The following is a 70,259-nucleotide window of genomic DNA, read 5'->3' on the forward strand; positions in this document are numbered from 1 at the left end:
GCTGGTGCCAGAAACCACACGTTTTTTGGTCATCTTTAGGGTGTTCCAGGAAACATATTGTCGACAGATCTCAATTTTTCAGTAGGAAAAACAAGTAGAAGAAAGACTCCCCAGCCCTCCCCTTCTTTCTTCTACATAAAGACAGCTTTCAGGACTTCTTTATTGATGAAGAATGATCCCAACAGTTGTAAATCCATTTTCTTCTCGCTTGTGATCTCTACAGCCTGGCCAGCACAAGAAGCTGTGATGCCCTCAGAGTGACACTCCAGAAAGGGTTAAAGGTATCTAAAACTACAGCCTCAATAAGCAGCTCACAAAAGTGTCCCGTCCCCAGGGTAGGATCAGTGTATGAGAATTTGCTCAGATCATGTAATGTTTGTAACTTGATTTCCTGCCGGAAAGCTTTAGTGGGCGGAGTTTCTGCTGAACCAGACAGAACTAGAACTATTTCCTTCTCCAGATTGCTTGTGCATGTCCAGTCAAGCTCAACTGAATTAATAGCAACCGGCTTGTTTCCCCCCCACACCCCTTCCCATTCACCTCTTGCAGTGGAGACAGGGGAAGTATGTGATAATCTTGCTGCCAGGGCAAGCGCCTCAGGAGGTGGGATGATCCCGCAACCTTGGGCAAGTCCCGTTCTTTCTCTGCACCTCTGGTCCATCCCTTGTTATATACCGGAGAGAGGATGTCCTAATGACCAGCCTCCTGCCCTACCGATTTCCTACATGACCTTGGGAAAGTCACTTAACCTTTGCCTGCCTCCACTTTCCGTGAAATGGAAAGAAAACTAGCAGAAGGCTTGCTCACCCTGCTGCCACCACCGGTATTAAACCAGGGCCCATGAGGACTGAAAGTAGGAACCTCTCCAGTTTAAGCTTAAAGACCAGTCACTGTTGTCTCCTGGAACAGTGCAGACCTGTGGTGGATCGCCAGAAGCACTTCTGCAAGGGTAAAACAGCCCTGTTACCTCCCGCACTCCCAACTGCAAACTGATTCATTCACCCCTTCCCTCCGCCATCCCAGGAACCACGGGTTTCCTTCACAACCAAACCTCCTTGGAAAGGCCAGATCCTGCTCCAGGTGCTTGGTTTTTTATCAAAGTTCTAGGTTTCACCAAAGTGGTCTAAGCTAAACCCCAGCAAGATGCTTTCATCTATACTAAGAGCATCCACACAGGGATGAATGTATGCCTAGCCAAGTGAGATCCTATGGATCTCGTAGGAGAACAAATCGCAGCTGGGGCCAGAGATCTACCCCACGTACACCTTCAGGGCTCTGCTGGCTTTGAATGGTGCCAGGTCAAGTTATTTGAGGTTCATCTGGTAATCCAGACGCTCCGTTATCAAGGTTAAGATGAAGGTGGGCAAGCTCCTTTTCCTCAATTGACTTTCAGCAGCACCTTTTGAAAATCCTTTCCAGGGTAAACAGCAAAGTCATCCCAAACAAAAGAAATGAAGCACTGTTTTTGTTTTTTTTCTCACGGGACCAAGGAGGAAACTCCTCTGAGGCACACAGACATTTCTGAGTTCTGTGTTTCTCACCGTTTTCCAATTGCTGTCTCCACACCAGCCTGTCAGTCGCAGTGCTCGTCTTCACTGGATGTCTGGGGCACACCCTGTCCCCCCCCCCCCCGATAGTATCATGTCCTTAGGATGTGTCTACACTCCCAGGTAGAGCTGGTTACGCAGAATAGTCCTTTCCTTAGGGCTGGCTAAGTCTGGAGGCCTGGGTGTGAGATAGAAAGTAGGCACTGCTCCTTATCATACAAGGAAGATTATGCAAGTATGTCCTTTAATGAGGAAAACATAGGCTCTTTGAATAGGTATGTGGGGTTGGCTGCAGGTAACTTCTGGCAGCAAGCAGGGTTCTCGCAGCATGTACCAGCCCAGGTTTCCAGTGCCAGATGAAGTGGGGCAACCAGCTGCCCCGCACCAACCTCTTTAAACTGAATGAACAATTCACTTTCTTTCATAAAAAAGGACAAAACCTGAGGACCATAGCATCACTGAAAGAACTGTCACCAGGACCTAAAACTCAAAATGTTTATCTATTACTGTTACTTCATCTTTCTGATTGCTGGCTTGCAGGCATGGGAATGCAATGTGTACGGTTTTCAGTTTTTTAATCATTTTGCAGACCCCCTTCAGGCATGCTGGGGACCACCAGTAGTGCAGGGACCGCATGTAAAGAAGCCCTGCCCTAGAAGACCCATCCCGCCTTCCCTGATGTGGTTAAAATGCCATTCCATGTTGTGGTGCCTGCAAGGATTTAACCACGTTCTCAGCCCAAACGAAAGCCCTGGATTATGCCATGTGCCTCAGAAAGCAGGACTGAGCTTCAGCTGTGTAGGAGGGCAGCTGCAAGAAGCCAGGCTATCTGCAGCACTCACTAGTGATTCCTTTATAGCCTCCCCCATCTCTCTTACATGCAAATGCAGCCTCTTAGTCTCTGGGCCCAGCTCTTTCTGTTCTGAAATCTTCATTGGTTATTAATACCTGGGGAATCTGTGAAGTAGGCAAACAAGGTTTTGATGAGTGTGGGAAGAAGAAAGGCGTTACCACGTATGAGTGAACTTCAGTTTCGTTCATGTGCTGAATTAGTCAGTGCCTTCAAGTGAATTCCAAGTGCTGGTCCAGCTATTAAATGACTCTTCCTGAAAAGGTAAGTGCTCCATTTTGAGCCTCTCTTGGAGGAAAAGCTAACTTAAAAAAAATAATAAAACCTGAATCAGAACTTTTGCTTTACTTTCTTATCTCTCCCAGAAAGAAAAAGCATCCACTAGTCACTGCACAGCAGGTTCTGGGACCTCTGCAAGCTGGAGAAACCCAGGTTGCTTGTAGCGCAGGTGAACGTGATGTCTGTGTCAGGAGTGGTGACTGGAAACCTCATCCAGATGTTGAAATCCCAGAGGAACATGATGTCATAACTGCTTCACCAAAGGAGCAGAAGTACCTGGTGCAGAGAGTCAAGACACAAGCTCCAGCGGCTGAGAAACTCAGTGGAGGACTTGTTCAATTTAAACCGTTAGTGGATGGGAAGGAAGCATCAATGCTGGAACATTAACTGACATATCAAGAATTCATGTTTCACTTCCTACCTTGGAGGAGTGGTTCCTCCTGCAACTTTTCCAACTCAGAATTATCACTTTTCTGCTGCTTCCCTCTCTAACACAGCAGCCGTGAGAAGTGTTGTCTGCAGGTGGCAAAAAGGAGAGTAATTTTTTCCATCAGTTCAGTGTAAATGGTTTCCTGGCTTGAAGAAAACTGCATTTGGCTGAAATGGAAATGACCGAAGGGGTAGGGAAGGACCATGGAAAAAAAGATTACAGAAACTCAGACAAAGCAGGTGTATGGACCGCACTTCCATCCTCTCTGCAAACATGGAGGCTGCATGGGCTTGATCCAGGAAAGTGTCCTAGCTGTAATACAAGCACTTTGACAAGCACGCATTAAAACATGGCCAGGCTTTCCACTAACACTAAGGCAAATACAGCGCTCTGGGTTAGTACCTGCACAGAGGTTACAATCCTTCCACACTGCTTATCGGTGCATTACGCTGAAAAACATGCTGAAGGATGCCAACATGCGCAGGAGATTGTCGATATTTGTGCTGAAAATCCATTCAAATTCAGGAAATTACAGCTAACATGAAGCCTATTTGATCCTCTTAAGGCAGTGACCTGATTGTGGAAACAGTTCTCTCTGCCCGTTTCTGTAAAATACAGAGAAGTGAGGTAGGGCTTGACCGAAGATGAATTCAGGCTTGCCAGGAGACCTGAAGATGTTCCTCAGTTGTGTTGCATATCAATTTTTAATGCCTCCATTTTCCCACCAGCTTACAATGGACAAAAGTTGCCCTACCAAAGATCAGCAGGAAAACTGGTATGAATTTACACCCTCGGCCAAGAAGCTACGCTCTCAGGCACAGCAAGCCTTCAGCCTCACCCATGCAAGAGGGATCAAGCTGGGTTTGACGGCACTTCTGAGGCAATGTGGTGGAGGCTCACGCTGTTGCCCCTTTTTCTTTTGCCAGAGCTGTCAAGCTGAGATTGTGCTCAAGCACTAGAATTTGCCATGTGACATTTCAAATGGTAAGCAAAGAACAGCTTGCCAACCACCACTCTCAGGTTCTCAACTAAATAAAAACAGATTACTGGCATTTGCTGCATCTGAAAGAAAGGCGGGTCTATCATATTCACAAACAGTAAAGGATACAGAAAAACAAACGTATTCCCTCAGAGCCAAATACAGTTCCTCATCATGCCTGGGAATCCCCATGGAAGGAAAAGGGTCATGCTGTTTTAACAAGAAAGGATTTGACCAAAAATACCCAACCAACTAGAGCAGCTGCAAAGTTGTTTTTCTTTGTGCTGGATTTTTTGTTTGTTTGTTTCAGTTTTCAATTTTTTGCTTTTAAAGAAAGCATTCGCAGGCGGGTTTCTCAGTCAGTCCTACCATCACCAGCAATAGCAGGAGGACTTCTGTCCTCCAGAGCTTTCGCTAAGCTTTGCCAGACTGATTCTAGCACCACCGAAAGTCACGCTCTGAGTATTTCATTAAAAATGTTGATGTGAATAACAGATAATTTTCTCACCTAGAAAAAGTAGCAGGGAGTCAAACAGCAAAATGTTAAAGGTCAATAGCAAGGGAAGTAGCAGTTTTCTTTCTGTTTTCAGATGTCTTGCAAAGTGTGAATTCGATGATGCCTAATCAATGTTAAGCTTATGCTATGCCTCCCCCTCGAAAGAAGGGGAAGGGGAGAGCTAGGCCTGCCAATGGATATCCCTTTTATCCAGCTGCCTGTTTTCAAACTTGCAGAAATTGAATGTGTCTAATATCCTTTGAAATTGGTCAACAGAGTCAAAAATTTTAGCAAAGGATCCATTTTATATATTTATAGACATACGCTGCAGTTGCATAAGATTCACTGCATTAAGAAACCTTGGTAAAACTGACTGGTTTCCTTTACTAATTCTTTCTGTATGATGCATTAAGAAATTCTGAACTTTTTCTTTCCTTTTTTTCTATTCTTTTTTCTGTTGGAAACACTCAGCATGCCAAATCAGCCTTTCTTAAGTTGTGGTGGAGGACTTGTAGATCTTGACAGGTTAGCCCTTAACCAAAGAGGAGGCCTCCTGGCCCTTTTAACAAAGCATGTTCTCAGAAACATAAAGCACTGTCAGGCGGTTCTGGTTTAGAGGTCACCATTTTAGTGCCTTTCAGGGAAGAGGAAGAAACATCCATGAAATGAAAGCATATCTGAGGATCTCCCGGTATTCAGCTGCTGTCCCTTCATCCTCACGTATTTGTGTGTGACTCCTGAGGAATCCCCTCATCCCTCCATGCCTGTTTGTCACCTCTAAAAGCCCTATCCTACTATTCTTTTAATGTCTGAAAAGTCCTTGGCTGCCTCCGTGGTGACTTCTGCTAAAAGAGTCCTCAATAAATCAGAAATAAATTAAAAGAGGCAACTTGCGCTGAAGTCAGGTGCTCTGTTCCCATTCCTTTGAAATTATGGTATTTCTTTACACGATGCCACAGGTGTAGACAGGGAGTTATAGCCACAAGGGTCGACAACCTGAGGCAAGGCCCTTGGCCAAAAGGCTGAGCGATGGCAGCTCCCGAATCGCGCCAATCCCTGGGGCGGCAACCCGCTGGGCGACACCGCTGCGCTTCGCGCATACCCAGCACCGCTAACGGCAAGATGTTAGATATATCCTTTATAGCGCTTCGGGAATGAGCGGCCTCCTTCCCGCACCCAGCCTGGCCGGCGGGGGCCCCCACGGGCCTGTGCCCGGCCTGTGCTGCCTGGGGGAGAGGGGTGCACCCCCACGCCAGGCCTGTGCTGCCTGCCCCTGCCACCGGGCCTCCCTCCACGCCTTCCTCTCCGTCTTCCTCATCTTCCTCCTTGTCGCCGTCTTCTTCTTCCTCTTCTTAGAAGCAAAGAATCATAGAATGGTTAAGCTTGGAAAAGACACTTAAGATCATCAAGTCCACCACTAAACCATGTCCTCGAGCACCACATCTACCCATCTTTTAAGTACCTCCAGGGATGGGGACTCAACCACTTCCCTGGGCAGCCTGTGCCAGGGCCTGACAGCCCTCTCAGTGAAGAAGTTTTCCCTAATATCCAACCTAAACCTCCCCTGGCGCAGCTTGAGGCCGTTTCCTCTCGTCCCATCGCTTGTTACTAGGGAGAAGAGACCGACCCCCACCTCGCTACAGCCTCCTGTCAGGCAGTTGCAGAGAGCGATAAGGTCTCTCCTCCCCTTCTTCTTCCTCTTCTTCTTCCTCCCCTCTCCTCTTCTTCTCCCCCCACCTCCTTCTCCCCCCCCACCTCGTCCCCTCCGCTCTCACCTCACGCCCCGCGCCTCACCGCGCCCCCTCCCCGGCCCCGCCCACCCCGCGTGGACACGCCCACTCCCTCACCACGCCCACCGCGCAGCCCCTCCCCGTCCCCCCCACCCCTTCCCTAGCCCCGCCCCTTCACCGGCCCCGCCGTCTCTTCTTCCCTTTCCCATTGGCTCCCCGCTGCCACGTGACGCCGCGGCCGCGCGCGCTGCCAGAGCCGCGGGGGCGGGGCCCGGCGGGGGCGGGGCCGGGGCGGGCAGGGGGAGCGCGCGCGCGCGGTCCGGCGGCGGCGGCGGCGGCGGCGGCTGCATGTGCGGGTCCGGGGCGGCGAACGGGGCTGGGCGGGCGGCGCGGAGCGGAGCGGAGCGGGGCGGCACGGCCGGAGCCGGCGAGCAGGTCAGTGTGCGGGACGGGCGCGGCGTGGCGCGGCGCGGCGGGGAGGCGGCGGCGGCGGCACGTGGGGCCGCCCGCGCAACAATGCGGGCGGCGGGGGCCCGTGTGGTTCCGTCCGCGGAGCCGGGGGAGGCCGGGCGTGGGGCGATGGAGGCGGGGGAGGGTTGCGATGGCGGCGGGGAGCGGGGGGAGGCCGGGCGCGGGGCGATCGCGGCGTTGCGGGGGAGGCCGCGCACGGCGCTGCACGCTGCTGGCCCGGCGGGGGTGGGAGCCGGGCGCGGTGCTGCAGGGTGCAGTAACCCCGGTAGCTGCATGGGGGGGCCGTGCACGGTGCAGTAACCCCGGTGGAGCATGGGGGGAACCCGTGCGTGGGGTGCACGGTGCAATAACCCCGGTGGAGCATGGGGGGAACCCGTGCGTGGGGTGCACGGTGCAATAACCCCGGTGGAGCATGGGGGGAATCCGTGCGTGGGGTGCACGGTGCAATAACCCCGGTGGAGCATGGGGGAACCCGTGCGTGGGGTGCACGGTGCAATAACCCCGGTGGAGCATGGGGGGAACCCGTGCGTGGGGTGCACGGTGCAATAACCCCGGTAGCTGCAGGGAGAGGTCACGCACAGCCTCGCACGCTGCATTGGAGATCAACCAAGGCGTTGCAGAGTGCGGCCACGCCGGTAGCAGTGGAGAGGGGGAGTCATGCACGGTGCTGAACCATGCAATAGCCCCGGTGGGGAGGCCGTGCGCGGTGCTGCGCTCTGCAGTCCCCCACCCCATCAGGGCACTGTGCACGGCGCTGCACATCACCAGGACAGCTCCGAGCAGCGGAGCTGCCTGACAGGCACGCAGCCCACTGCGCTGCGCGCTGGGTGCGACGATGCAGCGTGCAAATCAGCAGGCATGAGCACTTTCAGGCTCCAAGGGGCCTCACCACCCTCACGAGGCCGGACGCAGGGCTCAGTGTTGCAAGGGGCCCAGGGGGGAAGTTCATATTCCGTTCTGTCCGGTCTTGCCATCCCAATGGATGTTTCCCACCTCTTTGTAAGAAAACAGTGTCAAGCTTATGGGGCTGCACTCGCTGTATCAGCGGTGGCAGCAGTGACAGCCTCTCCTGGGCCATATTTGAGCATTTTTCAGTTACGCTAACGAGACTTTCACCAGCCTGGCCGTGGCTCGGGGGATTTGGGAAGCTGGTGGGCCCCATTGCACGAGCAGGCGGGTCACGTAGCAGGAGGACACCCCATGCAATGCCTTTCTCTGCCGTAGGTAAGGTGGATTTTGCATGCGACTGGAGTTACTAATCCAGGCAATTAGCTGGAATCTGGCAAGTTTGCGCTGCTGCCAATTTCCAGTTAATTTGGTTACGGCTTCATCTTTCTGCTCAAAGGAGCTGAAATGTAAAGGGACAACTGAGCATCTGGGGCTGCTGGGTTGGTTTTACGTGCATCCTTCTCGCTAAAGGAGAATCAGAAAGAAAACAGAACTTTAACAAAGTCATGTATTTATCAATAGCAGTGGAAAAAGAGTAGCATGGATAAATGGGGCTGGTGACTTGTTTGTATACTAAATATCATGAATCTCCCTACCCTGTTGTGAGCTGGATTTAAATTCCACTGTTATAACGATTGCTAATTTTTTGGTCATGTTGTTGCTAATAGCATATGTTGAAAATCCTGCAGATGGATTTAAAGCTGGGGGCTTTGTACACCCACCAATATTGTGCACCGATATGTATATACATTCAGGAACTTAATAGCGTGTTGTCACTAGGCTTCAGAGTTAACCATCCAGGTGCCGGCTAGCAAGGTCTGTTGCAGCACAGTCCCCGACACAGCCGCTTTCTGGAGACGTCAGATGCTAGTAGCGGCCACCAAATTTGACACATGGGCAAGTGGAGGAAGAGACTTTTAACCTTTGGTAAATGCTCCAACCTGAAATTCGTTCCTTTGGAAAAGCGATACTTCTGTTAACTTTCAGGAGGCTGAAAATAGTCGTGTTACCGGAGCCCCACGAGCCTTCGCCCCGTTGGCTCCGCTTACGGAGAGCACTGCTTGCAGAAGCAAAAAGCTTCCATTACAGCTATTTTAGTTTTATTTTCATGTGTGTCTTGATAGCTGAAAAATCACTCTCCGGCTTCCAGTCAAGGCGGTCCCCAATGAGAAGCATCCACTGGGATGGGCCTCTTAAGTGCATTTCTTTGATTTGATGGCAGAAGTGCCTGTAGATACGTCAAAAAAACCCGGCATTTAGGCATGTTTCCAGCTTAATCATCCCCTGCAAGCGATGGAAATCAGTGGCTTGAAATCCAACAGCACTTGATATTAAAATAGCAAACAGTAAACATTGGCTCCTATCAATAACTTTAATTATGGTTTGGGTTTTGTCTTAAATAGGCGCATGTTGCCATAGGGAAATAAAAGTTTAGCATCCAGACGTGCTCAGCAGGGCGGTAGCATCTTTGGACGTGGCGTAATGTGCTTTTATAGCATAAATTAAAATAAAATAGGGTTTTAGCAGCATAGCGTGCTGTTGTGTAAGAAAATTGCAAACTTTTGGGCTGAGACCGCGTGGTTTCTGGGCACCATGTACTGGGGCGTGTTGGTGGACGGCGTTCCCGGGCGGCTTCGGACAGGGAGAGCGAGTTTTACCGCTCCGGCGCTGAACCCCGCTGGGGTTTTTCAACCATAAAACAAAGCGCAGAGGAGGCTTTCTGTGTGCCACTGATAGCCAAACTGAAAGCAAAAATAAACACCCGTGAAACCTTTTTTTATTTGGTCATTGACAGAAAAGGAAAGTGCCGGTCCAGGGGTGGGTGTAAAGTGCCGCGTTCGCTACGCTCCGAACCTGGAAAATACGGACCGTGGCAGGGACATGCACGGCTCCCCCGTGCATTTTGCATCTTTTCTTTTTCCCCCTCTGATTTTATCCAAAATTAAGTGAGTGAAGCAGCACCCCTTGCTCCGTTAAATGTTCATTTTTGCCAAGTTACGCCACTTTGTGAACACGAGACAGGACTGGATTCCTGTGGCAAGGAGCCCTTAAAATTTCAACAGCTCTACCTATAAATATAGTCGCCGTGAAAGGCAATCCGGCTTTAAAAAAAAAAAGAAAAACCAAGCCATGCTCTTTTTTTAGTCCCACTGTATCTGCCTGACTTTAGTGCAATGCAATGCATCTCTGGCTGGGTAGTGAAGGCGAGGCAGCATGGAGCATTAAGTCTCTTAATTCGTCTTGCTAATTTATGTGAAGAATGGGTGTAAGCAGAAAAAAAAAATTCATTTTGATTGTCTCGAAGGTTTTACGGGGTGGGATGATGAGGCTGGCTCTGTACAGCTACACGGCTTCTGCAGAGGGACCTTTGCTGATCGCTTGGTCCTGGTGGGTCCCCAGGAGCTGCTGCATCACGGGGCGATGCAGGACGGGGGAGGAAGGAGCCTGAAGCATCCCTTGGCTGCACAGTGATGTCCCGGGTGAAAATTAAAGCAAAAAAAATTTAAATAAGTAAAGAAAAAAACTGGCTGCCACCTCGCTCCGGAGGCGTCTGGGCTCACCCGGCTGCTCTCTGATGCAACCGCAGCTGCCCGGGGAGCTTGGGGGCTGGTTTTGGGCATGCCCAGGGTTGCCCAGGGACAGGCTGGCCCCGGGAGCGGGTACGGTGTGTTCTCCTGGGTGCTCCTCCACACCCATGGGACCCCCCACCAGCCCTCCATGACGCGGTGGGGTGATGGCCGCCACCCTCATCCTGGTGGAGAAGACACCGCTCCCTGCAGGGCTGGGATTTAGGTGGGAAAACCTAAAAGGAGGGGTGGTTTTGCAGCTTAGCGATGCTTCTCTGCGTGCCCTGCACTTGCATGGCAGAAATCCACCTTCGTGGCCGGAGCGGCTTCGGCATGAAGCCCTCTGCCACCTTGCAGTGAAAAAACCTGCTGGGGGTTTTCAGACAGGGCACGGGCTGGAAAACGGGTGGGAGTGGGGTGGGAGATCTCGACGCGGCGAATTGCTGCGTGTGCAGTTCAGCGAAGTGCTGAGCCTGGGCTGCGCGGGAGCTGCAGACAGGCTCCTCACGTGACCGTCTGAATTTCAGATGATTGCTGGACCACTTTGCCAACAGCCTCTCACGACTCATCAGCTGCAATATCGCTTCTTTTTTTCCCTTTTTTTTTTTTTTTTTTTTCTTCCTTTCCCCATTTCTTCCCCACCCTGCCTGATTTCCAAGCCGAAGCAGGAGGGATGAATACAACACGGAGGGTGGCTGCAGCTGCGCAGGGTCTGTATCCAAATGGTTTCCTGGAAGGCAAGTTTTCTTTTTTTTTTTTTTTTAATCTTAAAAATATTTTTACTGCGAGTCTCTCGTATCTGGGTTGTTTGGATGTCAGGTTTAGTTTCCCATGACATCGAGCGATTAGAGGAGGGGGGGAGAGGAGGGGCTGAATGCTTTTTTAGGTGCAGATCTCTCTGCAGTGGTATCGTAGCCGATCGATGGTAAATGTGTTCCCTCTCCTCTTTGCGATAGTTCTCGGCGATTTCCTCTTTTGCGTCACTGCAGTTAATAAGATGTTTAACTTGGGAGCTGGGGGTGATGTGGCATGTTATCGTGTTGCAAGGAAGGGGGGGGTGACGAGTTCCCGCACAGACTTGTGCTGGGGAAGATCGTATCGATGCAACCTTTCAGGCTGAGGAGAACAGCTGGGTTTGGAGTCAAACCGCTGCCTTTCACCCTTAATGAACCTGACCTGGCTGCATCTATTTTTTTAATTTTATTATGAGAATGATTATTTTTCCTTCTAATACTGAGAGAAGCAACTCAATCCTCTATATCAGCTGCATTGCTGGAGTCAAGGGTGCACCCCTTGGTTTTTTGAAGCAGACTGTACCTGCCTGCCTGGACTTTGATTCCACCCCCACTCCTTTTTTTGATTCCCTGAAGCATTGCACAGGACCACTTGGTGGCTTTTTTGTGATGATGTTGGGGTGCCAACGCAGGTGCGGTTACTGCAGAGCCAGAGCCTTCTCCAGGAGGGTCATTGACTCTGTGTTTTGAGTCCCGTGCATGTCGCCAGTTGATTATAGAGTTAATAGAGTTAATAAAGCGTCGCTGTTGTACGCGCCTTGACCAGAAACAGCGTTCCTCCCTGCCGCGGTTTGTAAGGCCAGCTTGTCCAGAGTGGGCGAGTTGGTCAATAAACACTCCGAGCGGCACCCTTGGGAGTTTTGCACTGAAATGGAAACGCCTGTGTCCTTCAGCCCTTCCCTCCTTGCCAAGTTGTTTTCTTCCCCCACTCCTTCTCCAACCTGCCACTCAAACCCTCTCCTTTCTGCTGTGTTTTTCCACAAGTGTCTTTCGAGCATGACAGCAGGGAGAAAAAAGCCGGAGCGGGGCCACGGGCACCATGGTGCGAGGGGCTGATGCTTATCAGCCCAACCCTTGCCTGTGGCTTTGGGGGCCCCCTTCACTCCAGGTGACTTGGCGGCTGCCAGCTGGCCGTGCGGCACAGGTGGGTTTGCATCCGGCAACGGTTGGGCCTGGGGGTGCTTCTACCCGCCACCGCCTGCACCTCTACCAGGGCTACCACCTCATCTCTAGGGTTTGAGTCAGATAGCCTGGCCAGGGTGACCAAGATGTCCCCATGTAGGTGTGGAGTGGAGAAGAGCTCCGTAACGCTCTCAGGGCAATGGGGTGGGCAGGGGGACGTGGAGGTTCTGCAAGAGGAACAACCACAGCTCCCTTGGTGGCATCTTCCAGTCTTCAAGCAGGACCTGTCGCTCGCAGTCCTGCCGGTGCTCAGCTGCAGACTTCAGTTGGTGATTTTGCTCAATAACCCTTGTTTTTTTCCTTAAGAACAAAATGCTTCTTAAAAAGCAGCATGCAACCAACGTTGGGACGTTGGCTTGGCTTTTTGGAGGGTCACAGCTTCCCAGCTCCGCTCTTGCTCCAGGGGAGAGGCAACATGGCTGGGTGCAATTTCCAGCCCTCATGGGAACAGAGTCTTCAGTAACCCCACCACATCCGAACCCAGCAAGCTCATGCCCTCATTGCTGGATCCGGGAGTTAATTTTTCTTGCTTCTGCCATGCACAACAGCCCTCTCCGTGCTGCTCCTGCAACCTGGGGTGAGGGGAAATTTGGGTGCAACTGCAGGCGGTGCTGGCTTGGCACATGTTCCCAAGCTGGGCGGCCGCCCGGGGCCCACTCCATGCGAACGGGGTCAGCAGCTGGGAAATTGCAGAGTAAAGTGCCTCCCTGGTAATTCCCAGCTGCCGTTAAAGCGGCTTTAAAATAAATTCCCTCAAAGAGCAATTCCAAGTATTTGAGGGTTTGAACTTTTCCGGAGAAGGGTTTGGGAGCTGCCGGCTACCGCGCTGCACCCTGGCACGGCGGGGAAAAGTGCCAGGGGAATTACCTTGATTATCCCAACCTCTAGAAAACACTTTTTAAATGTATGTATTATGTTTATTTACTAGCTGTTGCGTGTGCTACACAGTGGTGAGAAATGGAGTGCTGCTGGAAGGAAAACTTGTATTAAACTGGGAAGATGGGTTGCTGAGCAGTGTCCTGGGCTGCAGGCAATGCCCACGCTCGGCAACCCTCACCGTGCCCTCGTACCTGGCCGCCAGTGCTTACCCGAGGGTGCAGCCCGGACAGGCGCCCCTCGCCGCGCATTCCTCAGCCGGCTCTGCTTGGTAACGTGGGCACAACAGAAAACAAACTTTGCAGTGAGCCTTGCTCTCCCAGAGCCCCTGAAGCTTGCTTTAAAAAAAAAAAAAATACTTTAGAGCAATGTGGTCTTGTTTTTCCTTTTTTTTTTTCTCATGCTCATGAAAATTCTCATACCAAACCAGTAACCTCCGCTGCCCCCAGTTCATTATTTTTTATGGTGGCGTTAGGGGGCATTTAAGGGGAGGCTTGTCCAGCCTGGCTTCCCAGCCTCTGTGTCCCCTCCTCATCTGCACCCCGTCAGTGCCAAATTACGGCTTCGTGCTTGCTTATGCGACGTGCAGAAAAAAAGGGATTTTGGTCAACAAAACAGGAAAATTTGTCTCATCCCCACGCTGAAAGGCTCTGGATGTCCCTGCACTGGTGCTCCCCAAGGAGGTGGGGTGATGCATCCTGGGGGATGCAACCAGCTGGTCACGGGGATGTCCCCATGAGGCTGGGTACCCCGAGCTGGGGACAGCCAGGCCTTTCCTTGCGAGGACAGTGCTGGGCTCCTGCCAAAGTCCCCTCTCTGGGGCCCTGCCACCAGTGCAAGCGCAGCCAGGCTGAAGGCTGGTGATTAAACCCATGATCCAGGTCACCTCCTGTCCCTCTCAGTGCCCCGGACGATAGGGATGCTGATAGCAGGGCCGCATCCAGGCAGGGAGCTTGCACCTCTGCGTGCACGTTAAAGGGGCTGGGGATGAACTGAGCCAATTTGGGGTAAAGCCACCCTAGAAACCCCATTGCAGTGGGGGTTTCCTCCCCACACACCCTTCATTGCCGTGGATCAGCTGCTCCCAGCTCAAACCGATTTTGTTCGTGGGCTGTCCTTTGCTCTGGTGGCTTCTTAATTAACTTTCTGTCATGTATGTAATTTTTTAAATATTTTTTTTCTGCGTGGACATGGCGGAGCTGTCTCCTGAGGTGGGAGAAAACACATCTTGCTTCTTGAGGACAGGTAGAGAAACCTGCAAATTTTACAGGGAGGTTTGCGATGGACGGGACAGCAATGGGTGCAGTCCCAGCCCAAAGTCACATCCACCAGACCACACACTTAGTTCTCTTGGGTTTTTTTCCTCCAAAACGAATCCCTCCAGCCCCTTAGGCTTTTTTGTTGTTGTTGTTGTTGTTGTTGTTGTTGCTCCTCTCTGAATTCCTTCTAATTTGCAGGCTTGCTGCCAGCATACAACGCGCTATAAAAAGGGGACTTGTTCTTCAAGCTTCCCTCTGGTACACAGCATTTGCACAAATAGCAACACGCCTGACAAGTAGGTCTGATTCCCCCTGCTATTACTGAAATGCTCATAGGGTGCTTGGGGAGTAGAGCCGCTGTCTTAAGACAAGCCAAGTTTAATTTCACGGAGGGCCCTGAGCCCAAATCCCAGCCGGTGTTGAAGCTCCTGTCAGCTGGAAAAACGGAGCTGTGCCTTTTTATTTTTCTCCCCGTGCAGCTTCCCTCTCTCTGAGAGCAAGCGGCTGCGGTTTGCATCCCTCCATGCCCCACCGGCGCAGGTAAGGCTGCCAGGCAGGATGCGGGCTGTGGCTGAAGACCCACATCGTGCTGAAGCCAGCCCCAGGGCCACCACCAATTTTTGGCTGGTCTGGAGACCAGTTTCCCCCACCACCACCGTTACAGGCAGCCACGATGCAACCCCCCTGCCGGCTTCCTTCTTAAAACTAATGAGCCATTTGACCCTGGCAAGTCCTCCGGGAAAGCCTCTGCCAGAGCCTCGCTGCTCACACGGATACAAACTGCTCTCGTTTCCAGCTTAAATTTATTTGTGGATGACTTGTACCCATTTGGCCTTGTTCTTCTTGTACCCACATTGGCCTTTAGCTCGGATGGCTCTTTTCCCTGCTCTGGTATTTATCCTCTGGCAGGCTGTACCAAGTGCCATGGGTCTGCCAACCTAAATAAGCCCAGTGCTCCTGGTTGAGAAGGGGTGGACAGGGTGTAAGGGCATCGAGGTTTCCCCATCCCTGTGGTGGAGACCGCCCCAGCAACTTGCATCTGCAGCTCATCCTCCCATTGACGGAGGAAATGCCTCTCGACATCCTCACCAGGGATGGTCCCAGCTTGCAGAAGGACACCCCGACCATCCACCCTGCTGACTAAGGCTCTCTAATTCGAAGCCATCATCTGATATCATTAGCATGCTCCTCTTTTGCAATGCAAAAACCATTTTGGCGGAGGATGAGGTTGGTTTTTTTTTTCCTAATGCAGCCTTCAGTACCACCCTTCCCTCTCCTTTCGGTTGGCATCCTTGGGTAACAGCATGACCGCTCATGCTCCCAGCCGTGCTAATCTTGTGCTAATCTCAGCCCTGGTCTTCTGAAACAGAAGTTTCCTGTGCACGGCTGTGCCAGGCGCTTTGCTCAAAGGCTGAAGTGAATTTACAACACTTAAGTTCATCAGAGCGAAATATGCACGCGACTCCTTACCACTGGTCCCCCTCCGGGTGCATTGAACCATCCGGGATGCAATACATTTTGATTAAAAGCTGTATTGGGTTTGTGTGGCAACGTTTTGGTAGCAGGGGGGGTACAGGGGTGGCTTCTGTGAGAAGCTGCTAGAAGCTTCCCCCATGTCCGATAGAGCCGATGCCAGATGGCTCCAGGATGGACCCACTGCTGGCCAAGGCCAAGCCAATTGGTGATGGTGGGTTATCCCACCTCTGGGATAACATATTTAAGAAGGGGAAAAAAACCAAACCTGAGCAACTGCAGCCAGAGAGAGGAGTGAGACTATGTGAGAGGAACAGCGCTGTAGACAGCAAGGTCGGTGAAGGAGGAGGGCAGGAGGTGCTGCAGGCACCAGAGCAGAGATTCCCCTGCAGCCCCTGGTGAAGACCATGGTGAGGCAGGCTGTCCCCCTGCAGCCCATGGAGGTCCACTGTGGAGAGCAGAACTCCACCTGCAGCCCATGGAGGACCCCACGCCGGAGCAGGGGGCTGCCCAAAGGAGGCTGTGACCCTGTGGGAAGCCCACGCTGGAGCAGGCTCCTGGCAGGACCTGTGGACCCATGGAGAGAGGAGCCCGTGCTGCAGCAGGTTTGCTGGCAGGGCTGGTGACCCCAGGGGGGACCCACGCTGGAGCAGTCTGCTCCTGAAGGACTGCACCCCGTGGAAGGGACCCACGCTGGAGCAGTCCGTGAAGACCTGCAGCCCGTGGGAAGGACTCACGATGGAGAAGTTCATGGAGGACGGTCTGCCCTGGGAGGGACCCCAGGCTGGAGCAGGGGCAGAGTGTGAGGAGTCCTCCCCTGAGGAGGAAGGAGCGGCAGAGACAGCGTGGGATGAGCTGACCCCAACCCCCATTCCCCGTCCCCCTGCACCGCTGGCAGGGAGGAGGTAGAGAAATCAGGAGTAAAGTTAAGCCCGGGAAGAAGGGAGGGGTGGGGGGGAGGTGTTTTAAGATTTAGTTTTTATTTCTCATTATCCTACTCTGATTGGATTGGTAATAAGTAAGTTAAACTAATTTCCCCAAGTCAAGTCTGTTTTCCCATGACGGTGATTGATGAATGATCTCTCCCTGCCCTTACCTCGACCCACGAGCCTTTCGTTATATTTTCTCTCCCCTGTCCAGCTGAGGAGGGGAGTGAGAGAGCGGCTTTGGTGGGCACCTGGTGTCCAGCCAGGGTCAACCCGCCACAGAACCCTACCGAGGGGGTTTGAGGCTTCGTGCATGAGACCTTGCAAAACTCCGCGCTCAGGGTGATGGCTGGGAGCCTGCTCAGATATAGCAAGAGCTGTGAGGTGTTTGCTTTCCCCCCAGGAGTGGTAGTTTCTCATCTTGGGGTCTCATTCCCCCCACCCATTCCTTCCCCTGTCACATTCGACATCTTTGCTGTGGGTTTTCTTTGCATGTGGATGCCTTTTTGCGCTTTCGTTGGAAGCTCTGTTTTTATTCCTGGTGATGCTGAGACGCTGCTTTGCCCATCCCCATTTGGACCCCTGCCTTCTCCTTGGCAGGCAGAGCTCGGCTGGTACCTTTGATGGAAAGGAAGATGCTCCAGGTGCCATCATTCACCAGCTTCTTACTTCTTCCAGGTTTTCCTTTAGTTAAGAACTTGGTTTTGTTTTTTTTTTTTCGTCCTGCCTAATCTAAACTGCATCAGCGTGTGTCCATTTGAGGCAGGGTTTTATATTCCCCTGCAGTGTCCTTCATGCCGCGCCCTCATTAAACGACGTGTAAATTGGCATCATCAAGGAGGAGCTGGGCTCTGTGGTTATTAGCAGGATTATTCTCATCTCCCACAGTTTCCAGCAAAGCTGCTCGGCTGGTATAGCGCAATTCCCCTTAACGCTCGTCTACACCATCGGGGAGAGCGATGCTAATCCAGCACTGAGGATCAGCAGCAGATACTGGGAGGAAACCAGCAGACCCCATTGCATCTTTCCACATTAAGTGATTTCTGACCCTGAGCTCCTCGTCTCCAAGCTGTGGTTGTTTAGGACATCACATCAGGCATTAATTTTCCACCCTGACTCTTTTCTGAGCAGCCCGTGGGCTCCTTCGTGGCTGCAGCTCCAGCACGGGAATGCATCGCATCCTGCGCTCGTCGGTGGTATCGCTGGTTTTGCTTTTTGCATCGTGTTTTCTCGCTGTCTAAATCAGCATCCGTGGCTTCCAGCATCCGTGGCTTCCAGCAGCCATGGTGGGTGCAGCTGGGCATTTTCTCCCTGCAGTCAATCATCTTCCACATTCCTCTCTCCCCGTTTATTTAATTTCTCGCTGTATTTAAAGCCAGGGGTGGTCAGCGTGTGTTTTGCAACCTTCTGCTCCTGTTATTCATTTCTTAGAAACGAAGGGGAAGGAACCACAAACAATAAAGAGCCTGAGGTTTGAGGACTGCCTGTTTATTTGTCAAAGCTAGAAATGCAGTGGCTGAAGAGGACAAGAGGAAATCCTCAGTGCAAATGTACCTCAATTAAATTCAGGCTTGTGTAAGTCAAAACTGGGGCGGGGGGCATAGCCATAGCAGCTGGAGGCAGGGATTTCCTCCTGCTACAGTTTTAGATGGAAGTGTTACCGCTGCCATTACTGCAAATAACATCTTAGTTTTGCTTTTTGCACCTCATTTTTGCACCCATCAGGCTGACTTTCTTGCACCATGCCCGGCTGGCACTGGAGGAGCAGTGCTGCTCATCTCGGTGGCATCTTGGCACCACTTGCAGTGGGATTGCACGTAGCTGGTGGCAAGTGGGTGGCTGTAAACCATCCCTAGGGATGCAAACGCTGGCCAGGAGGCTGAGGCTGGCCATTAGCTGCTGGGGAGAGGGGATGAGGAGCAGCAGGATGGCTCAGATGCCAAAGCTGAAGATGCTCTGAAGCCCAAAAAGGACAAAAATAGGTCTTCAGATCCTTAAAGAGGGTTGAGGATTGCTTAAGATCTTCTCCTTCGGAAGCAGCAATTACAAGATGAAAGAGAACATCTTCAACCAGGCATTTTGGAGCATCTGTTTTGAGTTTCACGCATGTGTTTGGGGAAGCGGGGAAGGCTGCTCGCCGGGTTGATGTCTGGGCAAGGCGGAGGATGTCCTTCAGGGGATACGGCTGGTTGCTTACGAAATGCGTTTTGACACCAGGAGCGATTTCCACATCTCTCCTCCTTTTCGGACTACGTTGTCAATAACTTCCCAAGGCCCTAATGCTGGGCACGAGACAGATTTCTGCTCGCAGGAGGGCAAGGGACCATCTCCGCACGAAGCAGCAAGTTGGGGGGACATGCATGTGGTTTTCCTTTTCCGTTTTGCCCCTCCTGGATACAGACGAGGCATTGGCATGTAATTACCGCCAGCTTTAATCCAGCCAGACCAACTGTCTTTCTGGCAAACGCAAATACAATAGGAGCCAAAGGTTATTGCATGCCCTAAATAAAACCATTACAGCCCCGAGGCCTCACCCAAGCCCAGTCTGCAAAGCATCCAGGACCAGCTTGGTTCAGTTTTCCTGAGCCCAGAAGACATGATTTGTCGGCAATGACCCATAACTTTATTTTTTTGTCTTAGTTTCCCCCTGCAAAGCCACCTGCATGCTTGTGGCCACTGCGGCACCTGCCAGGAGCAGCACATCTGGCTGGCGTTAGCGAGCCCGCTGCGGGAAGTGCTTGGTTCAGAGTTTTCTTGCTAAAATTATTAGCGGCTTTAATTGAAACCAGAGGTGGGCAAAGGCACGTCACACGGCTGCGCACCACTGGCAGGCGTGCATGGCTCAGCCCGGTGCATGGCTGTGATCAGCATCCTCGCAAACCGCTGCCAGATACAACCCGATGTCCTGCCTATTGGTGGAATGGACAGAGATGTCAGGCACCACGCAAGGTCCCGCTTGGCCTGGAGGAGCCACCCAGGAGCTAGTGCATCCCACTGGGCTTTTCTTCCAGCTACTGCTCTGAACTGGGATTTACTACGAAACCTGGAGGATTTAACTTTCTATCCCTGAGCAAATACAGCCCGAAGTGATGCAAATGCATGACCTCACCCAAAGCTCAAGAAGAGGTAAATATTGCATCACGCTGACCGTGCTGTATCCTTTACCCCAGTCTGAGAAGCTCTGCCCGAGTCCACCCTGCTACAGGGACAAGCCAGGCCAGGGAGGAGGTATATGGTGGGAAAGGCTTTCTCCTTGCCTCCCAGTTTAATTATCAGTATGTCAGCATTTGCAATGTGATGGACACTGGTCCCGCCCCCATGCAAGACTGCTCTGGCTGCTGGCATCCCCACAGAGCTGCCAGCAGGGAGGAATTGGGTTTCACAACCCATCTTTCCAGGCTCCCACAAGATTACTGGAGGGAGAGGAATGTGCCAGAGAAAATATCCCAACTGCTGTTAAAAGGCACAGCTTTCTCTGCCCCTTTCTGGGACAGCCATTCCTCCACCACAGCAGAGGTCTGGCTGGCAGCACCCACTGGAGCCAGCCCCGTGTCACCTCCCCGTGTCACCCTGGGGTGCCTTTGCCCTCCTGGCCTCCCCTTCATGTGCAAATAATTGCAACCGTGATAAGCAGGCTCTTTCATGAAGAAACTGCTTTTCCCTCGCAGTGCTTCTGGGACGGAGCTCAGTCACTTTATATCTGGGCAATAAATCTCCAGGCTCTCCAGGACACACCCTCCACGCAAGGCAGTAATGCCTCTTAAATAATGGGCCTGCCAGATGCTTGTTCTGTCTGGGTGAAGAGCACGCCAGCCAGTTGCAGCATCTGTAAATCATTTGCCAGGAGAGACCAGGCTGTGCGGGAGTCTCAGCCGAATCCCTTTTGGCCAACCCTTTCGAATCACGGTGAAGGTTTCTGGGCTACTCAGAGTGGAAACATCTGTGAGCTGCAGCAGCCCGCAGTCCCGGGCTGAAAGATGCATCCCACACGTCTCGGGAGGAGGGTGGGGAAATCTTCCTCCTTGGTCCTTCTGCTTCTGAAAGGCAAAGGCTAAGGTAGTCCATTTTCTTGATCCCACTCTATGCATCTTCTGTTGCTTCAGAATGCTGGGAGCATCAGATGATGAGATGTGGTCCTGGGCAGTGGAGGGCACCGGGGAAGCTTGAACTGGTTTGGTGTTGGGTCATCTCCTCCTGGTTGATAGGACATGGAAAGGTTGCAAGTGGGGATGGCTGTCTTTGATGTGCCTTCTCTGTTGGGTCTTCTTTCGGAGCTCCATCGCTCCAGTCCACGTATTTTGCCTCCAGCAAGAGAACACCTACCAGTTCTCGGCACAAGATCTCATTGCATCTGGGGATGATGGCTGGGCCGTTGCACTCGCCCTGGTTTCTCTCCCAGGCTAATTACAAGCCTCTTGGACTCTCTCAGGCAGCTTTGGCAGGTGCTCTGCTTTTCTAGCTCCCGTGCTGGGGAGCCCCGGCCACAACCATAAAATCTTTCCCCTGCTATTAGAAAGCGGTTACACTCCTTGCATGTCTTTTCATTGCCAGAAGCTGGTAAGTGGACGGGTCCTATGCAAATAAACTTCTCAAGGGCAGGGAGTCAAAATACCCCTGGGCTTGTTTGGTGGAAAAAGGTTAACCAGCGTGAAGTCTATGAATTGCTGCTGACCCAACTTTGTTGACAAATTATGGTGTTATTAATTGGAGTTGCAGGCAAACCGCCTGGGGATATTTAGAAGGAGCTTGTCCATCACAGGGGCCGAGATCTCCCTGGGAGAAGACCTGGCTGGGCTCTTCACCTAGGGCCTTGGCCGTGGCTCTGGTTTGGGGTTTTGTTTCTGAGGATGAGGTGTGTAGGGGTCTCAGTCTCCCACAGTGGCCACAGGAGCATGGGGATTCACCGACAGTGGAGCTGCGGCAGAGAAGGACAGGAGGAGCCCACCAAGAAGCCAGGCACCAGGTGGCTCCTTTAGAGCAAACTGAAACAGTCTCTGTTGATCTACTTGAAGATGTCCCCGCTCATTGCAGGGGGGTTGGATTAGATGACTTTTAAAGGTCCCTTCCAATCCAAACCATTCTACGATTCTGTGATGACTATAATGAAACTCCTGGGTCCCTAAATTCAGGTTTCAGCTCTCAAGCTGAATCCTACCCATAGCATCATTGCCTGGAGAGGAGCAACAACTTCATGGTGAACGTGAAGTTCAGGAGTGTGACCTGTGCTGCTCCCGGCGTGATCCTAAATCCCAGCAGCTGCTGACCGCTTCGTTGGCGTGGGAGACGCTCACTGTCGCCCTGCCGTTCCCCCAGCCCAGCGGCTTATTTTACTGTGGCAGGGCGATGGTTGGTACACGGCTCTGGGTGCCATCGCAGCATTTCAACCGGAGGAGAGCTGCCATCGTGGCAGCCGAGCCCTGCAAGCTCCAGAGCCGGCTGCTCCTATCGCGGCTGGCAAGTTCGTTCACAGCATCTCACGGCAGCGCGTGACGAACAGCTTGCTTCCCTCGGCCTGGAAGCAAGCAGAAAACTCGCGCTGGCAGCAGCCCAAGACAGAAGCTATGGGAGTCCTCCTCGACAGCGTGACAGCAAACGCTCGTCTTCAGCAGGGCCGGTGCCGGGAGGCTCTCACCCAGCAAGCCCACGGCGAAACCCATCCCATTGCAGGAAGGGCTTGCCTTGGGCTGCGAGGTTTCCTGCATCTGCATGACTAAGCTTGTTGGAAAGCACCTTTGGTGCATGCCAAAGTGGTGGAAATTGGGCTGCCAGCAAATAAACGTGCCAGTGCGCGTTCCGCCGTGCTTTGAGGAGGTGGGCAGCAGCGAGTGGAGGCGGGCAAATGGGCTGTGCCCTCCCCTCAGTTTCCCTAAAAGGCTGACAAACACCTCCAAGGTAAGATCAGCCACATTTAGGTGGAGTGTCGTACAGGTGAAAGGTGCTCCTCAAGGGCTGCCAGGTAGCCCCACAGCTGAACCTCCTCTCCTGGGATGCTCAGCCTTGCCTAATTCAAGTTGTGCCATGCGAACGTGACCTGGGAGAGCCAACAGGAGCAAGATCCATACGCTTGTTCCTCTTGCACATTCTTTCGGCGTGGTCTTGCCCAGGGTGAAGCGGCCGCAGGGGTGGAGCAGTCCATCGGGCAGGAGTTCGGAGCGGCTTGACTGTTCTCCACAGAGCAACCATGGCAAGCAGCCCACATTTCACAAGTGGGGTTTTCCCATCAGGCTCTCCAGCTGCTATAAATAACAGGAAATGTTTTGTCGTTTTCTGCTCTGGAGAAGGTCAGGAGCTGGATTCTGTGGTCTTCAGAGTTTTAATGAGGTTGGAGATTTATGTGGTATACCCAGAAGTCCCCCAGGGCAGCCTGCCTGGGGCCGTTTGGTTCCTTGGATGGAGAAGTCTTGAATGTCAGCCTGTGACAAAGTTACCTTAGCCACCCTTTATGAGATGTCAGGTCCTGCTAAATCGTTCACGTGCTCTTCATCAACAAGGCCAGATGTTAACTCTTGGATTGCTGCAGAACCTGCTCACGAGAGGTTTGAACCATCCTCTATCTGCAGTAGGAAAAGCTTCTACTGTGGATCCCAGGATGGCCACAGGCATACCAGCCACCGGTCTCGTGAGCTTGCTGGGAGCTCATCTTGCAGCTTCCCTGGCTCGTCAGCACTTGGTATTCCACTCATGGTGGTCAAATTCCTAAAATTTTCTTTTTGCCTCCTCCATCAAGGAAATCTGGTCCTTGCTGAATCTCCCCTGGGACTGATAGACCAGCTATTTCACTCCTGGGTGGTTGGTCTCTGATGGCCAGGCCACTGCCTTTACCAGTGTGTTCCTGCCACAGGGGAACAGAGTCCCCAACAAATGGCAGAAGACTTTAAGCAGCCCTCAGTGCAAACTGATTTTCTAGCTTTTATTCAAATTAGAGTATTCGCCTTTCAGTGTCCCCCCCAAACCAATACTCAGTCAAGTTTGAGGTGAAACTCCACCATCTCCATTATTGGGGTGTGCTCCTCGTGCCTGTCTCCTTCAGCTGGTAGGATCCTACCAAAGCTCTGGTTCTTCAAGGTTGTTGTCCTCCATCCTCATGGCTCGGACTTTGGTTAACACCGTGGTGCCAAGGCATGGTTGGAAAGGTCCCAAGGTTGGACTCGATGATCTCAGAGGTCCTTTCCAACCTTAATGATTCTATGATTCTATGAGCATAACAATGGTCTCAGCAGAAGCAGATCAAAATGACCTATTTCCAGTGCAATTGATGTATGCATACCAAGGCTGGGAGTTATCCTACCATACTTCTTAAATTAGGGAGGTGACAGCCCCATGCTTCCACCATAGTTAGTATAAGGGATGGGGAGATACCTCCAGAAGTTGGTTTGCTCCACAGACATGGCTACTGCCCCTTCTCTCTCCATTAATTAGAGAGGGAACAAAGTGCAGAGCCTGAAGGGTGCTTGTCTGGGTCTAGCTGGCATGGAAGAAAGTCACACACACCTCCTCTGGCTGGTGGTAGCGATGGGTCTCCATTGGGGTCATATTATTTCCCGTTGGGCATCCCCAGCTCCTCTCCTCACGGTTTACTTGACTTGTGCTTGCGGCAGGATGGAAGCCCAACAAATCAAGAGGGAAGATCCAGCCCCAGGAGTTTGCTCAGACATCTCGACAGCTTTCCTGGCTCATGCAGAGCCGCAAGCATCAGGTCTGTGCCGCCTGTTGCCCCAGCAGCCGCGGAGGGAGGAGGCAGAGCCGGAGGGAGGAGGCAGAGCCGCTGTCTGCCGCCTCTCCCATTTCCCCAGCAGATGCAGGAATGCTTTGATGTCCGCTCCCCCAGCCCTGAGCACCCAGCACCAGGATTAACCACCAGTCAGACCCCTCCACCGCCTCCAAATAAATCTCCTAAACTCAGGCAAGCCCTGCTCAGAGGGGTCCCGGCATTCCCTTCTTGCAGAATAAGGGTTAAAAATAGTTTCTCCCCTTGCACCTGCCCCTCCAAAGCCAAGACTGTGTTTTATTTTTACAGCCCAGATTTCCTGGTGGTTGGCTCCTCTCCTGGGGCATAGAGGACAGGGACAAATAGAAAAATTACCTGTCTCAACAGTGCAAAGAAGGTAGGCAGTGTGGAAAGTGCTCATGTACGCATGGGTTGGAAGGAACCCTTCCCACCCTAACCTCTCCTTCCTTCCTGTAACCTCATGCTTCAAAACCAAGGCAAAAATGCTGCTCCAGGGATGGTCCTTAGGGAAAATACCATCTTTGGATCCTTTTTGCATTTTTTTAGACACCGCTTCAAGGGACGGGAGGGCTGCAAAAACTGAAAATGGAATTGCGTGTTTGTGAGAGTGTTATATCTGTCTCTAAGGGTTTTTTGAGTCTAAGTTAGCATCCCTTGCACAGATCTCTGAAGCAGCGAAGGAGGCCTGTCTCAGCCCCAATTAAATGGTTTCAGTGAGGCTGAATTATTTTTTGTAAAAGCCCTGTGTGTTTACATTTCATAAGCTTATTTTAAAATGCATGTGTATACAAGAGCAGGCTTATTTATAAGGCAGAATAGCCCGCTGTGTCCTTGTCTGACTTAAGTGTCAAGGAAGCAGCTTTTTTTACTCTTTACAAGCGCAGTTTAAAATAAAATACTGGTTTGCTGCACACCAGTGAATCTGCCCAAGAGGAGGTCAGGGCAAGGTCTTGTTTTCCGACTGTAAAAAGCTATTTTGCTTGTTTACGGAGCTTCCTCTTGCCAGCCGTCATTGTAGGTTAATCTGTTACTGACAGCTGTAGGTAAAAAAAACCCTCATTTCTGTCCCCCAGAGTCCCGGCAAGCCTGCATTGCCAAAATCCCAAACTAGCCAGGCTTCCCAGCGAACGGCATTTGGGAACTTTCCATGGATAAAGCAGGATTTGCTGGGTGACCCTTTCAGCCCAGGTCTTGGCAAGGTTTCTGTCTTCAAATCCCCCAGGGAAATACATGAGAAAGCCTTTTTCGGCGGATCTTGGCATTTTCTGCTTCCCCTGGGGGAAGGATTTGATTCTTTATTCTTGGTTTTAACCATAAGAACTGGCAAGGCACCAGCCCGGTGGCGGGAAGGTGAGGAGCACCTTATGGTGGTGCAGAAAGGCTGCAGGTGGATGTTGAAGTATGGTGAGTTGTTAAATATGGACCTTAACAGCAGGACAGGGAGGGCGAGGAGAGCCCGAACGAGCTGCTAATTTACACAAAAGCAAAGTGAAGCTTTGACTGTAGGACATACAATTCATCTTGCACAGGGGACAGAAAGCCCATACGTGTTTTTATGCCTATGCTCGGAGATATTTTTCTGCTTCTAGCAAGCTTCCAGGAAGCCCGTGGGCGTGATGGGTATGAAGATGAAGACCTAGGAGGCAGGGAGGTGAGCAGACGCCATTTATACCCAGGAAAGAGCTGAAGCAGACATGGTGTGAGGGATGGTTTTCCATCCAGCAGAGCTGTAAACCAAACCCCTGACCACTGGTGGTTATTTAAAGACTCTCGTGGTACTTCCTGCGATGGGAAGGTGCTTGGCCTACGTTCAGGCTGGGCGACTGCTCTCTGCAAAGCCAAATAAACAGCAGCCACTTGAACTTTCCACCTTGCAGGCTCGGCCGGATGCATCGTTCCCGGGCCACGACCGGGCGCCGTGCCTCGGACAGGCTTTGTGGAGAAGCCTTCGTGGAGGAATAGGGGTGATGACCGCGTTTTGGGGTTGAGGGGTGCTTTTCCTGTCGCATGAAGGACCACAAGGGAAGAGTTTGGTGCTGCTTAGAGCTGAGAGAGGGCATCTCGGTAGGGAGGTCTGTGTCTCCAGGATGGGCTGGGATGCCCTACATGCGGGTCTGTGTGCTTTAGTAATCTTGGGCAGGGCAAAGAGAGAGAAAATTATACCCTTTAATGCTAGACATGTACTTTAGATGCTAAATTTCCTGAGAGGAGCACCATAAAAGTAACCAGGACCAGGAATCCTGTCCGTCCATCAAGGCATGTTGGGGAAGTGTGAGGGCGGTGACCATCTCATCTGCAGGATGTCCATGAAGGTGCCAAGGCATTGATGGTGAGATGCCCAAGGTGATGCTTCATCGGTTAGGGAGGTTGGAGGTGGTCCCTTCCAACCTCAACCCTTCTGTGACAGTCGATGTGAAATGTCAAGCACTCACCTGTACGTATTTCGGTGCTTTTATTGAGTTGTATTTAACGTGGTGCATGTCTCTCCCCGCTTCTGACCGTTCCCTGGTGACCTGAGATGTTTCAGCAACTCACATGAACCCTGCGATGGATGCTTCTTCCTCACATCCAGCGGCAGCCCCTCAGCCTGGGAACTTTTACAAGACTTGGCAGCAGGGCCATTGCAGGAGTATTTCACACAGGACCCAAAAATATTGCTGTCGGTGCAGCGTCGGTCGGCCTGAACGCAGGGTTAGGTCCCTAAGAAATCAGACTGTTGACGAACAAGCTTGAGCATATTCAAATGTTTCGTCTGATTTTCTTGGACTGCAAAGTTTCCAAGGGAGCCAAAAAGCTGCCTGCTCTTTGACTTTGCAGACCAGAAATACAGCCGGATTCAGTGAAATAAGGAAGCTCAAATTCTTGTATTGGTGTAACAGGGAGAGAAAAAGCTCAATTTGGAAAAGCTCAAATGTCCGCTTCAGAGATAAAAATAAAAGTCCAAGGTGGTGTGCCCCGGCTCTGCTGCCTGCTCTCTGCCTGCGCTCAGCATCAAGGATGATCGCTCAGGCATGGGGCAACCCACAATATCTAGCCCCAGGACCGAAATCCTTCTTGACATCCCTCTGAATTTCTAGCAAAGAAGCAAATCCAGAGGCATTTCTCTCGATCAAACCAGACATTGGGGAGTCCAGATGCAAGCCGAGCCAGCACGCGCCGGCACTGAGCTGGGACAAGAGCGCAGGAGACGTCACGCAGGAGCAGAGCATCGCTTTAAACTGCAAATGAACTCTGAAATGACAGCGAACTTGAAGCAAGCCCGCGTTTCAGGCCAGGCTGGCCGCAAATCAGCTCTGGAAAAAGAAAGACAAAACTTTCTGACTTCAGTTCAAGTTATGAACTTATAAACTCCCAATTATCTGGTTTAATGGACGCGAGCCAGAGACAAACATTTTTTGAGGCGAGTGTATGGGACAGCTTCCTGAAAATGAACTCATTGAAAAAGGCGTGATTTGGAGACTAAAAGTTTGACTCAAAATCTCGTATTTTAAGAAGCTGGGTTAATTTGACATGAAGATATCTTGCTGTCGATCCCAGGGCTGCTCTTGAGCATCCTCCATCCCTTTACTGCTCTTTGCTAAAATGTAGGGGCATGATAAATCACTGCCAGAAATGAAAGTTGAAAAAAATACCAAGTTTTAAGCCCATCTAAATGATGGTAAATGTGCAAAAAGCTTTTGCACAGGACAGCCATATAGGCTTACTCCTTTCCCCCCCGAGATAACAAGCCCAGGCTGGCAGTGAACTATGGACAAGTGGGGGCAATGGGGCAGCCCATGGCCTGGCTTTGCTATTTCATGGCACAGCTTTGGGGTGGGGGTTAGAATAGGGATGTCCCGCATGTGGGTGCAGTTTTTGTCAGCAAATCTTAGTACTGCAGGGCTTTTTGCGGATGCTGTTCCAAAATATGGCCTTCCCTCCTCTGTTTCCCTTTAAAATACTGATTTCTTTTCTCTATTACTTTAAAAACAGCTATATGTTCCCCAAAACCGTCTTCAGGCATTAAGAAAATCAGAATATATGCCTGAAGCTCTGCTAGGGATAAAAACACAGAAGAGGCATCATGCACGCAGCTGGGCAGCAGTTCCTCCCGCGAGCTGCTAAAATTGGCATCTGCTAAAGTTAGCGGAGATTTCATTGAGCTCTTGCTTGTTTTATTGAAGTGGACGGGTCAAGGACCGGGGTTTTATCAGCGCCCTGGCATCAAAGGGATCTCGTGGTCCCAGCTGCTGGGAATCGTCCTCATCCTTGGGTATGTGGCCACAAGCCGGGAGGATGGCCAGAGCGTGCTGCTGGTGAGGAGTTGGTGACATTGGTGTCTGCAATGATGCTCCTGCCCAACTCCTGCCCGCGGTTGTGCCGGCAAAGTGGGTGAACTCAGAGTTAATCCTCGGCATTAACCAAAGTCTCCTATACTTACCCCAGTGCAAGACTCATGCGCTACACTGGTCTCCTGGGAGCAGATTTGGGGCAGGTGCCCCTCTGCAGTTGAGTTGTGAAGGCTTCATGGGTGCATCCATTCAAATGCAGCTTGCTGCGGTCCTGCGGGCTCACGGAGGCTCAGCTGAGGAGGCTGTGGGTCCAACTTCAAGGGAGAGGTCAATGGGCATTTCCAGACCCTGCAGGGAAGCCTCTTTACGAGGTCCCCAAAGTCCTTCAGGTGCCACCATCAGGTGGAGCAAATGCAGCACACGAGTAGAGCTCGAGGGAAGTCCTTCTGCTGTGTTTCTAGTAAATGCCTGCCCAGGGCTTGCTAATGACGGCGGGGAGGATATGCTCCATCTGTTTGACTAACGACACTTACAGTAGATCGGGAAACAGGGCGGGGGGTGTTTTATCGACCAGCTGATAAAAGAAAATGCCAGGGAAATTCCTGCCTGTTCTCTGTGCCTTGGCGTTGAATTACAGTGCTCATTTAGCAGCTCTTGGTTGCCCATCCCTGTCCCCGTGCTGCCCACAGAGCCGTGCTGCCTGTTTGCAGGGAGACAGGGTGGGAACAGATCAAGCTGGAAATAAACTTTTTCTATGTTTTTTAATAATTCCCCCAAGGTGAAATCGGCTCCCGGGTGCCCTCACCAAAGCAACCATCGACATTTCGATGCCGGTGAGGCTGAGTCAAGCTGGGGGGCAGCTGACTTTGCGCTGGAGCAGGTGAGCCCCATGCCCTGTGGCTGGAGGGGACATCTCTGGTGCCCCTTGTCTCGGCTCCCTTGGGCTGGACCGCAGTGGGACAGCCTGTCCCTGGGCTGGTTTGGCTGTTAGTTGTCATATGTGATTCCAAACATAAATTACTTGTCAAACAGCAAAACATCCTTTGTGCTGGCTGCTGCGAGTACTCTGTGCACAGCTCCTGTAGGGTGCTGTAGTATGTTTTTTCTGCTAAGATAGTTAAAATAGCACAAATTTCAGTGTGGAGCCAGGTATGTTAATAGGAATGCCCTCATTTAGCTGCTTCTCCATACTGCAGGAGCTTATAATGGGGGAATTGATCGAGCCCTAAGTCAGCGCTGGGTGTTTCTGCACTTCTGCAAGGTCTCCATAGATTTTCCTCAATGTTGTGTTTTCTGTTCACTGCAGCCTGGCTCTTTAGGAAGCAGCATGAAGAAGAGATGGAGAAAAACCCTCCCTGGGGTGTACGCGCAACAGGCAGGACTGGGAATGGTTGTCTGCCTCCCTCCCCAGGCTGAAACCGTCTTGCGTGCCCCTGGGAGTGGAGAGGCAGGAACCACTCTTGCCAGATCTCAAAGCAAGTATTTAACCCAGTGGGTCAAGCTGTTCCTGATTACCTCTCTTTCTGGCAAACTGGGAACACCCAGGATAGGTCCTGTGGCTCCCCTATGGAGCCTGTATGTGTGGGATCACCTGGTGCCACTGAGCAAGGAGTCCAGGGCAGGGATCGGTGGTGCCAGGCACAGCGGGGCCGGAGATGAGAAGGGACGATGATGGGGCAGCCTGGGTTTTAGGCATGGTCCCATTTTTCTCATGGCACATGCAGCCAGGGAGGCTGGGGGGATGCGATGCCCTGCGGTGAGGCAGGGCTGGTCCCACCAGCTTTTCAGAGCCTGGCACAGCAGCTCAGTCTCCAGAAGCCTCCAGTGGGATGGTTGGAGCATCGCTGGGTTGGTTGGGACGAGGCTCCATGGGTTTGCCTCTCTCTTGGGTCTTGTACAAAGAGCCTTTCCCCTGCACAACAGCTTTGGCCTTTTGCTTGTTATTGGGGTTGCTTTTTCATTCACCTCTTTTGCCTTTCCTCCCCACACAGAGGCAGAGCACGTGCATGTTCATCCCCAAAAACATTTATTATCCTCAGTAGCTGGCTGCTGGCTCCGTCATAAATGATGAATTTGGGGCTGTGGCTTAATTTATCCAGGGAAACTCATTTGCTTTCAGCTTGGTTAGAGCCTGCTCCAGCGCAGCAAGGGTGGCTGGGAAATGCCACCCACGCCGGGGTGTCAAAACGCCTCTGAAACCATCTGGGAGCCAAGCAGAGCCCCGGGAGCGGCTTGCGAGTCTCCAGGCCATTAAAGCTTACCCCTGGGGCTGGGGAGGATGTGCAGAGCTGGGATGAAACACCATGTCCTGCCTGTCCCATCCCTGCTAAATCCGGCCGTAGGAGCTGAGGAAGTTTTCCTGCTGAGCAGGGTGGGGAGGCTTCACATCTCAGCCTTTATTTAATTTTCAGGTGATAAAAGCGTTTGCTTCCCTGCCCTGCGCGTCTCAGCAGCCCGCACATTCAAACGCTTCCCTTTCTGCAGGGAATTTGCATTCCCCTAAAGGCAGCGCCGGTTTTATGCAAATATCCCGATGAAAGAAATGCAAAGCCAAAGCACGCTCGTGAGTAAGCGTTCTGGGCATTTCTCGAGCAGTCAGGTGCTCTCTTGCAAACCTTTCGGCATTTTCGGGAGAACCACCGTGATGTTGCTGACTGCAGGCTCCTCTGGCCTGAAAAGCGCTGTGCGATTACCACTTTACCTCCATGTTGTCCCAAAGAGGTATCCGTCTGGAAACGTGCTTTGGGGTTGCAGCGTCCTGCTGTTGGATTTGCTTTGCCTGGGTGCCCCGTTCCCCTTGGGACATGGCATCCCCACTTGTTGCGGTGTTCACGTGATGCTCAGCAGCGGCAGTGTAGGCAGGATGGGTTTCCTCAGCTTCCTGCCGTTCTCCTGAGGACGTGGTCCTTCTCCTTCAAGGGTCTCCAAAATCACCTGGGCACGGTCCATCGCAGCCAGCTGGGCTTTGCTGCATGACCTCCTCCTTGCTTTCCCTGCTGGGATGAGAAGAGCAAATAGCAGCATCCCACGGTGGCTCTGGCATCTGGTATTCGGAGCAGGCTTTTTGCTCATGCAAATCGTTGCAATTTCTCTTTCTGAGATGCAAGTGCATTTTCTGGCTTTTATAAAGCCACTGCTGGAAATCCTTCCTGTGAATGACAGGAATATGATTAGATGACTGTTCATCTTATGTATCAAAAGACAGTTCGTTTAAGTGACAAGAATCACCAGGATCTCTATAGTTTGCCATCAGTTCCTTTTTTAGCCGGTTTTGCCTCAAACAGCAGCCGGGAGCAGCCTTGGCATGCCAGAGCATCACTGCCTTGCAAGTGAGGATGTGATTTAAAACGTGCTCGTCTGGAGCACCAGTAGCCTGCTTTCTGCTTCTGGTTTGCAGCCCAGAAGGAGACCGGCTTGATTGTAATGGGAGAGCCCATTTTTGCAGTCTGAGACTATGTCCCAAGCTGCAGCCTTGTAGAACTCTGATCCTAAGGAGTTTTCAGCCTGTTTTCCTAATGCTCAGAGAGTCCTGTTCCAGTGAGGTTTTTTAATCCCTTGGTTAATCTTGAATCCAGTTTGGACCTCACTCGATGAATAGGCAAGCTGGGAGCTGGGTGGAAGGCAATGTGGAGAACCCTGGGGCAGGGCCACGGTGCCACCGGGCCATCAGGCACTCATAGAATCAGAGAATGGTTTGGGATGGAAAGGACCTTTAAAGGTCATCTAGTCCAAACCCTCTGCCATGGGCAGGGACATCTTTCACTAGATCAGATTGCTTAAAGCCCCGTCCAGCCTGACCTGGAACGCTTCCAGGGATAGGGCATCCACAGCTTCTCTGGGCAGTCTGGTCCAGCGTCTCACCACTCTCATCACAACAAATTCCTTCCTTATGTTCAATCTAAAGTTCCCCCCTCTCAATTTAAAACCATTGCGTCTTGTCCTATCACTACAGGCCCTACTAAAATGTCTCTCTCTGTCTTTCTTATAAGCTCCCTTTATATATTGAAAGGCTGCAATAAGGTCTTCCCGGAGCCTTCTCTTCTCCAGGCTGAACAACCCCAACTCTCTCAGCCTTTCTTCATAGGAGGAGTGTTCCAGCCCTCTGATCATTTTTGTGGCCCTCCTCTGGACCTGCTTCAGCAGGTCCATGGGTCTTTCTTGTACTGGGGATCCCAGAGCTGGATGCAGTGCTCCAGGTGGGGTCTCATGAGAGTGGAATAGAGAGGGAGAATCACCTCCCTTGACCTGCTGGCCGCGCTTCTTTTGATGCAGGCCAGGATACGCTCGGCTTTCTGGGCTGCTAGCGCACATTGCTGGCTCATGTCCCATTTTTCATCCACCACTATCCCCAAGTCCTTCCTTGCAGGGCAGCTCTCAGTCTATTCATGATACCAGGGTTGCCCCAACCCAGGTGCAGGGCCTTGCACTTGGCCTTGTTGAACTTCATGAGGTTCACATGGGCCCACTCCTCAAGCCTCTCAAGGTCCCTCTGGATGGCATCTCTTCCTTCAAGCTTATCAACTGCACTACTCAGCTTGGTGTCATCCACAAACTTGCTGAGGGTGCACTTAATCCCACTGTCTATGTCATTAATAAAGATACTGAACAGTACCAGTCCCAGTACAGACCACTGACCGACACTACTTGTTACTGAGCTCCGTTTGGACATTGAGCTGTTGACTGCAGCTCTTCGAGTATTGCCATCCAGCCAATTCCTTATCCATCAAATAGTCCATCTATCAAACCCATCTCTCTCCAGTTCCCTGATGACCGCTGATTCCTCAGCTGGAGGAAGAGCTGCAGCCACATCCTTGCCTTTTTATGCCCCTGGGAGCCCAGCTGCAAGATGCATTTCCACGGGGCTTTCAGTTTCAAGAGCTCCTCGTTTGGAGGCCCTGAGCAGCCTGAGCTCTGCACTGGCTTAATCTCCTTCCTCCAAAGCGATGCTCAATCCTCCCTTCTCGTCTGCCAGTTTGGTCCCCCATCTCCCATGTTGACAAGGTGTATATTGGGCTGAGGACAAGGGACAGTGCTTTACACTCTGCACAGCAAGCAGAGACACCAACGTCCCACCAGCAAGAACAGCTGTGACTTGGCATTTCATTCCCTTTTATCTTTTATTTGAAAGAAAACCACCTTTATTTGCTCTGCAAGCTCTCGTGGGCGGGGGACGCCTCTTGGTGCCCACCAGCACAGCATCCCTTGGCGCTGGGTTTTTGCGCAAGAGCTGCGGTGGCTCAGACCAAAAAATTGTGTCCCTGTTGCTGTTGGTGGCCGGGTGCAGGGGGGTACGAGAGGGTACAGGATCAGGCTGTGTCTATAGCCATGCATGCAAAACTGGCGGCTTGGAGATACCTGCTTTTATCTCTAGATCTTTGCTGACATGTTGCCTTTGCAGAGCAGTGGTCCTGTGGCAACCAGGGGTCTCTGCTGTGGCTTTTTGCTGGAGCTAAGGAGGGTTCTGGAAGGGGTTTCCAGGGAAAACCTTCTCTGCAGGACCTGAGCTCAGTGGGGTGAGCCAGGAGCTTGGCATGCTGGAGGTCTGCAGCGTGCCTGGGCACCATCGGACCTTGCAGCATCCCACGCAGGAGTAGGGCATTTTCCTTCACTTGCCCCACGGCTTTTAATTATCCTGGCTGACACCCGTCACATCTCTCCGTGTTATTAGTAGCCCTGGAGGGGCACTTATTACCTACATGAAGCATCTCTGTCCCATCCTGCTGGAAAGGGGACAGCCCTCGAAGGGCTGTTTCAAGGGTTGGTTTCTGCTGGGGTGTGGCAGTGGTCAGGGCTGGTGAGGACGAGGAGCCATCCCAGGGTTTTCCATGCAGCACTGTCCTTCTGGGCTGGTGACTACTTTCAAAAGTGCTTTGGTGCCCGCCACAAGGGAGAGGGCCAGTGCTGTTGCCACCCCCCAGCAGCCTGTCACGATACGTATGACCCTGTCTCCATGGGGTGAAACATGTAGACGCAAACAAGGGTGAGGTGGGTTTGGGAGGACAACCACTGAAAGCACAGGGTCTGGATGGTGGAGGAAGCTGAAGGACCCACAAACCCCATCTCAACCTGGTGCCATTAACTTGGAAGAACTGCCTTTCTCCAGCGCTTGGCTTCTGGGGTCAGTGGCTTGATGCCACCAGAGAAGACCTTTCCATGGGGCTCAGCACAGGCAGAGCATGTTTTCTTCTCTCCCATGTTGCCATTCCCCAGCATGTCATGGAGCAGGGTGTACTTTCAACACTATCTGCAGGTCGAAATCCAGCCGTTGGGTAGATTCAGTCCCCTGGAGCCCCCTTCTTCGTCAACAAATGTCCATCAAAGCCACCGCAGCCGGTTGGCATTGGGGGTTGTGCAAGATGTGCCGATGACGCAGAGAAGGCTGCCAGTGCCCTTTGGTCAGGGCTGCCGTTGGCTTGATGAAGAGGTAGGACCAGGTGGCGTAGGGACATCCTCACATCGGGTTGCTACCACCGAGCAGGGACATGCAAAGTTCAGATCCAGTGGAAAATGAGGTTGAAGACCAGGGGCCAAAACAGCAGTGCTGGGGTAGGCGGTGGAAGAACTAAACGCAGGCTGCACCTCTCCCAGAAATAGCCTCCCTGGCACAGGCTGAAGCTGTACTATGAAGGGGAGGTCATGACAACCCCCCATGCCCTTCGTGGGGGGCTGCCACTGCCCACACTCCTGGTGCTTAACCCGTAAGAGGCATCGCTCCCCCGCCACGTTTTGCCATTCAGGCACCTGCCACAAGTATTAAATTTGCTCAAAATGCTTCAAGAAACCACAAGAAAAGACGAGCAGATGTTTAGCCATGCTGGAGGTTCAGGGTGGGAGCAGTGTGCGGCGGTGGCAGTTACTGGGGGGACCACTGGGGTCGGCTTGCCCCCCCATGTGTGTTTTTGGGCTCTTTCCAAGGATGCTCTTGGGCAAGGCAGGAAGCCTGGAAATGCCCCATCAGATGCAGAATTGCTTTTTTTTTCCTGATTCCTCTGGCCAAAAGAAATCCCTGAAGGACGGCAGGGAGCTGGCCCCCAGTATTTGGGGTGCCTGACTTCCCTGTGTATCGGGTGCCGGAGCGTGGGGACCAGGCGTCCCCAAACGACCGAGCCTTCCTCCCTCCCAAAAAAAACCCTCCAGGGCGCACCCTCTGCAGATCTGGGAGGCAGCCAGCCCAAACCCTGTTATTACAGTTCCCCGTGGAGTTGGCCTCTCTTTCCCCCCGCCGCACTCCCCCCTTTTTTTCCTCCTTTCCCTTCAAATCCAAGCCAGGAAAAGCCTCTGACGTCAGCACCGCGGCTGCGAGCTCCTCGCGGCTGCTGGGGGAAGGCAGCGGAGGGGATATCCCGGATCATAAAACCAGGATCTCGCTGCGAGCGGGGCCGCCGCCGGCCGCCCGTGAGTCGTCCGCTGCCGGGGACGGGGTGGGAGGGATGGGTGGGGGACTGCGTTCAGCTCGGGGGGGTTCCTTTTCCCCCCCGTGCTGAACATTTGCTGCCTTTTTGTGTTTTTTATGAGCATCTTCTGGCGGCTGAATCTCTTACGGTGCAAGAAGGAGTTAGGTTAAAAAAAAATGCCATCCATGCACACCTCAAATTCAAGCTGCTTGGGGGTTATATGGGGGGGGAAACCTGAAATTGCAGCTAAAGGGCTGTTCGAGGGGTGCCTGGAGCATCTTGCGTTTCCTTCAGGACATTGCCCCATGAGCACTGGACAGGAGAAGCAGCCCCAGCACTGGTGGCCATCAGAGGCATCCTTGCGTCAGCATGGGGTCCATGCCCCATCGGGGTTGTGGACCAGCACCAAAGTGGGCAAGAGGGAAAAACAACTCCCAAAGGGCCATTCTAGGCACTTTCCACACAGCCTCTCTTCAAAGAAAAAAGGTGCAAATAAAAGATAAAAAGGGGTCGATCATGATACCAGAGCCTCTGGTGCATTCCCAGCTTGCACAGTGCTGGGAAGACTGTGCTCTTCTTATCTGTCTGTCTGGCTCGCTGTCTCGTCTCCCCCATTCCTCCCTCTTTCCTGGTCTCCTGAGTGCCTCCTGCTTGTGAATCTCCACGCTGACACGCCAGAATCTTTCCCCACTGCCTAAATACCACCAAGCTCCTTAAATCTGACCGGAGCTATAAAATCAGGGGCCGTACGGCTCTTTTCTGCGAATATATGTGTGAGCCGGCATTTACCACGCGCCAAAAAGGATGTGGAGGAAGATGCATGACCTGGTTTATCTTGCAGGTGCATTTTGGTGGGCTGCTGAGAGCTCCCCGTCGCTCTCCCTCTGCACCCATGCAATTTTAATCCTCCTTGCTGTTTAGCTCAGAAAACATCCTCTGCAGCAAAAGAAACAAAAAAATGACCTCTCGGAGTAAAAACCCCACGACACTTCCCCGGCAGACGGTGCCAGGCGCTGCTCTGCTCCCAGCAGCAGATAACACCGCAGCCACCGCCGCCTCCCCGCAGTACCCGGCATGGCTTTTCCAGGACATCCCCGTCTGCTCTTCCCAGCTCCGCACCTGGAGCAGGACGTGCCGGTGGCTGCTTACACCTCTGCCCCCAGACACTGGCTCCTGCAGGGTGTTTTGTTTCCGTCGCTCTCCTCCCGGACCTTTCCTGTTTCCTTCCGTGCAGATGCAGCCGGAGGAAATCTCAGCGCGTTGGCTTTCCTCTGGCCGGGTCCCAGCTGCAGTCGTGGGCTGGGGACAGCACTGTGGCTCTCTGCGTCTTGGGACCTATCCTCCCTGGCAATGGTGCTGGTGCTGATGGTGCTGGTGACAATGGTGGCAGTGGTGGTGCTGCTCTTGCTGGTGGCAGTGGTGATGGTGGTGACAGTGGTGGTGCTGCTTGTGCTGGTGGCAATGGTGGCAGTGGTGGTGCTGCTCTTGCTGGTGGCAGTGGTGGTGGTGGTGACGGTGGTGCTGCTTGTGCTGGTGGCAGTGGTGATGGTGGTGACAGTGGTGGTGCTGCTTGTGCTGGTGGCAATGGTGGCAGTGGTGGTGCTGCTCTTGCTGGTGGCAGTGGTGATGGTGGTGACAGTGGTGGTGCTGCTTGTGCTGGTGGCAATGGTGGCAGTGGTGGTGCTGCTCTTGCTGGTGGCAGTGGTGATGGTGGTGACAGTGGTGGTGCTGCTTGTGCTGGTGGCAATGGTGGCAGTGGTGGTGCTGCTCATGCTGGTGGCAGTGGTGGTGGTGGTGACGGTGGTGGTGCTGCTGGTGCTGGTGGTGGTGCTGGTGGGTCTCCTCATGCATGCAACCAAGCCTCTTAGACCTGCTCCTCGTTGCGGAGGTGAGATTGCAAGCAGAGAGAGTCAGACTTGATCAGCCGTAAGGGGAAAGGGCCAGGCAGTGTCTTGCTACATGGGCTGAAACCGGGAGAGAGGTCGAGCAAATGTAACACAGATGGGTGTTTTGTTAGATTTTTCTGAAGGTGAACTTTGAACGGGAGATGTGCTCACTCGGGAGATAGCTATATTTATATACGGGTAAGATACATATTGTTTGGGTGAGTAAGAGCCTTTGTTCCAAGTCCCGCTGCTAAAGCCCACGTGGAGTGACAATTTGGCTCTGCAAAGCTTCCTTTTCCTTTGCTTGGGGAGTTGCTGCACTTAGGAAAAACTGACTTCACCAGCTGCATCCCGCTAGCCCGAGTACCAGCAGCATAGCTGTCAAGTCTGGCATCTGCTCACCGGTCCAGCCAAGCCCTTCCGTTAACTGCAGCGAAGAAGACCTGGCCTTTATTTTGCACTGAGATGCTGGAACGAAGAGCAGCCCCATCCCTGCCGTTGAAGGGTCCGTCTCTGGATGGCTGGGATGAGGCCAAGGTGTGTGTAGTAAAACCACTGTGGTGCAAAGGAATAATTAGGAGAGCCCCATGATCCCCTCTGCTTTGGGGTGATGGCTCTGTGGTCCCCATCCCCTGGAGCAGCATCCTCCATTTCCACACCGGAGTGCATTTGCCCTGAATCTTCGCCAGGCTCTTGACTGCAAAACTTCTTGGGGAAGAACCAGAAACTTCCACAATCGTGGCAAAAAACATTGTCGCAGCTTGCATGGTACGTTCGTCTTCTGCTGGCTTTGCAAGGAAGAAGCCCGCTGTGTCACACCACTCCAGCTGGAAAACTAATGCTTGTAGAAATTCAAAGGCAAACGTCGCCAGTGAAGCTTTGAGATGATGGGGTGGCAGCGATGGGCACATTGCGGGGAGGTGGCCCCCATCCCTCCCCGGCCTTGGGCACGGGAGGGGGGCGGTGGCAGCAGGGTACCCGGCTCCTCCAGTCATCCATGCTGGATTTCCTTCGTTGGGCTTCACCCCAGTGGGTTTGAGCCTGACAGACCAGTGCTGCACCGCTGAGCATCCTCATCCAGGGATGGGTTACTTACTTGCTTACTGCATCCTCACGTGCTTCATCCAAATCCAGATCCCCTGTAGCACTCAAGTCAGAACGATTTATTCACTTGGCAGGTTATTAATATTAGCTGAAATACCCTTTTCTACATTGTTCTGCCATGCTTAATACAGTGATCAGCATTGCAGCCTGTAGAGCTGGGGATGATTTGCAATTAAATACCCATTAGGGATTTATGGGCTTCGGGGCTCAATTGCCGGGACGTGCAATTGCCAAAATACTTGAAACGCTTCCACGGGAGAAGAGACCTTGTGGGAAAGGAGCACTCGCTGTTCTCGTATGCAGGCGGTTCCCAGTGAACCTCTGTTACTGGCAGCGAGCACTCCCAAGCCAATAAAAAATTACAGGGTATCCAGAGCGCCGATGGAGCAGGAACTGTGTGTTGGATGATGAGGAGGAGCAAGCTACTGCTCCCGGCGTGCGGTGCTGGCGTTGGTGCTCGCAGCGGCTCCCAGTCCCACAGTGTTGTTCAGCGGGTGGGTTTAATCCGGGACACGATTAAACGTAGGCATGGTTTGTATTAACACAACCCTGCAGCCGGTTAAAACGGGGTATGAGGTTGGTTGGAGGGGGGAAAGTTATTTTTTGCTGCTTTTCCTTGTGCACTGCCAGCACCTCTCATGTTAGTGCATCGAGCCCAAAGGGGCAGAAGGTAAGACGTCGTTAAACGTGGTGGATGTTGAAAGAGCCAAGATCCGAAGGTGTTAAAAGGAAAAGCAGAATATTCTCAGGTCCTTTGTTTCAGAGCAACTGGGTTTGCAAGGGGATGATCTGGGGCAATACTCGCTTTCAGCAGCTATTCCCTTTGAGCAGGCATCTGTGGCTGCCCATCCCTCCTGCCTCCCGTCCCTTTGGAGGGTTTTAACCTCTTTTTTCCTTGAAGCAAATGGAGAAGGAAGGAAAAAGCTTGCTGAGAGAGTTGCCAGTAGGTTTTTCTTGGGAAACATTCGCTCGCTGTGTTGCTGGCTCTTTTTGTGGCCACAGTGGCCTGCAGATCAGTGGCTGGACCTGTAGGAGCCACAAAGCCAAAACCAGCCCAAAATTACCCTCCAGAAATACCATTTCTTACCTGGCCATGGTGAGCTCATCTTGGGGGGAGCAGACCCTGTAAGCGAAGTGATGGGTGGGAATATCACTGGAAAAGCAAGGTGAGCCCCAGGGTGAGAGCTGGTTTCCCATCCCGTCTTGCAGGAGCATTGCAAGCTTTGAGCAAAGATCCCAGCTGCCATGGTCCAGCTGGGGAGGGTGAGCTGCCCTGGGGGGGGGTCAGCATCACCTGGGGGCTGAACTGCTCTGAATCAGACCTAAAATGCTGCTGAGAGGCAGCTCCTGCCTCGTTCCCATCCCTCAGCTGAGCTTCCAGCCTCCATCAGCTGCTAAAATATGATTTTCTCAGTTGATACTGGAAAATCCCCCCCGGGATGTCCCACTCATCCCCTGCAGCCCAGGCGGGGTTTGAACTTCGCAGAGCATCCTAGCAGGGCGCATTATTATTCTCCTTCAGCATCCTTCGAAAAAAAACCCCAAACCAATGCACCCTAACCAAAGGAGCCCACGGCTTGATACTGCTCGACCATGAGTCACCGTCGCAAACCACAGAGCTGGTGCTGTCCCATCTTCTCCTGTCTCTGGGGTAGCATTACCCGATTTTTTTATGGGAAAGAAAATGAGTCAGGAGTGATGGGATGTGATTGACAAGGGGGTTCGGGGCAACTCAGGGGGACAGGGACATAGGAGGGTCTGCAGAGGAGCTGGGGAGGGCTCAGTGCTGAAACCCCCTTGAGCTTTGGCTCTTTCCCAGCTCCTAGCCCCCTCTAAGCTCCTTTCCAAAATCCTGGCTGTAAAACCACGGGCACAGAGATGCGCTGTGCACTGGGGCAGCGCCAGGGCTCGCACGTGCTGCCAATAGTAAATAATTAGTGCCCTGCCAACGGGAAAGTCCACGATTTTAGCAGCCAAGCTGGGCACGTTTAGGAGAGCAGCCCCACTTCCCCTTGCCACCTCGCCTGGCTTTTTTTTCCTTTGCCATTTGATTTTTTGCTATTTGATTTTTTTCATTCCCGGGGACCGCTGGTGAAGCAGGAGCCAGCGAACGGGTTGTAAATGATGCTCAGGCAGAGAGGAGCCTGGCAACAGCACCTGGGCGGTGTGATGAGCTAGTCGGTCCTCAGCACACCTCCCTGCTACCATCTTGTCTTGTTGCATGGGGATAAAACAACCCGGAGGGGAAAGTTTCTGGGCACTGGGGCATCAGGAGGAGAGGCGAGGGGGTGCATGCCAGCCCGACTCGGGTTACTTATGTGCTTATGGTCTATTTTGAGGCTCTGGCCACGTGGCACTAAGCAGCCGCTGACCCAGGGAAGGAACCAGCTTCAAAACAAGAGTCCAGAGGGTAACGACCTGGGGAAGCAAAGGACTGGGTTTCTTTCGACTCTGAGCAGGGCTGGCAGCACCCTTGTCTCCCCCCTGAGCCCGTTGTCTCTTGGGTTTTGGCATTTCTACAGTGGGAATTGATTTCTTGTTTAATTCTTCCCACTGCCATCCTTGAAGGTAAAGATGCCCCAGGTTACGAGGCCAGGGTACTTTACAGGGAACGATGCGCTGGCGGTGATGGGGATGTGGATGAGCGAGCAGGGGGACACGGCCGTCACCAGCGTTGGTGAAACCGCTTGCCTACAACCTCCTCCTCTGCTCTCCTCCCCAAGAAAGCTCATTTGCGGGCGGCTTAGTTGGCCTAAGAGCATTAGAGGTGCATTTGGTGGATATTAGCCGCTCAAGCAGCACCAGGAGCACGTGGCCGATTAGGGGCAGCAGCGGCTGGTGTCGGGCAGAGCACTGCATTCAGGGTGGAAATATTCGCCGTGCCGCCCTGTGCGTTTCGGGGACCCAAAGGTGAGGTCTGGGGGGACGGGATGGGTGCTGGGGGGTCAGCTCGCATGGCTTGGGTGCTTAAATATACCAGCCGGGTGCTGGTGTTGGGTGGCGTGAGAGCAAGCCCATGTGCTTTTCCCTTTCACTGGGGGGGAGTATGTGTTGCCCCCCCCCCACTTTCCAGTGCCATTTCAGCTTTTCAGACAGTATTTCAGCTTTTTCTTTAAATACTGCCTCGCTTTCTAATCTGCTGTCTCCTGCAAAGATGAGCATGGTCAGGGATGCTCATGCGGGATGCGGTGGGTGCTGGTGCATTCCGGAGCACCATGTCGTCGTCCCCCCGCACCGGCCAGGGGCTTCCTTGGAGCCAGCCTGGAGAGGAGGACACACTCACCACCATGTTTCCCTTTCCCTCCCCTGCAGCCTTGCTCTCCGCTGGGATTTATGGAGGTGCTGAGGACCAGCTCTGAGCCCCGTAGCCCCCGGCAGCCCGCCCCGTGAAGCAGCGACCGGCCGCCTCGCCTCGTCTCGCCCGGCATCCCAACCCTCCGACTCAACCATTCAAGGCTCCTGTGCATGGATCGCCCCAGCGAGGGACCGCTGCCGGACGCCGCCGACGCCGCCCCGTAGGCTCCCGGCCCCCCGTGCCACCCCCAAGTACTCCACATACCCCGATGGGGTAACGTGACGGGGGTCACCCTCCCGCCACCGCCACCCCCCATATGCAGAGGCCTTTCTAGAGCGCCAGGGAGCGCGCGGCACCGGAGGCGGAAGCCGCTCGCCGTCGCACACACGCCGAGGACGCCGACACTACAGCAAAGGGATTTTTTTTTTTAATATTATTATTATTATCATTAATATTATTTTTTCCCATCTGGCTTTTTCCCCCGGGGGCTTGCAGTGTGTCAAGGAAGCCGGCGCGCTCCCAGGAGCTGAGATTATTTGCACAACGTCTGTATATTGAGTTCTCGATCCTGTTTTATTTTTATTTTTTAAGCGCAGAGGGGCTGTTGTGGTTTTTTTTCCCCCCTCCGCGCCACGCTTTTCTTGGATTTTTCTCCCACCACCATCAGCACCACCTCGCCCTCCTCCCGTCTCGCCATGGCCCGGATGAACCGCCCTGCGCCGGTGGAGGTCTGCTACAAAAACATGAGGTTCCTGATCACCCACAACCCCACCAACGCCACGCTCAGCACCTTCTTAGAGGTAAGGAGGGGAGGCTGGAAGAGGGGGACTGGGACCCAGCTGCACATTTTGGGGCTAAAAGCCAATGTTGAGATGCAACAGGGATCAATCCTCTGTAGGATGAGGTGGTGGCAAGTCCACTTGGTACCTTGATCCCGGTGGCATCCCGGCACGGTGGATCAGGTCACCGCTGGCTTTTTAGGGCAGGACATTTTGGAGGACCCCAAGTGCGGTGTTTGGGCACGGCGGAGGTGGAGCAGAGTTTCCCTGTTCCTGTTGCATCCCCTGCCACCTCCACCAGCAGGTCACATCAAGGGCCTTTGCAGTGATACACATGGATGTACACAACCTCCCTTGCATTCCCCAGCACCTCAATAAGGACTTCACATCCCAAATATCCCAGCGTCTTTCCAATGCCTGGAGTGTGTTAGGTGGTGCACAAGGAGCTGGAGGGCTCAGTGTTGCATGAGCCAGCGATGGTGCCCTGCCTTGGAGCTCTGCCTCAGGCACTGGCAGCAGCCAGCAGTTAGGGGCGATTAATGGATGCGTGTCTGCAGACCAGGGCAAAAGGCTTCGACTTTTACTCTTTTTATCAGTGCCTGGGGGAAAGGCAACATCCTGCAGGTTCGGTCGAGCCGGCACAAGCAGCTTCTGCCTACAAGGAGGCGTTTTGGGATGTTGTTGCGTTCATGGGGGCACCTGGGGCTGTGCGTGAGCCTGGCAAAGGGTTTTTGCCTTAGATCTAAAACACCTTGAGGTCTGATATACTGGCACCAGAGGCATCCTCTGAGCTCAAGGAAACCTTCCCAATACACACCCGAAAAAACAAGTATGAGTGCCACTGGCTCAGAGAGCCACAGGAAAGTGGTTGGGATTTGGGGACGGCCACCCGATACGCTGCATGCTGCACACAAGGTGATGGGGATGGCACAGTGGGAAGGGGAAAAATTCCCCTTTCCTCCAGCTTCTTAGATTTTTGGCTGAGCTGCCACATGTGCAGGGGTTTGCTGTGGTCTGGCGAGCGCACACGGGGAAGGAAGGGGATGGATCATTGAAGGGGACGATCTCATGCGGTGCCTGGTGGGGCCGGTACGCTGGCACATAATCCAGGGGCAATCCGTGCGGCGGGCGATAAGCCACGCTGGAAACAGCCCAAGTTTCACACCCAAGCCTGCGGCACATTGGAGTGATGATGGGATACGGCAAGGAGGACAAGAAGCAGCCCCTGAACAATCTGGAAGATGCTGAGTGCGGTTGGTGGGGTGCACCATGACCCCCCCAGCCGCCTCTGTTCCTTTCTGCAGCAGGAGTTACGATCTCACCGGGCACAAATAATTACTCCTTTGGGGGTTTTGCACCCGTGTCAGGGATGTTTCTTCGCCTGGGGTGTAAAGTCCCTGCTGGTGCGGCCATTGGGGCTTGAAAATAAACATCCCCACTGGCTCTCGTGACTCCAAGGAGTCGTGAAGGTGCTGGGTAGAAATCCTACCATGGCCACGCAGGTTTGGTGCCCTGGGATTTAGTGTTTCCTTGTGTTTCCCAGGCTGGATGGACCACAGAGCGGTGTGCTCAAGGGTCCAGGGATGGGGCACGGCACTGTTCTAGGGTCCATAGGGGTCCGTGTGGTCATAGCAGGGCTTGGATACGTTGGGGTTAACTGCGGTGCGACTGGCAGGGCTTTTTCAGACCCCTCCTTCTCCTTCCCTCCCCAGGACCTGAAGAAGTACGGTGCCACCACGGTGGTGCGAGTGTGCGAAGTGACCTACGACAAGACCCCCCTGGAGAAGGACGGCATCACCGTCATGGTAGGTGGGCAGTGGGATGGGTGCTGGCGGCGGGGGGTTGCCCGCCTCCCCTGCTTAAATATCCCCATCCCTGGGGTCTGCTAAACACCCACCGTTTCGGATAGACCTAATCGGCATCGTGCTTGCCCAGGAGCAGGGTTTGAAGCCCAACTTCATCCTCGGGGTGAGGCAGGCGAGCTGCCTGCTCCCCAGGCTGAGATGGGGCTGGTGCTTTAAAAAAAGAAAGCGCAGCCCACGCAGCCGAAACTGTGACTCGTGGCTGAGTCAGCAGCTGCCCTCCCTGCCTGTCGCTCGGGCTTTAAAGCATCCAGGGGATGAGATCGCCTGATCCCTCGTGGAAGATGCGCGTGGTTCCCGTTACCCCGGCGTTATCTTATCCGGGGAGGGGGGGGGGGGTGCAGGATTTTTGCTCTTCTAGCAGCCGGCTGGTGCAGCCTGGGGGGATGCAAGGGAGCAGGCAGCAAGCAGGAAAAGGCAAGGAGGCAGAGCAGGCAGCTGCCTGGGCTGCATCTTGGCTGATAAGTAATTGGAGATGATGTCAGGCGTGATTACCCTGCCAGGGAGTTCAGCTCCAGCTGGAGCGTGAGGCTCTGCTCGTTATTTAGGAAAGGGTTTGGTAGTGCCTCATGTCTCCTGGGGTGGTCCTCTGTGTGTAGGTCCTCTCTATATGGTTCTCCCTGTGTAATGCATATCCTGTAGAGATAGCTATATCCTAGATCCTCTGGGATATAGGTAGATAACAGAACCTATGTCTCTCTAAATACAGATCCTCCAGATGCAGATTTCTTTAGATATAGATGCTATGTCTCTATAGGATATATCTTATAGAGAAAGATAGCTGTATCCTACATATAGGATCTGTATGTAGGAGGTCACCTCTGCTCTCTTACAGACCAAATTCTGCCTTTTACCCTGTTTCTGGCTGGAGTCCTTCAGTCTGAGTGTCTATATCTCAGATATACATCCCTCTCTACATATCTTATACAGAGAGATAGCTATATCTAGAATATGTTTTATATTGGACTTGATGATCTTAAGGGTTTTTTCCAACCTTAACAATTCTATGATTCTATATAGGGAGATATCTATATCCTAGACATAGAAACTATGCAAGATACTATATAGAAACTATATAGTTTCTGTATATAAGATACAGGTTTCTATAATGATATAGAAACTACACAAGATACATAGAGCAATATCTATATCCTGTGTATCTATGGATAGATGTATCTATGCAAATACAGACATATCTCTCTATACATATCTCTATATACCTATATCAAATATATAGAATACAATCATAGAATGGTTTGGGTTGGAAGGGACCTTTAGAGGTCATCTAGTCCAACCCCCCTGCAATGAGCAGGGACATCTTCCACTAGATGAGGTTGCTCAGAGCCCCGTCCAACCTGACCTTGAATGTTTCCAGGGATGGGGCATCTACCACCTCTCTGGGCAACCTGTGCCAGTGTTTCACCACCCTCATCATGAAAAATGTCTTCGTTATATCTAGTCTGAATATCTATATCTATATATATATATATATGTGGCATCCCTGCCACACTGCCTGGGCAGCACTCGGTGCTTCAGCAGTTCTGCCAGCAGGTCAAAGATGAGGCATAAATCCTGCTGGGAAATCAGCGCTGTGCATGTAGGAAGGTTTATGGTGCAGGATGGATATGCTGTATTGGGTATACCAATGCTGTTTAATGTCTTCATCGATGGCGTAGATGGCGTAGATGGTGGGATTGCATGCAGCCTGAACACGTTTGTGGATGACACCAAGCTGAGTGGTGCAGTTGATACACTTGAGGGAAGGGATGTCATCCGGAGCGACCTTGACAGGCTTGAGGAGTGAGACCATAAGAACCTCATGTAGTTCAACAAGGCCAAGTGCAAGGCCCTGCACCTGAGTCAGGGCAGTACAGACTGGGTGATGAATGGAGGGAGAGCAGCCCTGCTGAGAAGGACTTGGGGATAGTGGTGGATGAAAAATGGGACATGAGCCAGCAATGTGCGCTCGCAACCGAGAAAACCAGTCGTATGCTGGTCTGCAATGCAAAGAAGCATGGTCAGCAGGTCAAGGGAGGTGATTCTCCCTCTCTGCTCCACTCTGGTGAGATCCTATCTGGAGTATTGCATCCAGCTCAGGGGACCCGAGCACGAGAAAGACACGGACCTGTTGGAGCGGGTCCAGAGGAAGCCATGAAAGTGGTTCAGAGGGCTGGAACACCTCTGCTGTGAAGAAAGGCTGAGAGAGTTGGGGTTGGAGAAGGCTGGAGAAGAGAAGGCTCCAGGGAGACCTTATTGCAGCCTTTTGGTATATATAAAGGGGGCTTATAAGAAAGATGGAGAAAGACTTTATATCCAGGCCTGCAGTAACAGGACAAGAGGCAACAGTTTTAAACTGAAAGAGGGTAGGTTTAGATTGGACATAAAGAAGAATTTTTTTACAATAAGGGTGATGAGACATTGGACTAGATTGTCCAGAGAGTTGTGGCTGCACCGTCATTGGAGGTGTTCAAGGTCAGGCTGGTCGGGGCTTTGAGCAACCTGATCTAATGAAAGATGTCCCTGCCCATGGCAGGGAGGTTGGAACTAGATGATCTTTGAAGGTCCCTTCCAACCCAAACCATTCTGTAATTCGATGATTTTGTGATATGGTGTGTCATCCCCGCTGCGAGCCCGGTGACCTGCGCTCATGGCTGAAGCAGCGCTTTCCAGGCACCACGGGGAGGAGATGATCTTGTAGGACGGGCAGGGGCTGTGCAGCGTGGGCTGGCTCAAGCATTAGGGTACCCTGAAGCCCAGCACGCTCCTTTCCTAGCAAAGCCACACTGAAATCACATTACGGGTTTAAAGACTGAAGTGAAGCTCAGCAGCTTCTTTTGCCATCTTACACCAAGGATGACTCCAGCACAGCAGCTTAGTGACTCACTCCTCAAACATGAGGATTAGAGCCCCATGCTTCTCACTCACCGGGGATCGCGTGCCACGTGCCCTCCAAGCCCCTCCAAGCGATGCTCCCCTGCCATTCCCCTCTCCCACTGCTGTGTAGCCAGTGGCTGCATTCCTCCTGCCAAATCCATGCTGGGAGATAATTCCCTGTTTTGGGAGAGACATACAGCCTCAACTTGCTACTGGTGCCCATGAGGAGAGACCGTCCCTTCCCCAAACTGCTGCAACAGTCACAGGTGAGGGGGTGACACTTTTCCCCCATCACAGAGCCCAGGGCCGGGGCGGGGGCTTAATGCAGCACCCATTTTATCCACTTCATCACTGAGCTCTGATGTTGAGTCCGCCACATCAGGCCCTGAAATTTCAGCCATCTCCAAGCCACCTTTGCTCAAATTTCCTACAAAGTGGCTTTGCGCTCCCAAGTGCTGGATTTAGACGGGAGCTGGCAGGGGGATGGATGGGAGTTGCGGCTCCTCAGAGCTCAGCGCAGTCATCCAAATGGGGAGGAGGCAGGCGATGGCCACTGTGGTCCACGGAGGCAGGAGGACATGGGGACCATGTTGCAGGTCCTCTAGGTGCTCCTGAAGGCTGAACATGTCCATAGGAGGTGGGAAGACCCCAGATCTAGACCCATATGCCTGCTACATCCCCATGGAGCTGCGCTACGAGCCCGGTTGCTGGCACACACACCCGCCTCCCCGCTGCCGAGGTCCAAAACACCATCACCCTGAGTAAAAAGCAATCCCCTGAGTTTTTCTCCAGGATCTGACAGTGTTTCTCTCTTCCCCCGACCTTGCCCCTGCCTTGCAGGATTGGCCGTTCGATGATGGAGCACCTCCTCCCAGCAAGATAGTGGAAGATTGGCTCAACTTGCTGAAGACCAAGTTCTGCGAAGACCCCGGCTGCTGCGTGGCCGTGCACTGCGTGGCCGGCCTGGGGCGGTAAGTCAGAGCCCAGCACCCCAGCTGCCACCCCACCCATGAAGGGAGAAGAGGGAAAACCTTGCCTGCTCTCCTCCTTCCACCTTAGAGCAGGGGTTTGGCATGCAGAAGAGACCTTAGCGGGAATAGGCATAGACGGGGGGGCTGCTGCCTGAGTTCTTCCTTGCACTTCTTACGGCCAAATCCTGGACTCCTGGGGGGACCCGGGTTGCTCGGTGCTGTCCTGCCAGCCCCCCATGGCAATTTTGCTTTTGCTTAGAGCTTGTCATGGAAATACTGCAAAATGCTCCCATTACAACCGGGAGCCACTGCATTTCAAGAGCCGCTGTGTTTTGCTGCTCCCCCCACTCCAGGTCAGGTTTTGCATGTGTATTTACATCCACTTTTCCGATAGATTTGCCTCCAAAGTCCTCATCCTCATTAGAAGAGCAGCAAACAGCTGCCAGCCCCATCCTGGGGGTTTTACCCCTAAAATCAGCTGTTCCTTGGGGCAGCACTTGCAGCCAAATGGAAAGAAATTACAAACTAAAAGCCAGCGCTGGCGATTGCCCGCAATGCCACCATTACAGCCCTGTGGCTTGTCCCCTTGCCCCAGGACGGGGTGTCAGCTTCTGGGCCACGTGGCTGGGGAGTGACCGCCACTGCCATTGCCTTTCAGCGCTCCCGTCCTCGTCGCGCTGGCCTTGATTGAGAGCGGGATGAAGTACGAAGACGCCATCCAGTTCATCCGACAGTAAGTCGAGCGGTGTTTCGGTGTCAGGGGAGAAAGCAGTCCCTCTCCAAGGGAACGGAGAGATCTGGTGTGCCTCAGGGGTTTTTTGGGGTACCAGGGTAGCTTTTCTCTCTTTTTGGCATGGAAGAAAAAGGAGGAGGCCAGCACCAAGAACCCTGTGCCTTTGCGTAGGGCTGCGGGAGGCTGAGGAGGTATCCGGGAGCATCCCTGGGGGGCTTTTGGCAGGCACCCCGCTTTGGGCAGCCTCCCCACGTGTTTCTTCCCTGGCTCTCCGTGTCCTAAGACTCGCAGGGCAGATGAGCAAGAAAAGCTGCTGGGATCGGTGCCTGTCTCCATCCCCAGCGGACACACAAGGCTGCAGCCTCCAAAATCCCTGCTCCAGGCAGGGGGGTTCAGCACCCTGACAGGGGTGGGTTTGGGGTGGGGGGGGTCTTCTCCTGCCACGCCGCTGACTGTGCCGGCCCTTCTCTGTCCCCACAGGAAGCGCAGAGGAGCCATCAACAGCAAGCAGCTGACGTACTTAGAAAAATACCGACCAAAGCAGAGACTCCGATTTAAGGACCCTCATAACCACAAGAACAAATGCTGCATCATGTAACCTCAATGACCTCTTGCCAAAATCCGTGCACACAGACACCCGGGCACTCGCACGCATCCCACCCCCTCACTTCCTCGCCCAGCCCCGTGCACCCCACGCACCGCCCCACTGACAGGGCTGGGGTGGGGGGACATGGAGCACCACCACCGTGTTCCAGCACCCACAGCACGGTCGTCTTGCCAGACCCCTGAAAAAGGCTGCTGTCTCCAGCTACAGCCCCAAGGAGGGAAGGCTGCCCTTTGATTCTTGGTGTTAGCAGGCAATGAGCTCACATGACCGTTCTTCATCACCTTCCTCCTCCTCCCTTTCCCCTCCCGTTGCACTGAGAGGGATGGGCAGAGGATGCTTGGTTTGGGGTGATGCAGGCAGGGCTGTGCCAGCTGAGAAGGGATGGGGAGCAGGAGGGCTGGAGCACCCCCAGAAAAACCCTTTCCCACCTCTTCCCTATAAATAAGGGCTGCAGCAGTGGGGACAGAGGTGGGGATGGTGCAGTGGCCTCAGGGGGGAAGATGGTGATAGCAGGGAGAGGTGAAGGGGGCTCATAGCTTGGTGCTGGCCTTGTGGCCGTGGGAAGAGCTGAGCTAAGTCCCCCCAGCACCATTCCCTTTCTCCTGGCCCTTCTGCCACTTCACCATCTCCCCGTTGCCTTGATGCCAGCAGGGATGCTGCAGATGGGCCTTGCTGCAGCAAAGGCAGAGGTGCTGGGAAACTTGGGGACTGTGGCGGGGCTTTGAGGCACCCAGCTTTGCACTGGGTCAGCACTGGGTCCCCCAAAGTGTGGGGTGCTCTTATTTATATCTTCCAAATTCAGTGCGCAGGGTGGTGGGTTCTCTCCTGTCATGTCCCCATCACCAAGCCGTGGCACAAACCCCAATTCTGGCTGGGGATGCAACGCGTATCTTGGGGCACGTCCATGTCCTCCATCGCTGCCTTTGCTGTCCGAGAGGCTGGGCTGCAGCTTTCCTGGGGGATTTTGGGTGCTCCTGGCAGGAGCACATCACCAAATTTTGCACCTGCCTTTCCCACACCCAGTGGCATCTGTAACGCAATGCCTGGCACCCCAAAACCCCCTGGCGCGTGCCCTGGTGGAGTGGACTCAGAGCTGCCCCTGAGCTGGGTCATTAAACATCTCTCAACTTTCTGCCTTTGAACGCTTGCAGCAGCTGGAGTGGTGGGCATGTAGGGGGCATGGGGGTGTTTTTTCTTTTGACAAGGATAAGAAGAAATTTGCTAATTAAAGGAAAAAAAAAAACTTAAAAAAAAAAACCTGTTTGTCTTCCGCACGTCCTCTGGCCTTTGTTTCTCCCATCGCTGCCTGGTGGAGCCCAGGAGGTGACCCATGGCCCCCCAGATCGATCCCCAGCACCAGGTCACAGCCAGCTGCCATCTGCTGTCACCAGGGCTTACGTGTGGCCCAAGGGATGCTCTGGGTATCCTTTGGGCTCACTGCTGCTCACCCCCGCAGCTGCAGAGGTTTGCAGATGTTCGGGCAAGGAGGGCTAGTCATCCAGCGTCTTGTGGTTTTAGGCTGCCCAACTTGAGATGCCTTCAGTGCCCTGTGTTGGGTATCTCCAAAGGTTTGTGTGCCTTCCAAAACATAGTATTCAGAGACATTTGCTTCAGAGGGTTCATCTCTTAGGATAAGTAGTGAGGAAGGCTGGTTAGACACTTCGGTACCTGCAGAAGGGTAGGGGACAGCTTCGTGCCACCACACATGGGCAGAGGAGGAGCTCAGAGCTGTTTCCAGCACCATTCCTCCTCCTCTCCCAGAGGACCCAGCCCCGCTGCACAGCAGGGATGGCCATCCCATGTAATGGGCCATGGTGCTGGGCGAGGCAGAGACCCTCCATGCATGGCCCCAGAGCTGTCATACTACACACCTCCGGCCTGTCCAAGCCCCCACATTGTGGTCCCCTGAGTTTCTCCTGCCCCATTCCAGGCTGTTGGTTCCTATGTCTCCTGGGGAAGGTGGTGGTGGTTGAATGGTCTGCATTGGTTGGGAAGGGTGAGACATTGGGCTGATAAAAAGGCCTGATCCTGTATTGCAGCAGTCCCGCTGGGTGGGTCACCATCCTCTTCCTACCCCGATGTGTCCTCCTGCTGCTAAAATAGGTGCTGCTTCGTCCCCAGGGGCAGTAGGAGGTGGCTCGGCATTGTGACGGGGACAGCCCCAATCCCTCTTAGCCAGGAGACCTCATGGTCTCATGTGCTCCCTGATCACAACAGGCTGTGCCGTGACTTGTCAAGAGTTTAGGATAAAGCGGTGGGAACTGTTGCTTTGCAGGCTTGGAGATGTTTCTGCCTTGGCAGGAGGAAGAGAAATGTTTTCCTCGCCCAAGCTCGTGGGAGCATCGCATGGGAGATTGCCCAGGGCAAGTGGTCCAGGGTTTCAGCCACGATGCTTTTGAGTTGGGGTCGGGATCAGGACAGAAGGGCTTGAATTCACCTTCCTTTGGCCACAGGAACTCTTCACCTCTTCCATGCAGGGTTTGATGGTGGACGTGCTCAGTGCTGAGCTCTGATGAGAGTACACTCAAATCTCAGCTTGGTGGGCTTGTTTGGGGGAACACGGGGCAGAGGACAGGCTTTGCAGTGCTCCTTCGCATTATGTAGCATCAACCCACCCACCTTAAAAGCAGAGAGCTTCTAGTGTAAGAGCAGTCCTTGACCTGGTACAATCCATGTGGCCAAATCCTCAGCGCCTCTGGCTGGCAGAGCGGCATCTTGATACTCTTCAGTTTTGTGAGTCACTACAAAAAAAAAAAAAAAAAAAAAAAAAAACGTGCTGCTTTAATTGTCCTAATTTCTTTCTTTTTTTCTTTTTTTAATGGATGTCTCCCCCCTGTCCTGGAACTTGCTGTCACTTCCCATGTGCTGCTCCATGGACAGGACACCTCAGCAGCCCAGGAGCTGCTGTCCTTGCATGGAGAATTTGATCGTACTCCAAGGTTTCTCTGGGTTGGACTGCCAAATATTTGGGATTTTTTTTGATATGGACTTGGGCTCCTGCCTCTGAGGTACCAGCTCCTCAATGTTTCAGCCTAGAGAGGGTTGCAGAAACATAACTGGCTGGGGAAACTGAGGGGTCTTCCAACTGGGTTTTGGGTTGGAAATCTCAAAGAAGAGCCCAGTTCCCTCACAAAAATCTTGGGACAGTTGGGGAAGAGGGAAGGTTGGAGCTCAGTAGACACATAGCACCAGAGCGAGGCCTAAGTGGCCACGGGCTCATGGTTTGGGCTGGTTTTGGGATCTCTCCTTGTATGTTAATCCCCGTCTCACCTCAGATGCCAAGATGTTGAAAGGAGAGCCTTAAAAATCTGATGTATTTGCTGGTTCTGTTGTTGCTCCAGTTGTCTCCATTGGGTCTTGGCAGACGTCATAGGGAACAGACACTCCCATGGCTTTGGCTACAAACCAACCACCTTGTCCTGCCCTTTTCTGCAGAAGCAAAGGCACAAACTGGGTTTTATACCTCCTCGCCCCTATCCACCTCCTTCACCCCCTCCGTGGAAACCCACCATCTTTCCACAGTTTGCAGGGACAGGGCTCCAGACTGGTAGCAAGAGCTTCGGAGACCCAAGTGATGCCAAGCAGATATGCCCTAACCATCAAAACAAAAGCTTTTAGGCTTTGCCCAGGAATCAATCGTGGCTGAACCTTGTGTAGGGGAATAAATCTGAGCAGGAATTCGTAATTGTGTCCTCCCACCAATGGCACACGTGTGCCCTTACCTGCGTTTCGGTTAAGAGGCTCACGTGTCCCTTCTGTTCGCCGTGTTTGCCAGTCGGATGGAGTGCGTGGTGGGGGCAGCGGTGGGAAGGAAAGCAATGCAGCTGTCGCAAATAGCTCTTTATTTAAGAAAGGTCTGGTGACGCGTATTTAAAGACTTTGCATTTATAAATTCATACTATGAGTCTTGCAATAAGGCTGACACTGTGGTGCTTGCTCCAAGAGCTTCAGATGAGAAAGTTTATGAGTAACAGATTTCCCGAGGAAGCAAAGAGTCTTGCTCTATCTACAACAGAACAAGTCATTTTCTTTTTTTTTTTTCATTGGGTTTGTTTGGTTTTTATTAGTCCCAGTGGGAAAGCGCAAAGGGAGATTCGTGACTTCCATGCAGTTTCCAGGGTCTTATATCTTATTTGCTTCCCGCGAGCTGGGTAGGTGCAGTTTGGCGGGTGGGTTTGGATGGGATACTGTCTGGTGGGAGAAAAATGTGGCTGGTTTCTTTGCATAGCAGGGGGTCACGGGCCGGCTGCAGTCCCGCTCGCAGGCTCTGGCAGACATTCCCGGGGAGGGGGGCGTTTCACCGCGCTCGGCTTCCCTGTAGATGACGATCTCCCAGTGAACTCTCGACTTCCCTGCTGTTTCTTTCTGTGCAACAAAGAACAGCATATTTTCCTTTTTAACTCCGTGAGCAATCGTAGTAGTATGTAGATTAAGCCCAGATGACTTCTCTTTTTTTTTTTTTTTTTCTGGTCTGAGCCATAGCTAAATTATTATACCCAACGCTTTTTGTATCAGACGGCATCACTTTGAATATGCAGATGAGGTATAGGATCTTGACACTTTATAACCTTTTTAAAAAGAAAATTGTCTGTTTACTTATGTTTTGTGTAAAAAGGAAAAAAAATGTATGCCTTTTAGTAATCACTTTTTTTTTTTTTTTGAGTTTTATGAAATTACGGTGGTTTCACTCCAGCAGCGAAATAAAAAGCGTTCACTGTTTTGTACATCCCTGTGTGCTGCGGTGCTGCTGATGGGGGAGTTACCAAGATGGGGGAGGCGAAGGCAGAGCCGAAGTCTGGCCAAGGGACGGTGGAGGAATGCATCGGGAGCTGTCGGGGTCCTGCTGCCTCCCCTTGGCTGGAGACCTCAGCCCACTCCCATCCCATCCCAAATGTGTCCCAGCTACCTTCCCCACCCATTTCCTGGGTTATTTTCCTCCTCTCATCCCATTCCCCTTTCCTGGGAGCTCCCAGGACAGACAATGGACCTGGCTGGGAAAGGGTTGGACCTAATGTAATTAGATGATGGGCTGCAGCCAAATTATGTCAAGGAGAGTCCAGGGCAGAGAGAATTGATTTGTCCCATGCCAAGGCAGGTGCAAGGGGTGCACCCAGGGCTCCAGGGATTCACATAAAGCCTTTTCCCCATGGGCTGCTCTCGGTCTCGTCCAGCCCTTCCTTAGCAAAACATCATGCAGGTCTTCAGCGGTGATTGCCAAGCCAGGCAGCCCCCAATTCCAGCATCCCCCCAGCACAGCCACCATGATCACAGCACGGTCAGCAGTCAGCGCCTTACCAGAGAGAGTCCAACCATCACCACAGCATTTACTGCCAGTCCAAGTGAGGTCTTCTCCAGAGGAGGGTCTAGCGGCGGGGAGATCCCAGAGCTGGTCTGCAGCAGACTTGCCTTGGCTGAGCGAGATAATTGCGTTGCTCACCAAAGTGTGTCATGGTTTTTAAGTACCCACCTCATCATCAAATAATTGGCATAAGCAGAGCCCACACACACCCTGATCCTGTGACCAGCATGTCTCAACTGATGCAGTTGGATAACAGATGTTGTAAGGCTCAGAGATGCCTTTTATCCCGCGTTGAAAGAGCTGACCCCATAGCAAGGCTGTAGGGTGCTGTTGGACAAGCTGCCCAACTGAGGGCCCCGGTTGGGCCCCCAAGGGGCCATGGCTAATAAATGGTAGCGTGCAAGAGCCTGACCACTCAAGGCCACCTACGCAGTGGGCAGCCCTTGTACCAGAAACACATCAATACCTGGATCAACTGTGACCAGCCTCTCTGGGCTCTGGCATGAAGCAGCAATGGGAGGGACCAGCTCCTAAATATGCATCATCTGCCAGCACAAACACACCTGCCAGGGGCACCTGGGTTAGGAAGATCTTGTAGCTGGAGATCTGGTGGCTGGTTCTCCCTCCCTTGCTGCTTTCCCTATTATAGACCAGTTTAACAGCTAAATCTACTGGGTGAAGAGCAGCTGTTCAGTGACTGAGGTTTTGGGACAGCATCTCCCAGTTGAGCAACACAAGACATGTTGACCTCAGTCCACCCAGGAAGGTAGACTGGGTGGACTGGTCAGTACATCAGCAAGGAGGAGCCAGGTTGAATATTAAGGTAGACCTTCTGCTGGCGAATTGGACTTCTGGAGGGAGGACGTGGTATTCAAGCCCTTGGAGGACTTCTAAGGACAGGCGTTTTGTCCCATCCAAGGTCAGGATGGGAGGATGACCTCTGTAATGTGATTTTTATCCCTAACCCCACTAATGCGTTGTGGTCAGCTGTGGTCCAGCCTAGCTCTTCTTCAGGCTCAGAACCAACTCAGCAAGTTAAAACTGCGGAGGCAGCTGAGCTAGGCAGGACATGGGACACTCGGAGACATGGCAGATATCTCAGCATTTCTGCAGTAACTGGCATACGTTATCTATGGGAGAGTATCTTCCCTTGCCTGGGAGAGCGGGAAGGCTGAAATGACCTGGACTCAACAATTTCTGCAGGAAGGGCCTGCTAGGAAAAGAGGTCTGATTTGGAAGATGGGAGATGGGTTTTACTTACCACTCTCACCATCCAGTTCCAACTCCAGACTCCTCAGTCCTGCCCTGTAACTGGGACTCCTGGAGGAACCAGGCACTATAATGTACCAGCCAGGCTGCTGAAGGGGTAGGCTCTTGGGAACCACCACAGCTCACCAGAGCCAGCAGATCTGGGGGAGCTTTTGACCCTCTCCAGTGAGTGTTGTCCATAGCAAAGCTCTTTCAGGGGAAAACATTCAACCAGCTCAGCCCCGGGTTAGGGCAGGGGGGACGGGCCAGCGGGCTGCTGCATGGGAAGCTACTGCAAGGCTGCTGCAAAGTGGGCACTGACGTTACAGCTTCCAGTTCAGGAGTGGGATCAGGTTTCCTTACACTTCCGCTGCCAGACTGATGGTTCAGTATCAGTCTTGATGATTAAATTATTTGCAACAGGACTTGTAAGGCCCGTTTATCCATGTCTCTACCCCAAGAATTTGAATCCAATGACTGATTTAACCCCATAGAGCATGAAAGCTCTCAACACAATGTTCCTACAAGACCAATGGAAACAGCAGATAAAGGAAAGACCTAAGTGGTATGTCCAGTAGAGCATGGCCTAACCTTGGTTAGATACCCAAGAGTCCACCCAGAGGAGACATTATGCACACCCCATCCATTGGAGATCTGCTCAGTGCTTCACTACTGGCAGAGACCACCCATCAGACACAAAACCAGGCTTCACTCACAAAACCAGTTGGGTTTTTAACTCTGCCCCTGTGACCAAGGCAAGAAGACAAAGACCAGAGGCTCCATGGAGGCTGAGGAGCTGGAGCTTGCATGAACAGGCTGGTAAGCAAGGAAAGCTGACACTAATTGTGTGAGCTCCCAAGTAATTACAAGGGGTTGGGTGGGGTAAGTGGGGAAGGGGGGACGAAACTCCTCTTGTGCTGCTGTAGGCTCAGGAAGGCTTTTTGGCGAGATGCTGGAAGAGGGGAGGGCTGCAGGTCAGAGCACAGTGGTGTGGCATGGTCAGAGCTGTCCTTGGATTGTCCCAGGGCTCCCCAAGTGCTCTGCAAGGCAGATCCTTATCTCCTCACATGCTTTGAACCACGAAGCTGCAAGGGGCACTGCCTCCCGGGCGTGTGCGCTGGAGAAACACCCGCCCATGCTCCTGCCCGTACACGCCGTCTCCTACCTGCCTGCATTCCTCCTCACCCTCCATCACCTAAAAACGCGCTCCCCTTTGCAGGCCAGACCCCGACTCTTTGTGTTAGGTGGTTGCCACTCCATGCACAGGTTCCTGCCCTCCCCAAGAGGAAAGCCCAACAAATTGGAGTCATCTGGAAAGGTCTGAATTGGCCACTGACAGGTCCTGGCACCTCGTCCCAACTTGTGCCATGGTCTGCAGTGCCTTAGCGCCTTCTCAGCAGAGGAGGTGGGTACCTACAAGCCCCATCACAGCCACATATTTCAGTGCCTTCAGTCTTGCCCACACCAAAATTAGTGAGATCCACCCAGCTCAAGGTGGGTGTCCAGAGTGTGGTCTCATTCCTGTCTCCCTTTCCAGTCAACAGAGATCAAGTCAAGAGTCAATACTGGAGATTCGGGAGGGATCAATCTCATACTGGCACGGACACTTCTTTCAGAGCTCCACCACTGCAGAGGGTCTCCAGACACCCAGCTCACATAGAGGCACCCACGCTGGAGACACCCAAAGCCTTGGGGTATGACCCATGGCTCAGAGCTCACCCTGTCAATGTTGCTAACCCACCTCAGAAAGTCAGCTGTCTGCAGAGCCACGGAGGCAACGGTTGCAGGGTCTTCAGTAAAGTCTAGACATGGTCCAGGCTCACAAGATTGGATAAAAAATGCTCTGTGAGGGCCACCTTGCTCCCTGTTTGCTATGTGCTGAGCCATGATGAAACCTTTCCTTGCTTGTTTTGGACCGCTGCTGGCTGTCACAGCCAACACTGGCTCTTCTTGGGCACAGCGCGGCTCTCATCACTGCTCCTGTCAACCTGCTTGGGATCAGCCCTTTTGCAACACCTCCATCTGAGGAGATCGTACTGTCTGAAACGGGTCTTCCAGCTTCCCTCTGTGCCCAGGGAGACACACACCATCAGGGAGAGGCTGTGCAGCGATGGGAGGCTGCAGGGGCAAAGGTCTCACCTCCCCCCAGGACCTGGGGGACCCTGTGGGTCTGGGCACGAGGAAGAGGAGAGTGGGAGGTGCTGCCCTGCTTGCACTGCGGTATCTGGAAACTCCCGTGCTCGTAGGTATGAAAATGTAGGGCAGAGCTTGGGTTGGGAAGAAAATTAAAATGTTCGCAACAAATGTAGCTGAAAAGTGAGGAATTAGGCACTGCTTGGCAAAGGTACAGTAACGCGGATCACCAGGGGTGGGTTTTGCTCTGGGAGCTTTCCCTGCAAACAGAGCAAGGAGAGGAAGGAGAAACTCTTTGCCCAGACTTACATGACCACCGCCACGGTTCAGAAAGGGGGTTCTGCAAATCACTGCTCCATGCCATGACCGCAGCAAGGAGCTGTGCTGCCCTGCCTGAGCCGCTCACTGGGCAGGACCTCGGGGCAGAATTTGTTTTAACTGTCGGAGAGAGCAAACATTTGAGTGGCAGGAGGAGAAGAGGCTTGCATGGAGCCTGGAAAGGGCTGAGTCACTCGCTGTCAGCGTCAGCAGCCGAGGCAGAAGCGCGGCTGCCAAACAGCCACCTGGAGCTTTGTCAGTGCATCCTTAAAAAAAAAAAAGGAAAAAAAAATCAACTGATCGCCTCGCCCACATCCCGCCGGAGAGCTATGTGTGCTGCACGCAGCCAGGGAGTTCCAGGCAAAAGCAGGGGCTGTGGAAAATGCCCTTCCCTGGCTGCAGGTGCTGGTTTCTGTTGCAACATCTCCCCTGGGGCTCGCAGAGCAGAGGAGGCTGCACGGCTCTCCCACAGCAACCAGGCAGCCTCCAGGGACCTGTCACAGCCAAGCTGGGGTTCGGTCCAAGGAGCGGGGGTGGGAGATGATTACAGACCTGACGGCTCAGCGCTGGGAGAAGCACGACGCAAGAGCTGCTTTTGCCTCACGGAGATAACTGTGAGGCTGACAGCGCTGCTGACTTCAGCCAGGGACTGACTCACCTACACCAGGGCATCTTGTCTGGATATCAGGTGGAGACATGGAGAAGCAATGCATTTAAATGAGCTTTGATCTTTAAGGCAAACAACACTCTTGTTTTGCAGCACTCAGGCAGCCGTGGGTGACAGAGAAGGATGGCCAGACGGGTTTTGGGGTGCCCAGTTCAAGGCACTCGTTTTCGGTGGGTGGATGCTCAGAACTCAAAACAAGGGCTGTGACAAATCCTGAAAACTTACCTGGTGCTGCCAAACACCAAAGCCAAATATCGTGGGGCTCTTTCGGGGTTGCAAATCTGCTAGGTTGAGGGAGACAACACAGCTCAGTAGTGCAGAGAGACACATGTCCGTAACTACCCCAGCTGTAGCCAAGTGACATACCTGGGAAGCGAAGTTAAGTCCTTCTGGTTGCAGTTCCTCAACCTGTTGTATCTGCAGTCTCCATCCTGGGAGGGTTTCAGGATAAAGATATGAGCAACTGGTCTGACCCCCATAGCTGACCCTGCTTTGAGCAGGAGACCTCCTGAGGTCCCTTCCAGCCTGAATTATCCTGTAGTCCTATGATGATCCCAGAGAAGAAAAGAATATCTTATAGCTCATAGGGAGCAAAATTGGGTCACTGAAAGACACTCCGGAGAGATAGTCCCCCTGGGGCATGCACCTCCTCCTGACACTGCAGCTGTCTCCTCCAGCTCTTTCTCTTAGGGTTAAGGTGTCCATAGCTGTAGAGGGAATTATGTCCCGATTGCATGCTCGCCACATAGACAGTATCCTCTCTAAAAGCTGGACAGCAGAACTATATGTTGTGCTCAATTTCAGACTCCATCTAAAGCAGTTAAATCACTTCCCTACATGCACCCCTTACTCAACCGGTCATCTGTTTTCTATTGAGAGTGTTTCTATCACAGGATGCAGATTTACCAAACGCAAAGCCCTGCAAAGAGATGTCTCTGGTTCCACCAGCTGTCACCATCAAGCCATGAAGAGGCTGAGCTGCAGCCCATTGCACTTTGATCCCTCAGCCCACCACTGGGTCCTTTTCCCTGGGGATATAACTTTTCCAGCCAGCTGGGCTAAACTCTGCATGGAAGCAGCTTCTTACCAAGAGGGGCTGACCAGGGCTGTCCCTGTGGTTGGCTGTCCTCGTCCACTTCATTCCACCGATTTTTCTCCCCTCCCAGCTTCTCCAGGAGCAATTTTGCCTTTGTTTTGAGCTCACTGGTGGAGAAAGCTGCACAGCTTTGGCCTAGGATTTTCCTCCAAAGAAACAGATCCAGTTGTTAGCGATTCCCCATTGATCACCGTTTTTTGAGATCTGTCAGTTAGCCAACTCTTAGCTCATTTAACACGTGCTCTACTGATGTGTGGTGCTTTTTTCCCCCACTGGAATGCCACGCTGTACAAATCCAGTATTTTACAAGCATCTTGCATATGTACAGTTATGTTTATGAAACAACCTTACGATCTAAAAGAATGAAATCAAATTGGTACAAGACCCCTTTTCCATAAAAACACATTGACTGGCATTTATTATATTTCTGTTCTTTTTGTTTTCATGAATCGGATTCTAGATCAGACTGTTATTATTAACAATCAGCCTGTTGTTATTAGCCTGACATCACATCCATGTCTGGCCCATAAAGGCAGCTGAGCTGCTCAGCAGGCTCCTGAGGCTTAGCACCATGTTAGTACGGGTACTGGAGACCAGGAGAAGCTATTGGCCCAAGCATCAAAGCCTTTGCATCTTCCAAGGAGCCAAGATCTAGTCTTGCTTGGGTTGAGCCTGCAACAGCTGCTCTTCATCCAAGAGCTGGTGTCCTTATTGCATCCTGAAGTTTTTAGGAAAGCTCAGTTAGAAGATAAGTATAATGGCAGCATCTAAGCTCACAGCATCTCCCTGTGGCCTTGCACAGCAGCCAAAAGGAGGTGGTTGTGTGGAGCCTGGTGGGATACCCCTGTGAGAGCTTAACTCACCCCTCCAAGCTGTTGGAGAAGTGCACGCAGGGTGATCCGCAAAGCTCTTTCTGTGTGACAGCGGTGTGTTGTGGTCTCTGACCCTCGGGCTGTGGGACAGTAGGGATCAGGCTGGGTGTGACACGCAGCTGTACGAAGCTGTCCCTGTCCTCAGAAGTTTAGGAAGCAACAGCACCATTTCTAAAACCTCAAATCCTACCCAAAATCAAGGGGTGAAGCAGCTGACTAACTGAGACCACTGGACCACACCGCAGAACCCCACTTGACCATTTCCATAAGGACCCTTCTATAGCCTCATCTCGGGTTCTGCTTGGGGCTGTTTGGCAAGAGACTGCCCTCATTCTATTCCACATGTGCAGCTTCCTCCACAATATGCATCTTCCTCCACAAATTCCCGATCCACCAGGTCCCCTGGTAGCCCCCAAAACCTCAGTGACAAAGAGAAGATGCCTCACATTTAGGACCCGGGGTCAAGCTAGATCCTGGTGCTCGGTTCCACCGCCGTCTCGCCCTGAGTTGACACCCACCCCAGCCTTCTCCTTTTGCAGCCTGCGCTTGAGTGAAATCCTTTGCACGCTAAAAAACCCACCAGCACAGCCAGCCGCCCACCCATGCTCTCAGCCTGCCACCAGAGTAGAGAATCCCCGTCCTTAAGGACGCAGCCTTGAAAAAAAGCCAGGGAAATAAAAAAAACAAAACAAGCCTCTCCACAGCCTGACCTTTTATTGTCCATAAGGGGCTGCCAAACAAAACTGCGCCGCGGGTTCTTCCCGCTCTTTGCATCTCGTCCGAGATTCCTCCCTGCCCTGCCACGGCTCACGCGGTCACAGCCCCAGCTGTGTCATCAGGTCTCCCTGGGAGCGAGGAAGACAATGGGGGGATCCTCTGGGTGGTGTGGGCGGCTTCCTCTGCCTCCATCCCGGGAGCGGGTCCTAGGGGGGGAAGGCTTGGTGGAGAGTGGGATCTGCAGTTCCTGGCAGATGGGACAGTGAGCGAAGGTGGAAGAGCATCTGCAGCCTTTCAGGGTTGACCATGTTGGAAGGACCAGAGGGAAAACGTAAGGTTTAAATAATCTTCTCCCCTCCGGGGCCCATTCAGGCCACTTCAGGAGGATAAAAAAGAAAAAAAAAAAAAGAAAAAATAATCCCCTTGTGAATGTCTGGTGCCAGCTGCCAGAAGAAAAGCTTAGCTCTGGGCTGTGCTTGCCCCAGCAGAGCCTGCCTTGCTTTTGCTGCCCTTCACATTCCCCCACCACCCCACCCCACCCCAGCTCAGCTCATGAGCTCCTGAGGACACGAGCTGAGCTCAAGCGTTTGAGAGCCCTTCGCCTGGATGGGGCAAGCCGTGCCCTCCCTGCCTGCAAGCACGCAGCCGGGGCTTGTCCACATTAGACAGAGCCGGCTGCCTCTAATTAGCAGCGGGTGATAAATCCAGGGTGGAGATGACAACCCAGCGGGATGAATCCAAGCATTCTGCCCTTTCAGTTCTCTTCCTCCCATCACACACGGCTGGGCTTGCCTGGTCCTATCATCTCCTGTGGCAATAAGCCATCCCCCCCTAGATGGGGAATGAACTCTGTGGCTGTGTGTGCAGCCCCATCTGATGGACTAAACAAATGGGGCGTTTGCTTTGTGCCTCCCCGTTGAGAAGCGGAGGCCATCCCAGCCTCCCTGTCCTGCTGGTGGTGGAAGGAGTTGCCATGAGGTCTCCTCAGTGAGACCACGGAGGGGCACAGCCACGTTGTCCAGCATAAACATGCAGTGCCAAGCTGGCCTGGGACGCTACACCGAACACCTCCAAGAGGTGGGGAACAAAGGTTGGGAGCAGGACAACAGCAGTATGGGGTTGTATAGGGTTTCTGCCAGCTTTCTCCTCCACGGCAGGAGGGGATGGTCCATGCCAGCAGATCAATGCATCGGCTGGGTGGCACCTCAATCCCAAAGACACAGTCCAACATTACCACCTGTCCCCGCTCCCAACCCACCCCAATGTCTCCTGCTCACCATACATCCACACCGCTCCACCCACCCCCATTCTCCCCAGCCAGAGCAGGGCCCTACCAATCCGAAACTGCCTCTGCATGTTTCCAGCTGGGACAGCAGCTGGCGTGGGACAGGCTTCAGACAACAAACACCTTTCGAGGCTGCTGGGGTGGCCAGGCAGAGGTGGCTGCCAAGGTGGAGGGGCTCCCACAGATGGAGAGGCACAAGCTGACCCCATTTTTTAGCCTGTGGTTTCAGTGAGGTTCTGCCAAGCACAGGGAGGGCCTCATCAGTGCCATGCTCCCCAGGGCCAGTGGCTGGTTTTCCCCTGCAAATCTGGAAGGAACATAGTTTCCTTGAGGGCTCTTCAGCTCGACATTATTTGGGTTGAAACTGCCCAGGATGATTCACATAAATCTTGTTTCTTTAGGAAAACAAGGGAAAAAAGCCGGGGTGTGGTATAAAAGCAGCTTGCTGTGCCAAGAGCATCCCTGCTGGGTTTGGAAAGCCTTCCCTGGTGGCTTGCAACCCTGCTCTGTGATAGGCGCTTTTGGAAGACCATAAACCATCACTGGGACTGGCATGGTTCTGGGGACCGCCAGCCCTGGGGGTGATGGAGACCAGTGTCTGCTCTGCAGACCTACACGAACTGCTCTGAGCCCAGCCTTGTTGCTGGCTGGGGCAGACAAGCCGTGAATTCATCCCCCTCCAAGGAAATAACGTAGACTCACGACTCTTTCTCAGCTCTGCCCACCATAAGGAAAGTGTGCACCTCACCGGGGAGTTTCTTCACAGTGTTGTACAGTCATGCTTTGGTTTATGGTGCATTTCCCATTACATCAGACTTCCTTGTGGGGGAAATAAAAAGTGAGAGTGGATCTAGGAAGATGCAAGTCTTGGGCTTGGGCTCAGGCTGGGGTGAGATGCGTGCTGGAGAGGGGAGGAAAGGAGGAGCCGCGGGACATGGTTTCACAATGATGCCCAGTTACATGCAGGGACACCTCATTCAGGGCTGGAGGCTTGTGGAGGCATTTCAGATCCTGTCAGCAACCTGGGGAGGCAAAAGTCACTGTTAGTTGGAGAAGTCAGCAGGTGAGGCTATGGATGCACAGCCAGGAAGTCTGGAGGTTTGGAGCGTAGCCTCAACTCAGCCACTGATCTGTTGGCAAATTGATTCTCCTCTTTTGGAGCAGCCTGACTCCTTTTTTCGGGCACAATTTTAACTTGGCTTTGTTGGGGCAGCACCTGACATAGTGGGGATGGCTGGGACATAGGGCTGGGGTGGGAAAACTGCAGGTCCAACTGTAGTTAGCTCAGCCCTGCACCAGCCCAGCCATGCACAATGCATCATAGAATCATAGAATTGTTTAGGTTGGAAAAGACCCTTAAGATCATCAAGTCCAACTGTTAACCTAGCACTGCCAAGTCCACCACTAAACCATGTCCTCAAGCACCACATCTACCCGGCTTTTAAATACCACCAGGGATGGGGACTCAACCACTTCCCTGGGCAGCCTCTTCCAATGCTTGATTACCCTTGCAGTGAAGACATTTTTCCTAATATCCAACCTAAACCTCCCCTGGCGCAGCTTGAGGCCGTTCCCTCTCGTCCTATCGCTTGTTACCTGGGAGAAGAGACCGACCCCCACCTCGCTACAGCCTCCTTTCAGGCAGTTGTAGAGAGCGATAAGGTCTCCCCTCAGCCTCCTCTTCTCCAGGCTGAACAACCCCAGCTCCCTCAGCCGCTCCTCACAAGACTTGTGCTCCAGACCCTTCACCAGCTTCGTTGCCCTTCTCTGGCCACGCTCCAGCACCTCGATGTCCTTCTTGTAGGGAGGGGCCCAAAACTGAACACAAGATTTGAGGTGCGGCCTCACCAGTGCCGAGTACAGGGGCACCATCACCTCCCTGGTCCTGCTGGCCACACTGTTCCTGATACAAGCCAGGATGCCATTGGCCCTCTTGGCCACCTGGGCACACTGCTGGCTCATGTTCAGGCAGCTGTCAACCAACACCCCCAGGTCCTTTTCTGCCAGGCAGCTCTCCAGCCACTCCTCCCCAAGCCTGTAGAGTTGCATGGGGTTGTTGTGACCCAAGTACAGGACCCAGCACTGACCCTTGTTGAACTTCATACAATTGACCTCGGCCCATGGATCCAGCCTGTCTAGGTCCTCTCAGTTCAGGGTAACAGTTCCTTATGTTTGCTCTCTGGTCTGCAGAAGGGTGTCTTGCAACCTGGAGGAGAGCAGATTTGCTAGGGATGGTGGAAGTGCCCTGTGCGTGGCCAGGTGATATTGCTGTCGCCAGGTCTCAGCTATGAGGGAACCAAGGCTGCACATGACAGATCTCCAAAAGGTCTCAGCATGTACGACTGCAGGCATTGCTTTGCCACCCAGGAGGTAAAGAAGACAAAGCAACATGTGCAGCAAGCTGGGAGACCTCCCATCTCATCTGAGAGTCACCCAGGACCAGAGGAAATGTTGCCAACAGCTGACAAAGGCTCACTATATCTCTGTCCCTCAGCCCTGTGCTGAGTGCCAGGAGCAAGTAGTTACAGGAGCTTGGTCTTGAAATAACTTCACTGCTGCTGCCTTTGGAGCAGCTGGACCAAACCCTTCTTGAATGAAGTCTGTCGGGACCAGTCCAAGCAATTACACCTGGGTGCTGGTTTTTTTTGAAGTCCAGTGGTCTCCAGATCAGTGGTCCTAGGAGGGTGCACAAGAGAAACTGCTCTTCCAGAGATTTTCCAAGAAGAGCCCCACATCACCTCGAGAATACGTTACTTTTACTGAAGCCATACATCTCACCTTGGACCTTCACTGCATCTCAGATAAAGTATTCCTCGGGGAGTGCAAAGGCTGGGGAGTTAGGAGCTGTCTCCTGATGGGCATGTATTAGTAGAAATGTACAGAAATAACGTACAGAAGGTGGCTTTCCCAGCCTTGGATCAAACACAGCATAGGCAGGGTGCACCCCAAATGAACAGCAGTTGAGCAAAATGGCTAACTACCCTTTCAGCTTGTAGGTAGGCCTGGATGTTCATGGGTGCTTAGATGAAACTGGGTAATGGAAGCTGAAACCCATGAGCTACCTCGTGAGTTTTGACTCAGGTCTTTCTCTCCTGTAAGTTATTTGGACTCATTACTATGCTGTCATCATTTGGGGAGCTGACATTGAACAAATGGTTCCACCACGCGGTGAGGGAGATAGATGTGAATAAAGACCTTTGATTTTTTTGGCCTTTATCTTAATTACATAATTTGAATGCTCTTGGGGTTTGTTCTCTCCTTTTTCCATTGCAAATTGAATGGGTAATAATGCCTTGTGTTTATAGGTAGCCATATGATGTGCTTGCTTATTGGGCTAATAATTACTAGGAAAAGATTAACAAAGAGCAGACATTTGAATAGTTGTTTGAAGTCCATTTTTTTTTGGTTAAACAACAGAAAGGGTCGAGTGCCTTGACTGGTGCATCAACCACTCATTGGATCCATAAGATTTGTGTTCTCTGTGTTCTTGGACTAAGTTAACAAATATTTACAGGCTGAGGCTCTGATTCAGCAAAGCACTCAGCTGTGTGCTTAAATCTCCTTGGCCTCAGTGGCATTTCAATGCAACCTTGTGCAATTTGCTAAATTTGAGGACCTTGGATTTTTTGGATAACAAAGACAACATGTGTCATTGCCAAACTAAGGGTCAGCGAGTCACATTGCTGGCTAGCACAAAGCTCTTCATCCCTTTTGTTCTCTTTTAAATGGTGAAATAGTAGCTGACTAGGTGATTTTCACATGATTTTCACATGTTTTTACTTTTTTTGTGGTGATGATGTTGATTTCTAAATGACCTGTATGAAAATCTTTTAACCTGGATTCTGAGTTTGGAGGGTTCACACTTGTTTGATTCTCTTTTTTTGTGGTGCTGGTACTGCTGCAAGGCAATCAGGAGATTTTCTCACATCCACCAGGTGAAGAAAGACTGCTGAGAAAGTCTGATGTCCCTTTTGTGAGTGAAAATGCAGAAGGACTCACTCAGCAGGTGGCTGGGTGAGTTCATCTCTGAGTGAGGCTCATAGAGCACCTCAGGAGATCAAAGCCCCCTTAGATTCAGCGTGTGCATTTCTTTTTTCCTTGCTCTTGCACTCCCTCTGCTGATCCAAATGATCTATTAGAATAGAGAAATGCTGGTGTCAGAGCTAAGCAAAGTGCAGGCTGAAAACAGCTGTACAGCAAAAAATAAACCAGCTCATCCCAGATGGAGATTACCTGAAGTTCAGGAGGCAGAAGGGAAAAAAAAACATAGTGAGAAATGGAGATGTGGCAAATACAGGCCCAAAGCAGAGGGCTCCCAGCAGTCCCAGCCTGAGCATGAACTTCTTCAAAACCCCAGATTCCTCCCTGTTGAAGCCCCTGTCTCTGGACAAGCTCAAAAGTGGTGGCAGCTTCTACAGTGGGCCAAGAGCCCATCTACAGAGTTGTCTGAGGTAGAGCTGAGCTCCCTCTTCTCCCTAGCAGTGGCCATAGCAGAGGTCATAGGATTCATGGGATAATTCAGGCTGGGAGGGATCTTAGAAGGTTTCTAGTCCAACCTCCTCCTCAAAGCAGAGTCAGCTTCAGCAATCAGGTTGCTCAGGGCTTTCTTCAGTTTGGTCCTGAAAACCTCCAAGGATGAAGACCACAAAACCTGTCCCAGTGTTTGACATCTTCACAATTCAGCTAGATTTACTTCAGGCCCTCTCTAAGACAGCACCAAGGTCTTGAGCTGGCACAGCCAAAGCTGTATCAGGCTGCGGACACTCCTGCATATCTGCCTTTGTCATCACTAAAACTAAGTCCTCCTGGGTACAGAAGAGAAGCTCAGTGGAACCTTTGGAAACAAGCAAGTGCCTGGGTTTAGAAAGTAAAGCTGCCAACCTCCTTTCCTTGTTGCACTCACACACCAAACCAGTAGTCTCCAGAGCTGGAAAACCAGACCTCCAGCAGTCAAAGACAAGAGACCCTTTGGCCACGGCTGGTACAGTCTCCCCTTAGCAGGTCAGGCCCATAGGACCCATTTCCCACCACTGAGAGATGCACCATCAGTGGAGAAAGGAGGCAAGGGCTTATACCAGTGCCAGCAGCTTTCCCATTCAACTTGCACCTTGAGAGGCTTCAGCATTTGGGGGCCCTTTACATGGCATCATCCCCCTGACTCCCCTGCTGCAGCGATCCCAGACAGAGGTGGGATTGTTCCCTGTGGCCAGATAGGATGAGATGTGGTGACCAGGGTTGGAAGGGCAGAAGGCAGCTCTCAGCTCCTCCATCTCTCTCTTCACAGACCGAAGCTGCTGTCCCCTGTTCCCTTTTCCTTCCCCAGTCTTGTGGTGACCGCTCAGGTCATGGTGGCTCTCTGCAGCCCAAAATGACTGGGAGGAGATGAGGTAGCAAGGGGGCAGGTAGGATTCACCTTCCTACACCCTCTCCAAACCATGGCCAAGGCCATGTGTCTGTCTGTCTGTCACCCACCCCCTTCTGTGGATGCCTCTTAGTCCTTTGGTGTGAACTTTGGCACTACCAGCATGTTGGATGCCTACCCCTCAAAAAAACAACTGCAAAATAAGAAGCCTCATTGTTCAGCTTTGGAGGCAAGCTCTGTAGGCCAGAAGAAACGTAACCTACAGGGACCCAGTTAACCTTTCCCCAAACCGCTTTGCCTTTCATAAGCCAGAAAGATGAGAACTAATGGGGCTGCTTGGGAAGCAGGGGAGAAGCAGAGAATTGCTCTGTGTGTCCTTTAGAAGGTCCCAAAAGGAAAAGGTCTCTCACAAAGAGTTTATTTTCATTAAAAATTACAGGCCCAGCTCAACCAGTCAAACAAACAAAGCAAGTCTGTAGAACAGCAAGTGCAAAAGGTCCTGGGTTATTTATAAAGGGCTTTTAAGTATATTAGGCCTAACACCAAGATAAATCAACTCTGCTAGGATTCCAGAGGCATATCACATGTGGCTATAGCTGTTGTCAGCTTTGTGCTGGAATATATTTAGCCTTCTGTTATCTTCCAAACCCTCTCTGCTTTTTCCCTAGGGACTCCCCTTTGAAAATGAATACATTGAGACCAGACACAAGTTCCTGTCTTCAGTCACATATTGACCAGCTCAAACCCTTCAGGAGCATTCAAATCCTTGCTATTGCATTCAACAGATATTTTGCTGCTCAGCGTGTTGCGGAATGGGGAAGGACCCTGTTCAAGACCAGGTTTGCTCGAGCCAACAGGTTGGGTTTGGGTTTTTTTCCTGAAACACGCTATTCAGTGCAGAGGGTCACCAAGTTCTATCAAGGTGAACTTCAGTTCAAATAAATCTGAGG

At 52.5% G+C, this 70,259-nt stretch overlaps 1 protein-coding gene across 1 annotated transcript; it reads left to right on the top strand.

Annotated features, from left to right (window-relative positions):
• Positions 1-6,649: 6,649 nt before the first annotated feature.
• PTP4A3 (protein tyrosine phosphatase 4A3) lies at positions 6,650-51,569 on the top strand. Its single transcript, XM_082305281.1, has 6 exons — positions 6,650-6,746; positions 42,504-43,286; positions 44,978-45,070; positions 48,842-48,972; positions 49,631-49,705; positions 50,186-51,569. The coding sequence occupies exons 2-6, from the start codon at positions 43,182-43,184 to the stop codon at positions 50,301-50,303; spliced, it is 522 nt and encodes a 173-aa protein (XP_082161407.1). The 5' UTR covers positions 6,650-6,746; positions 42,504-43,181; the 3' UTR covers positions 50,304-51,569.
• Positions 51,570-70,259: the final 18,690 nt, after the last annotated feature.

This window comes from Platalea leucorodia (assembly GCF_965183815.1).
Source record: "Platalea leucorodia genome assembly, chromosome: 1".
NCBI lineage: Eukaryota > Metazoa > Chordata > Aves > Pelecaniformes > Threskiornithidae > Platalea > Platalea leucorodia.

Bases quoted from the DNA above. Each gene is read 5' to 3' on its own strand.
- PTP4A3 (XM_082305281.1), top strand. From the start codon at position 43,182: ATGGCCCGGATGAACCGCCCTGCGCCGGTGGAGGTCTGCTACAAAAAC. The intron at 48,973-49,630 runs GTAAGTCAGAGC...ATTGCCTTTCAG, and splicing joins TGCGTGGCCGGCCTGGGGCG to CGCTCCCGTCCTCGTCGCGC. The intron at 49,706-50,185 runs GTAAGTCGAGCG...CTGTCCCCACAG, and splicing joins GCCATCCAGTTCATCCGACA to GAAGCGCAGAGGAGCCATCA.